Here is a 72,089-nt window from a genome sequence, read left to right on the forward strand (position 1 = left end):
AAAGTGGACAGGGAAACACTTATCTCTATGAGAGATCTCTACCAGTGACCCTTGGCAGTGCAAGAGGTTGTAGAGAGAGTAGAATAGGTACAAAAATAAAATAGAAAGTATTCATGAAAAGAACAAGCACTAGATACTAAGCAATAATTTTGGATTCACGCTATAACCTAGTACCTACCACCGGTCATTGGTATAGACCAATTCTTTAGCAAAATCTTACAATACCATAAAATTCAATACCCTGACTATGAATACTAACAAACACCACTAGATAGACGTTTGAACGACTCGAAGTCAAAGGCGACTCGCGCCAACATCACTCATAGCTTGACCTTGCCTCTATCCGCGTGAAATAGAGGCGTGGTGTTATAGTTCACTGTCGGTAAACAAGTAATCTTCTACAGGTATATGGGAACCTTGGAATGAAACAACTTTGAATGACCCCTCTAGATCAGTTGTTTCGCTTTGCCTTGCAAGAAGAAACACCTGGTTTAGTATATGAATTGAGGTGGACGGTCTTGCGCCGCCTGAATCCAGCGGCTCCAGACCGTGGCGTGTGGAAGTCCCTACAAGAGACCTATGTCCAGCAGTGGACGTCTATCGGTTGATGATGATGATGATACGTAAATTCTGTATTATAATGATTTCGCTTATTAGAAAGTTGAAGATAAATACCTACAGGCGTATTATACCGAATTACTAAAACAAATTAAGCCTCGTTTTCAAGAGCCGGCACCCGGAATAAATTTTAAATATATTTTCTGGAGTCATTTTCCGAATTACATTAATTCCCGGCTCCTACCCGCTTTTTGCCGACGAGTTTTGAAAATCGCCGCCTAATTAATAATTTATTAAGCTCTTAAAGAACTGGGGGACAAAGGTAATGAGCGTTTTGGAATGATTAGCGAGTATGCTGCTCTGCATATAAAATCGGACTTAAAAAGTTTGTAATCCTCCGTTTTAGGCGGGCGCCATTTTGTGCATCTTAAGGTGAGTCTACGCTAGACGAACCGAGCACAAGCGAAGCACAAGCTGAGCCGTTCTCGGCTTCTTCGTTCGCGGCGTCAATTGTGGACGTACAACGAACCTACAACGATCACTGTCCTCGATCACTGCGAGCGCGAAGCAAATCCCTTTGTGTTAGTCAAAAAACCGACAACAGGCGGAACGCAGCCGAGCACGAACGAAATGCTCGCAGCCCGCTCGTTCGAGGCTTGTAAGTCGGTCCACACTAGACGAATCGTGTTTGGCTTGTGCTCGGCTCTTGCTCGGCTCGTGCTCGGTTGGCCTAGCGTAGACCCACCTTTACAAATTCGATGTTCCTCAAATTACTTTGAAAGGCACTCCACAATTTTCTAGGTTTGCCACAGACAGTTTTAGTTTTCTATCTGGTGAGATCTTATGGCCACACTGTCGGCAAAGTCAAGCGATTTAGCGATGCCGTGTAGAAACCGAAAAAGGGTGCAACATCACTTAGGTACTACCAGGTAAGATTGCATTCAAGGGCTAACTTGTAATGGAATAAAAGGAGAAAAGAAGGCACTTATTGGGATTTCGTGTCAATGTCATTAGGAAGGAGGTCCTACTCTACTTTGAGTCGATTTTTCAATTACCGAAATATAAACTTAGACCGCGAATAAAGACACTATAATAATTCTAAATAATAACTATCAGTTAAGGGTCATAGATATACCTACTATAAAAGCCAAGAATGTTCTTTCAGTAAAACGTGCTTAGTTCAGGTTCAGGCTTCTTACTAACTTGAATTAAGGTCGCTCACTATTAAAAGGAAAGTCATTTTACAATAACTTCTATTATAGACTTTTTACTCAGAGAGATAATGTATAATTTGTGTAATTTAAGTCATACAATTACGGACTATAGCCTGCAGCAGCTAAATAAACGAATTATAGCGACCAATTGAAAATGGTACCTCATTTATAATACTTTTCTAAGAAGTTGCAGATGGGTTAACAGGTCTAGTTTATTTGGTAAATTTTTGTTAGTTCATAACTTACATACTTACGTAACTACAAGCTAATCATGACTTTATTAAAAATCATTACTACGATTATTATGAAATTTCACATGCCTACATTACATTCTTTATCATTTTCTTTTTTTTGTATTACTTAGCAGAATTACTTACTAAGAAATAGCTCTGTAGATTGACGAATCTCAAAACGAAAACTGATAATATAGAACAAGATATCAATCACGATTCACGATAGACTAGACACTAGACACTTTCAAAAGATTTTTTTTTATAAGTAATAATATCTCTCCATTTATTCTTACTTAACTTTTAACTTTTTAACCTGTTAATAGTTCAACTACTCATAGGTATACATAACCTATTATTTATGTAGGTATACTTTAGTTTTCCTAATTCCTTGTGAAGTGAAGTACAGTGAAGTATAATTTTTAGAGTTCAATCCTATTTTAGTCGAGCCCCTACCCTTCTTGACATCTATTAGTATATAATAAAGGGGCCCTGATATATCAAAACTAGAAAGTAAAAAGACTTTCAAAAGAAATTAAATATATCAATTTATCGTTACAAAACTTTTAAAACTTTTTAACCTGTCATCATAGTTCAAAATCTACTCGTTTACAAAGAGCCTGTTGTGATTCGGACATATTTTGTTGGAGTCCCTCCCTACTTGGTGTCTGATTACGGGCAGTGTGGGTCGCTCCAAAAATAAAACCAACCAACTAACAAACACATGTCATTTGTCAGCGTTTCGCTTACATGACGTGAAGTAATTTACGATTTATTTTATTGGTGCTCTCAAGTGGCAAGAATATTTTTCAATCACTACCTCACTGCCTATATTATTATGAAGGCGAAAATGTGTTTGTTTGTTATTTTATTGGTTGGTCCTTTTTTTTTTTTTTGGGACAGTAAACAATTGCATATTAAAAGTTAAAACTAGGTACGACTTAAATCTAACAAAATTGATAAATATGTAATCCACTACACTATCCACAGCTTACTACAAACAACTAGGGCGACACAACATAAACAAACATATACAATACATACATATATATATAATAATATAAAAATATAAACAAACGACTAAACTATACATAAAAATTTAAACAACTAATCAACAATCACGTTGCAACGGGGCAATGGATTAACGTGATTTTTTGCATGGGTATAGTTAAAGACCTGGAGAGTATCATAAGCTACTTTTAGCCCTAATACTTAATCAAAGAAATCCCACAGTATTTAAAACAAACTAAAGACACGCGAACGAAGTCGAGGTGGTCAGATGACATCAAACGAGTTGCAGAGCCGAGCCGCTGGATTCAGGTGGCGCAAGACCGAGGCGTACGGAAGTCCCGACAAGATGCGATCAAATTGCGACACCCAAACTGGGTATCCATAATCCTACTTTGTACATAGTTTATGGAATTGCAATAAATTGAAATTGAAGTTGAGATACTTATGTCCAGCAGTGGATATTTATCGGTTGATAATCATGATTTTAAAAAGCAAAGAAACATTTGTTTCAAATGCATTAATGCATTTGAAACAAATGTTTATTTGTTCTGTCTTTTCAGTAACTATTTCTTAATGATATTTTAGGAACTAACAATTTGTAATTAAAAGAGTTTGTTTAATATTGATTTCATGTCTTAAAATTTGTTTGTAATACCAAAATGCTTTAATAATAATACTAGTTTGATTCAGTATAGGGTCGAGTTCTGGAATTGGTGCAAATAGACTTTCAAATTATTTTAGTTGGCTTTGTTATTTCTTAGCAACAAATTTTAGTTTAAGTCCTAAGCTTTCTCAGAACGTTATAACTTTATTTGTTAGTCCTTATTAGCTGCAGCTTTAAGTGCACTTTATTGCAGACCAAGTAATCTTGTTTATTATAAATTTTGAAATACAAGAAAGGCGACGGTCATCAAAATCAAATCCTCGGTTAAATCTTCAAAACGATTCGTATTAAGATTCCCAGTTAACGTAGTCGTTATTCTCATGACGTATAGCGTCCAAAATTAGGTCGGATTAGTGATTTCATGGTGTTTTTGCTCTATTTTGTCGGGTTTTGAATGGTATTCGGTTTCGAGCCACCGCGGCGCGAGCGGAACTCGAAAAAATATGTGAAGCAGGTCCTTTTGTTTATGGGATTTGGTTTTTTTTACTTTTTTCGGTGCAAATAAAAATACCGCATATGTGTACCAGGGGGTAAAACATAATTCAAATGTGCAGCGCAAAGATGAAGATGTGAATTGAACTTGCAGATTTTCTTTTACTTTCCAATTCGATAGAGGGTTTTAACCACAGACATATGTACCTAGTAGGTACAATATATGTCTGTGGTTTTAACAGTCTAAAAACCAAATGTTGGCAGAAGGCGTTAGGCAATAAAAATCTAAATATATAAAAGGTAAAGGTGACTGACTGACTGATCGATCAACGCACAGCTAAAACTACTAAACGAATCGGGCTGAAATTTGGCATGCAGATTGCTATTATGACGTAGGCATCCGCTAAGAAAGGATTTTTGAAAATACAACCCTTAAGGGGGTGAAAAAATGGGTTTGAAATTTGTGTAGTCCACGCGGACGAAGTTGCGAGCATAAGCTAGTTCTAATATAAAATTAACAATAGTATTATGTTCTAATACTTTACTTGAAGAACTAATTATACAAACGGGTCCCAAGGTGCTGAAATGGCGACCTTGCACTGAAAAACGCAGCGTTGGCGGACCCACCACAAGGTGGACACACGAGAGTCGCAAGCCGCTGGATTCAGGCGGTGATGGACCATGGCTTGTGAGATCTATGTTCAACAGTGAACGTTTATCGGTGTATAATGATGATGATGATGATGAGCATAAATACCTTTGAACAAAGTAAAATACCATAAGTCATACAATAAAATATAATAACCGAAGAAACATAAAATTCAACGTGTCGGAATGATTTACTCTATCCACTATCAAGTAAGTTAGAAGTCGCGTGAATCTCCCAGTAACTCATAATACCCTGGTATCGGTATCGTGCTCAGATAATGTTGATAACTTATAATCTTCGTAGCATAGTTAACAATCACACCAGCCAAGCGGACGGCGTAAATTGTCGCCTCGAGGTTGGTACATCCCATCATGAAACCACATGCACCAATAACAAAAACTATGCACACAAAAACCACCCTTGCACGAAAGCTTTTACGTTCAGAATACTGTATCAGAATTTGTTGTATCTGTTAGGTTGTACGCATTTAGAAAAATCGTACGGGCTTCAGGCGACTATCAAGTCAGTTTTGATTGGAGCATCTTTGGTGCTGGTGTTACATTTTATTTAATGATAATAATGTAGAGAGTTCTTTTCATTACTTACTTCGAGAAGAGATCGGTGAAATTTTTCATCATAAATCACACAATACTAATTTCATGTGGTAGGTCATACTTTTTACCACCGGACCGTGATGAGTCATCGGTTGCGGTGCGGTGCGGTGCGGTGCGGTGGCCTGCAGTGTAGTGCGGTGCATTGTGCTGCGCTGCGATGCGCTGCGGTGCGGTGGGGTAAGCTGCGGTAGGCTGCGGTGCGATGCGATGCGGTGCGGTTAGCTGCGGTGCGGTTAGCTGCGAAGCGGTGCGCTGCAGTGCAGGGCGGTGCGCTGCTGTGCGATGAGATGCAGTGCGGTGTGGTGTGTGGTGGGCTGCGATACGGTGCGGTGCGATGAAACACGGTTTTAATCCGTAAGAGTGCGATCTGCGCCCTGCGTTCTGCGCCTCTCCGGGTGCGATTCTACGTAACTATGACGGATTTTCACAAGAAAAAACCTTGAAGCTTTTAGAGTCAGTTGCATTTTCTTCAATAAAGCTAAAAGCTATGCCACGATGACACAATGACATGTTTTGTAGGTACAAAATAGGTGAATAACAGCCTTGAAATAAGAGTAAGTAGTTAACTGGTAATTTATTTAAATCGTCTTATTTTTTGCCCAGTTCAGTTTTTGTCTCGTCACAACACTATCAACCTGCCATATCTTGATAAGATTATTACTTGTAAAAGAAACAACACCATTAAGTAAATTATAGCGGTGTATTATTAAAAAATACCGTAATACCAGCGTTTCCCAAATTGTGAACGCTGCAACTCAGCCCTACTTCACAAAAATAAAATAGGTATAGTTCGTGAAAAATTACTCCTCACGTGCCATTTTAACTTTATGGATCAACTGTCATATCAAAAGTAAGGACTAAAATCATATTTTTGACATGAAATTTGACACAAAATGTAAATGGCACGTTAGGAGTTAAATTTTACGCGTTACACAATTTTCTCTGTTCTGACTTTATCGATGTACTATGTTTTTATTTTGTACTAGATGATGCCTGCAACTTCGTCCGCATGGACTTAGGTTTTTTTTAAAACCCGTAGGAACTCTTTGATTTTTCCAAGATAAAAGTCTATGTCCTTCCCTGGGATGTAAGCTAACTCTGTACCAAATTTCATCAAAATTGGTTAAACTGTTGGGTCGTGAAAAGCAAGCAGACAGACACACTTTCACATTTATAGTATTAGTATGGATTATTTTTAATTTATTTTAAAGTACCGTACTTTTGACAGATAGTTGACCCATGGAGTTGAAATAGCGTGTGAGAAGTCATTTTGTACGGACTATAAAAATGAAAACCCACTTGCACAAGGACAGTTAAACTGAATTAGTTAAATTAAGTGATGCAGCTGTCACTTTTGCGAGAACATAATGCGATTGCCAAAAAGTGACAGCATATTTTTCAAATAAATTGTGTCCGGGACGTGCAAGTAGGTAATTTAGTGTGAGTTACTAATTTTTTTCAGTGGGTATAAGTAATATATTATAGAAAAAATACTGCATAAATTAAATTATAAAAATAACTAATAAAATAATATTTCATTGGGTAATAATTCGAATTGTTTAGCCAGGTTAGGCGGGTGCTATAAAAACAGATGTGCTAATGGAAAAAATTGGAAATAAATAGGCCACGGGAAAAAGTTTGGGAAACGCTGCTGCAAAAGAAAGAAGTGTGTATTGTAAAGACATAATTGGTCGTTCTTATAAACAATGGTTGGTGCTACCGCCTTTGGCTAAGAGCGAAATGAAGCGCGTCTCACGTAAAATGTATAACTTGTTTTAAAAAGCTCTTATCGTCTTTTAAACATGGCTGTATGATCTGGTATAAAAAAAAAACTAAATGTTGATAGAGAAACTGCAAAAAGTACAAAAGCAATTATCTCCATACTGAATACTGTACTAACTGTAAGGTTTATCTACTAATAAATCGTGAACTCTACGTTAGCATTGATGGAATGGATGACATTGATGAAGACGTAAGTATGAACTCGATTTCGTTAAATCTGCATCAATCATTATTACAATCTCAATTGTTGTGATTGGCTGAAATTGTGCTATTCTTGTTGCAACAATGCATTGTAGCCAGTGAGCGAGCGTCAACCAATCAGAGGTGATTGCGATCATGACATTGTAGCTGTCATTCTAACGCAATCGAACAGCTGATTTTGATGATATATGAACAGATATAGTTGGCATCCCGAAGATGGACATCCTTAAGGAAGCCCTAAGGAAGATCAAGAATGTCATAAATCTTACACAAAAATGGACAGATGTGAATGAAAGATATTCACTAAAATATAGCATAGATAGTAACAAAATCGTACAAGGTAAAGAACTAAAACAAATTATATTGAACTTGAATATTTAATTTTTATTTCGGCGGCAGTTTTTAAAGTATTTACTTAAAGTTTTACGCTGTACGAATAAGATTTAAAAGTGAATTCGATTCAGAAAACTTATCTTAAACTCATCTAAAAAAATATCAAAACTCTCAATGTAGTTTCGATACCAATGTCGAGTATGTAGTTGGCACGCTTTGGTTGATAACACTATAACAAAAGAAACTCAAATAGATTGGCACCAAAAGTTTTAACTAAGCCCCTAAAACTCCTACCACATCTGTCTATAAAGTTTTTCCCATTCATTTTCCTTTATGCCTTCAAGAGAATTGAGTTTTATATTCTGGCAGTAAGCGGTAAACATTATATTACTTGGAGGGACAATACAAGTAACTTGTTTTACGAATACTTTATATTTTCTTCGCTAAACAACAAGATTTAATCCAGATGTTACGGCAGCGCGCCAAAGAGTATTGTGCAGAAAGCTCAAGGCGAACAGAGCTTTAACTTTTATACTTGACATAAATGTATTTGTTTAATCTACCCTTGCAAAACAACGCACATCATGTATATTAATGTAAACTACAGGGTGAAAACTGAAGTTGTAAACAACTAGGAAAATATACGTGTTGTACGTCTAGGCACCTCTACCAAAGAGCTTCCATCTAATCTATGGCCCACTAAGTTGGTTCTACGTCTCCGGAGGTCTCATACGGGTATCTGTTTAATCTACCCGCGCAAAATAACGCACATCATGTATATTAATGTGAACTGCTTTTACAGCTCACGGTAGGCAATTTATTCATTGCATCGCTGCCTTGTGTCGCTACTATTTTTATTTTTGAAATTTATCGTTGGCGTAGTTATGGAAATGAAGTGTCTTCTTCTTTTTATCCGACTGCGGAAGGTAGGTAATGATTTTGGTTTAAATTAGTTATTTTTATTGTTCACAAGTGAACGGCATCGGCACCACGGAGGAGCAGCAGCGGAGATCACAGCTGTGGTAGTGACGTCTAGCCCCCAAGGGGGGAGAGTGACCATAAGGGACAAGGAAGAGACAAAAATAATTTGTAGGGAGTCAAGAAGGCGCCCCGGGAAAATGCCAAGAGCAAGTACCGAACGGGCGCCCTCCCGCGATTCGGCCCATATAACCGAAAGGTTGGTGGGGCCATGGGAGGTGGAGGGTTGTTCACTTGTATCCTGAACTATAATTTGTCACATAATCATTTTATTACAAATAGCTGATACCCGCGACTTTGTACGCGTGGAATTAGGTGTATAAAAATCTCGTGGGAACTCTTTGATGTCCCCGGATAAAAAGTAGCCTTATATGTCACTCTCCAGGTCTTTAACTATACCCATGCAAAAAAAATCACCTCGATCCGTTGCCCCGTTGTGCGACGTGATTGAAGGATAAACTAATAAACCAACAAACAAACACACTTTTGCATTTATAATATGGGCACTGATTTACCATTGAATATAAAAAACATTTAGCTTAAATTGGAGGGAAGTAGGTAGTAGATATTATAATAATTATTATGAAACTATCAGAGTTTTTATTCTAAGTAAATTATTCCAAACCGGTTCGGATTTAAAAATAGGAACAGTAGTCAAGTACGTGACATTTTTGGTGTATCTCTTTTATTGATCTACAAAGTTTAGTTAGTTTCGTACAATTTACTGCTTATGATCATAGATGGCACCACATGTCGATTAAGTAACGCTACAGTTTAACGTTATGAATTCTATAGATCCCTGCTGTTAACTATAAACCGGTATCTTAAGAGTCTTGTCGTAAGACAGACAATTAGATAAAAATTTTCTTGAAAGGGAAAGATTAGCAAAGTCTGATCAATCCCAAATAATGATTTACTTCTTACGAGTATATTATCCTCTCGGCATGCCTTGTCCATCATGGTATTATCATGATATTGTAAAACTGAATACCAAGGCTTCAGTACAGACAGTGTACACTAGTAGGTACAAATAAAATACGTAACAAATGACTCATTACGCGTCATTTTAGCTCAATGGGTCAACTGTCATGTCAAAAGTACGGTTCACCTTTAAAATCCCCCAATTAAGACCAAATCGTACTTTTGACATGAAATTTGACACAAAAAGTAAAAATGCGCGTGAGTAAAATTTATTTTATTTGCTAACTATATACCTCGAATAAACATTATTCTATTCTATTCTATTCTATTCTAACTCTCAGTGATCTTCACTGAATGAACGCCATCAAGCTCAGCGGGGTGATTCACTAATTCATTAATCAACACTAGAGTGAACTAGAGTAAACTAAAGTGAGAGAACTCTCTGTTTGATCATGAATAGTCATCAGACCTGTCAAATATTAGGTATTTGAGTACGTACTAGGAGTGACATGAAATCAAAGATTTAAAAATACAATTATATATTTTGAAAATCTTTGTCGCGCTGCCAACGGCCCGTACCACATAGAGTCGTTTCATCAAAGAATTTTAGGTATAGTATGCAGGTCGAGAAGGCAATCGGGGTAGGAACGCCCCGCACACCCGCACAGCCCCCGTGCTAATCCAGTGGGGGATAGCACGGGGGCCTCCCCTCCACCTCATATCTCGATTGTCATCTCAACCTGTCGCGTACTATAGATATGATCCTAATTCCATTCGTTTCATAGCCTACATTTGACGCCTGCTAGTGTAGGTAAAGCTTCGAGGATTTTTTTATTTTTTTGTTTTTTTAAAAAAGAATATTAGCCATATTAAATGACTAATATTCCCCTTTCCTCTCCAATTATGCGTCAGGCTTGTGCTAGGAGTAGGTACGACAATAGTGCAACGGGCGGGGTTTTGAACCGTCGACCTTTCGGTTTTCAGTCCACTCCTATACCGGTTGAGCTATTGAGGCTCTGATTTGTTACAAGATTTGTTACAAGTTGTTGTTGTTGTTGCTGAATGTTGCCAATAGCTGGGAAAATGGCGTCAAAGAAAATTGTCTTAAGGGAAATACATATTTTTCCCTAAAGCCTTCTGCATTATCTACAAAAAAAAAAAGGAAATACTGAGCCTGAAAGGAATGTTTGACTAACGACGCTACTTCATCTCCCGGCGTCGCCTATTGTTCGGTGACAAGGTCCGCGATAATATTGAAATGCCGCACCTGAATAGCGGCTGCTCATTTATCTTTCTATCGCTAGGAGTTTCAGAACACACAGCTATCTAAAACAGCAAACCATTATTTTTGGCTAAAAACCCCTTACACTAGTCGTACAAGATCGAGTTTACCGGTCAAGTTTGCATGACATCATACTTGAAGTTTACATGTATCTCCCTGGAGCACTGTAGTCTTATTAGTAGAAGATCCCAGGTTCGATTCCTGACAGTTGATTGAAATTTCATAATTTTTAAACTTCTGGTCTGGTCTGATGGGAGGTTTTTTTACCACCGTACCGGCAAAGCCGTGCCGCCAAGCAATTTAGCGTTCCGGTACGATGCTGTGTAGAAACTGGGCTTAGTAAAAAAACTGCCATGCTCCTTCCAGGTAAGCCCGCTTTCATCTTAAGACTTTATCATCACTTAACACCAGGTAAGATTGCAGTCAAGGGCTAACATGTATCTGAATAAATAAATAAAACCTAATTTTGTATGGCTAGAGTAAGTTAAACCCATAACCATATGAACCAATGATAAAAATGCCTTTTTCTATGGATTTTAATTAATTATTCAGGTAAGACCCAAGGATAGAGGCCACGCGGACGTAGTCCAAGACATTGGACGGACTATATGAAGGAAGAACAATAATTGACCCTGGCATCTACTGCACTTATCACACGGCGAAGAACATGGTTTTGTTGGAAACATATTATTATCAAAAGGCTGATTTCAGAAAGGAGCCACGATCCTCAGTAATAAGTTGTGACGCTGGCAGAAAGGGTTTTGCAGTTATTTCTACATTTGGCAGATAGATTAGTGATTGCAATATTATGATTTAACAGTTTTAATAAGAACACTCCTATCCTTATACTTTGTTCAGGATATTTTCAAAGAATAAGTTCCGTGAAATTCGCAAATGGAGACCCTTATCAAGAGCAAGGGTTTGGAACTTTTGGGACAAGGAAAAGTGTTGTCTGAAGTAAAGTTCAAGTTAGCAATGTAAGGATAGTTAATATTATGACTACGGCAGTTTCATCAACAAGCGATTTTTGCTTAGTATATAGAATATAGAGCTTATATAGAAATGACAAAAATGGGGTTGATACAAAGCTTGATAATTTTCATTCTGCAGATTTAAGTTCAACTGTCTAAAATCAAGAGGTAGAGATGGCTATGTTTACATTACATAGTTAATACATCACAATAAGGCCTAGTCTGAGGGCGAGTAGTATAAAGGCGAGGTTTTAGCCTTAAGCCTCAAAACGAAAAAGCTGCTACCTATTTCAATTGTTATGATTGGCTGATTTCATGATATTCTATCCGAAACAATGAATTTCAGTCAATAGTGAGAGAGTGTCAGCCAATCAGAGGTAATTGCGATCGTCACACTGCACTGTAGCTGTCAAACTACAGTGTTAGGAACACAGTACATCGATTTCGTAAAACCTGCATCAATCATTATAACAATCTCAATTGTTGTGATTGGCTGAATTTGTGCGATTCTTATTGCAACAATGCATTGTAGCAAATAGTGAGCGAGCGTCAACCAATCAGTACCCGTAGTACAAGATTTTACATCTCACCAAACCAAACCAAATTCGAGAGTCGAAATACTTCCGCGTTACAGTAAACTGGATCTTAACTGCCTTGTTTTAAAGCTCAAGTTTGTCTACACTTCTACAGCCAGCGCTCCAAGCGGAAACATTGCGAAATTAAAATCAGTGGCATTGAATATTTGACTTCAATTCAAGGCTGTTTAGGTCCATTTTACAGTAACGCAGAAATATTTCGACTCTCGAATTTGGTTTCGTTTGGTGAGACGTAAAATCTTGTACTACGGGTACGTATGTGATTTCGATCGTGACATTGTAGCTGTCATTCTACCACAATCGAGCAGCGTGGTTGTGAGGATATGTCCAAGCCAGAGAGCCCGCAGCCTCGAGACATGCATCCCGGTTGACTTACCGCCGTACTCAGAGTCGCTAATCGTTACTTAAGATTGAGTTAAAACGAGACAGATTTATGTGAGAGATATAGCTCTGTCTCGTTTTAATTAAACTTAAGTAACGATTAAGCGACTCTGAGTACGGCTGTTAGGTTGATTGCAAAGACCCTTTGTCGTTGTCGACGTTAGACATTCTGTGTAGCCGTGTGTACAGGTTATTTACAAGTTTAGTAACTCTTGCATCAGCGTGATTAGGTTATTGTGTGGCGGCTACCGTTTTTATCCTATGACAAGGTTCTTGTAATGCCATTCCATTGAAATATAATTAACTGTCCCATATTTATACGATTTATCAAATCCAATACAGATGTTAAGTAACATGTCAAATTTAGCGGCTGTATTATACATAATAGTCTTTTCGTAAAATGTTAATGATAATAATATAATATTTTGTATGTGCTCGTTATATACCTGTGACTTGGTCCGGGTGGGATTTATATTTTTTAATATATAGGGGGAGTCCGGGAGAGTTTAGCAGGTAGGAGACATTAGCCACTGCTCATAAAATCTTTGTGGAACTAGATATTGCGACTTTGCCACACTTCTTAGACTCCATAGGCGCCTCCCACCTCGCTCACGAGACACCGTTGCGATCGGCAGTTTGGTTTAGGAGTAAGAAGTGACTAAACATTTTCGTGCCGGTAAGTAAATTTTTTCAATTTTCGATATTTGATTTCTGTTTCTTACTGTGAATAGATTCGAGTATATCATTTATATACATCGTAAGTGTAATTATCCTAGTAACATTTACGGCAGACAGCTTTTACTTAAGTGTTATAGTTTTTTATAAAAATGTAATAACGTACAGATTTGTGTGGGGTGGGAGACATTACCCTGGCGGTGGGAGGAGACTTTACCCCGGGTAATCTCGCCCGTTGTTTCTCCGGCAATAATATTTTTGTATTACCTCCAGATGTAACCACGATCATCCTGCCTTCCTTCATTACCTTCATCATCTACTGTACAACGTCAGTCAGAGCCTTCAACATCAGCATTAGTATTCATGAATTAATCTGCGGCGTCTAGAGCCAATTCACCAACAATTTTGACTGAGGAAAAAATCTGAGCAACCAATGACAATCAGCAGAGGTAGCTTGTACATCTCAAAATCTGGATATGACAACGGTAGATTCTGATTTAACACAAAAACCAAAAATAGTTTTACCACAAATGATTCGTTCAATTCCAAAGGCTGCTCCTTCATCGTGGTAAACAGCCTAAAAACTAAAATTTTAGCAAAAACGCCATAAAAACTAGACCTAGATGATGATATAGATGGATTATGCACTGAAAAATAAGAAAATTAAAATAATTTAAAAAACAAAAAGGTAAAGCAAAGAGAAAAAGACAGTAAAAAGACCATTGAAAAAGACTTCTTTTACAGTCAAGTGACAGTTAGACAGACCTTGATGAAGAACCCAAGTATAATAATAGCTATGATAGTCCAAGCGATAAAGTAGGAGATGAAATTGATAACTGGTTTTGTTTCAGCTGTAGAGAAGAGAAAGTTATGGGCATGAGACTTAGCGCTTTTTGTGCAAATATGTCCATAAAATATGCGTTGGACTGTCCAAAGATGATAAGGACATGATAAGGAACAGTTTATTTGTATTAATTGCTCCAATTAAAAAAGGAATTCTCATTTACTACAAAATACTATGTTTCATATTTTTATGAATAATTTTTTCGATAGAATTATAATTTGTAATGATTATTTTCCCTTTTTTTTACCCGGGTAAAGGCTCCCCACTTGGGGGGTCAAGTCTCCCACCCAGGCGGGAGATATTAGCCGAATGTCACTTTGGTAGAAATCGTTAATTACTCATAAACTATTAATGATGTATCAAACTTTATTAAGAGAAAATATAGCTAAATAGTGCAGCTTAAGATACAATTGATAAAAAATAGCGATTTTTAAGTATATAAAGATTTATGAGCATTTTAGTGGAAGGCGGGTATACTCTCCCGGACTCCCCCTACCTTTTTCGTTTAAATTGTTTTCTCGAGACTCCGTCTTTATAGATTTAGATTCTGTGACTCTACCACCGGTCCGGAATGAAGATTTTACTGAGAAGAGCCGGCAAGAAACTCAGCGGTTGCTATTTTCAAATCGTAAAAGTTACAATAATGTAACAATTTACAATACAGCTACAGCATCTTAGAGTAATACACTATCTTGTGGCCAAATGAAAGCTCAGCCGGTTGCTTCCACGCAAGTTTGTCACTAAGAAATCTGAAGAATATAAAAGGAAAAGGTGACTGTCTGACTGGCTGACTGATTGATCTATCAACGCACAGCTCAAACTACTGGACGGATCGGGCTGAAATTTAGCATGCAGATACCTATTATGATGTAGACATCCGCTAAGAAAGGATTTTTGAAAATTCAACAAGTCGCGAGCACAAGCTAGTTAGCTACACGCTTTGATTTCTAGTTTCTTTTATGCTCGCCCGACATCATACATACATACCTACACGTGTAGAAACTAGAAACAAAGGTTATTTTTTGCTTTGTAGTGGTTTTGGAAGTCGGTTTTTTAAATTTTTTTTTTAATTAATATTATACCTCTTCCAAACAGACAGACGTGACCAACGAACTTTCTACTATGAGTAGGTATAATATTATAGAGATGATAGTGTGAATTGGAATGAAATTCAAAAGATGTTAATTGAATGGTGTTTATTTTGATTGCCTTATAGCTGTCATCGAAACGGAATGAAATCGTTTTTATCTTCGTGATTTAAAACCTATTTATACTGTTTTAATTATGTAGTTTAATTAACTAAAGTACTTTAAGCTAATTAAACTACAGTTACGATGTTGGCTGGTATTAATTTGAAATAATTAAATGAGTTTTGAGCAGCCAATATCGTAATAATAATATTTTTGTTGTTCCTGTTAATTTATTTGTTATTGTTTTTGTTATTTCTCCATAATGTTCTCAAAGGTGTGCAATGTATGGAAATCTGCACTTGGAACAAGACGTTAAAACGTCAGAATTGATCATAATTAACTTTTCTCCTTTAATATCTCGCTAAATATTGATCCCAGCGAAAAAGTGTACAAAAAAAAATGTTTTTCTATGAGCCACCGTTCGAGTTATTTAAGAAAACTTTAAAAAGGGACCTTTAAACCCCCCCTCGTCTCCATACCCGTTAGCTTCACCCCCCTTCATCAGTAGGTGTGACACAAAGTGTGTATGTTGATTGTTGCTTCAGACATCATTCCCAACAACTATACCAAAAATCGTCTTTACACAAGTTATTTCCCTATTTGGCAGTTTTTGGTCTTCGTTGAGTGGGCTAGTATGGTAAACTATGGTCTGTGCCCTTCTCATTCTGAGAGGAGACCAATGTTCAATAGTGGCACAGCTTTGGGATTGTAAAACTGTGGTAGTGGGCTTGTGATGGGTTGAAATGGTGATGATAGTTTGCTCCGATGAGATAATAAAACTTTATGTGGACTTAAGAGACTCAGAGACGGTCAAGCGGCTTGACGTCAAGCACGTAGATTTTTGCTTGAGTCAAGCATTTTTACCATTTACAAAGTTTGCTTGATGCTTGAGTCAAGCATTTACAGTACGCGGCAGAAAGTAATGCACATCTGCCTTTAGCATGTCATTTTGACTTTGTAGAGCGTTGTCTCTGTCACTCATACTTAATTATGTCGTTTTGTCGGTCTCAACGACAGAGACAATGCTTTACAAATCCGCTATCTCCTTCTAAAGGTAGATGTACATTACTTTTTGCCGCGCACTGTACGTGCTTGATGCGATTTTATATTTTTGCTTGACGCGAAATTTGGTCAGTATTCGATGTATGAGAAATGTGCCGTTTGCTTGATCAAGCGTGCATCAAGCAGCTTGACCAAGCAAAACAAATCTACATGCTTGACGTCAAGCGGCTTGACCGTCTCGGAACTTCTTTAGCCTTAAACAACCGGATGGTTATTACGACATCGTTTCGCAAACCTTACTAGGGCTAGTGTATAATTAGTAGCAAATTTCTCGAGTCACCCAACTGTGCCGTTTTAAAGGGGATATTTCTTTGCCATTATTGTGCCATTATTGCAATCTTTTTGTGTCCCTTTTCTCACAATGGCTACTATGTAGGTATAAGTACGTAATGAGCTTAAAGTTCTAAGCTAATGGTACCTTGTATTTCCTTTCGACGTTGTGTAATGAACATCGTAATTAAGTTTGCGTTTGGAAAATCTTTTATTTTTATACAGACATCTATTTTGTTACACAAATATTGAAGATTTTATTTTATCCATACTTCCATCCTAATATTATAAATGCGAAAGGGTGTCTGTCTGCTAGCTGTTTGATAAAACTGTTGATTTTGATAAAATCTGATACAAAGTTAGCTTACATCCCGGGGAAGGACATAGGCTAATTTTTACCCCGGAAAATTAAAGAGTTCCCACGGGATTTTTAATAACATCCACGTGAACGAAGTCACAGGCACCATCTAGTTTTTAATAACGGCCACGCATACCTCATCATCATTATCATCATCATTATAATTAACCCATCGCCAGCCCACTACTGAGCACGGGTCTCCTCTCAGAACGAGAAGGGTTTAAGCCATAGTTTACCACGCTGGCCCAATGCGGATTGGCATACCAATTTAAAGTTAAGACTGTTGTACTGATGAAGCCATTGATACAACTTTTATAACTTATTAAAGGGTCATACTATGGAAGATTTTGTCTCATACAATACCTAGTTGTATATATATCTGATAGCAAATAATTATAATTTAAAGCGTACGAGGTTTAACTCGTAATTTATTTACTAAATAAAGCGATTAATTATGAACGGCAGTCCAGTGCCAAAAATGTAACAATGCGCCGAGGGAATGTGGCCGTTATGTAGGTTTGTTTAGCGACCACAATGCGCTGCGCTAACGAGTTGCACGACTGAATAAAACATTACTGATCCAGCGGTCCAAGTTATAGGATATAGCAGTAAAAATGTAATAGTGCGCCGAGGGAATGTGGCCGTTATGTAGGTTGGTTTAGCGACCACAATCCGCTGCGCTAACGAGTTGCACGACTGAATAAAACATTACTGATCCAGCGGTCCAAGTTATAGAATATAGCAGCAAATTTTCGTGCTGTAAAAGTAGGCAATGAGTTTCAATATTAGTTTTATTATCTAGTAGGTATTACGTACAAGATAGGTGTATGTGCAATAATTGAAAAATCGGCTGTGAGATTGCTGTTAAGAAAAATAACAATTTCAACAAATTTCAAACGATTTAAAAGTAGCAATAATGCCCATCTTCAATTCTCTAGTTTCTTCTGTTTTTGCTCCTGTCATTATTTTTCTTTTCTTGTAAAAGTAAATAAAAGACACACTTCTTTTCGCTAGCCGCTTATGAATTAGAAGGCATATTAGGTTAGAACATTTCACTTTGCACAATAGACTTGGTTTGCCTGTAACCTAAATATCGAATTGCGGGCACAACAAGCAGTCTACGGAAATGTCGATGTTTATTCCCATTGAATAAAATATAAAGCTTTAAGCTAGGCGCACATTGACTGGTGTTGCCATAGGGCTGGCGCAGACTGAGTTCGCTCATTTTTAGGGTTCCGTACCTCAAAAGGAAAAACGGAACCCTTATACGATCACTTTGTTTTCTGTCTGTCCATAATTCTTTTTCCTATAATGTACCAAGGACGTCAATTTACGTTACATTGCGGCCGTTATAATATGGCGGCTTCCCTCATGCTAAAAATTTGACGATCAGCTGGTATAAACAAGTGTTTACTTAAGCGATAGTAGCCAAACGGGCGATCGGCTTTAGTTGCAGTGTACAGGTAACTGAACGGTATGATTTATTTAACCGGTATTCAAATTAGGCTGTGTTCTCGTAAACTTCTGGTATCTAGTTGTTATACAAGTTATATTAAAGTACGCTGACCGTCGCATAAAATACTATGTCGACACTTTGTTTTATGACAGTTATTCCTACTGTAAAATGCAAAGCACTGTTCACACCACAGAACATCTAAATTATCGCTTACAAAGACGTAGGGCAAGTTAATTCTATTTTGTGTATAGGTTAACATAATAATTTCTGACGAAGTGGAATGAATATTCAATTACTTATACTTTAGTTTTCCTTAGCTGACAAGATAAACAAACCACAGAAACCTACTTTTTAGGGTTCCGTACCTCAACTGGAAAAAGGAACCTTATAGGATCACTTTGTTGTCTGTCTGTCTGTCAAGAAATCTAAAGGGTACTTCCCGTTGATCTATCATGAAATTTGGCAGGTAAGTAAATCTTGTAGCAGACATTAGGGGAAAAGTCTGTAAAAACCGTGAATTTGTGGTTACATCACAAAAAAAAAATTAAATGTGTTTTGAACAAATAATTAGTATTTTCAACTTTTAAAGTGAGATTACTTTACCAAGTGGGGTATCATATGAAAGGGCTTTTACTTTACATTCTAACACATTTTTCATTTATTTTTATGCATAATAGTTTTTTATTTATCGTGCAAAATGACGAAAAAATACGACTGTAGTTCGGAACCCTCGGTGCGCGTGCCTGACTCGCACTTGGCCGGTTTTTTATATTCATTATAGGCACACGCTTGACCACAATCAAATGGAGAAACGCGTAAGAGACGCGAATCACCCGGCGCTTCTTGGTAAAATTATGATGAGAACTGAGAGCTAATAACTAGTTATTTAAGTATATTATTTGTAGTAGCGTTAGCGTTACTTACAAAAAATATTATTGCGTCTTTAAAATGTTAGATTCGCCGATATAAAAGTAGTCTTATAATTTATTAACTTGCCTTTTAATTTATTGATGAGACTCAATCATCTGTCGGTATTAATTGCATGGAAGACCATAGGTTCATTAGTTCATAATAGCATTCTAAAAATTGACTATTTTTGTCCGACTACCTGTAGCCGTGATACACGTTACATTAGATAAACTCAGAACCGGCTCGAACGGCATTGTTTAACTGAGTCCATTTACACGCAGTGAAACGACAGTTACGATTACGATCTTAATTTGGAATATCGTTTGCTCCGATTGTTTCAATCATGAATTCAATCCGAGACTTTACCTATAAGGCAAAAATACACCCACCTAAAACAATTAGGTCGTAAAAAGGAACAAGTAAAAAGTAAAAGCGGTTATAATTAATAGTAAAATTAAAAGTATGCTTTATTGTAAAACTATAAAAATAAACACAAAAGTAAAACATTACACAACAATAATAGTACAATCACAATTATTACATTATGGTTGAATCGCTGTTTATATTTTTTCACAGCCAATAAAGGGGCTTCGCTGAAAGAACACGTGAACAAAGTGTCATATCTCAAATCAAGAAAAACTAAGATGCGTCAGTGGACAATTTCTTAGTATATAAGATAATTTATAAGTTTAGGTTAAAATAAAATTACTTATTAGTCATACATTAGGCTAGATCGTAATATAATTGAGTAGCTAATTGGCACTCAACAATAAGGAAAAAAAAAAAAAAAAAAAAAATAAAGGGGCAGAATTTTGCAGAAAAGAAACCCAGGACAGAATAATCGGTACGATTAAACCTTTATTAGTCGTATCGAACAGTATAAACCGCAGTAATTATTTGAAATAATGTAAAAACTCAATTATTCGATGCAAGTACAAAAAAGTATGGCGGTTATAATGTTAATAGGTGACATTGTGATACCGGTATGATGGTCGGCAGATGGCTAGCGAGGCAGATTTCCGACTTTAATTACTTTTAAATTAATCTTTTTTACTCAGTACTTCCTTTGTTTGTACTAGACTTGTTAATTTTAATTGTTGTCGAGGTATTATTCTCAGGTCAACGTGCTGATTAGAATTTATTAATTACGTTAATCATTAACTCGCTTACTCTGAATTTGCATGAGTAGCATTTTGCATTGTAACATTTGCCTGTTTTGTTGTTTGCACATTGCGCTTGTTGGTTTGCGGTCTTCACTCCAGAAGACGTTTTGCGTCAGACATGGCCTGCCCACTGCCACTGTAGTTGGCTAAGTCATTGAGCTATGTCGTCACCTTAGATTAATTATTCTAAGGTCGTCACTTTGGTTCTCCTAATATGGTACTTCATATTATCACTCAGCGTGCTATGTTGAGTGTCTCTTTGGAAGGACAAAATGCGTAACATGTGGAATAGACGGGAAAATATCTAAACTGCTAAAAGAAGCGTATTTTTCAGCATAAGCATTGACGTGCCTACTGATGACCTTATCAGACGTCAGTGCTGACGGAATGACTCTAAGTACTGTCAATGCCCAATAAGGCTTGCGCTTCTTCCGGCTCATGGTTCTCATCTCGAAGTCTACGATTTTCTAAAATTATTTTTCTCTGAAAAAGACCGAGTGAGTTGAATTCGCAAAATTAGTTTCGCCCGCGAAAACTTTACGGCGGCGGAAAGTGAAACATGTGAATTTAAATCAACAAAACGGTTATTATTGTTCAACAAGTTTTATTACCAGACTAACAGCGACATTTTGCGGGGATTTTTTGTTTCCACTCTGCGAGCTACACAAGAAATTTTAGCGAAACTAGTAATACAAAAGTTGTTCGTAATTAACGGGTTGTGTACATCTGCCTTTGGATGGAATACAATTTTTTGTTGTACAAAAATGTAGCTTATTTTTTACGAGATAAGATTGATTTTCAGTTAGCAGCAGATTGATGGTATTCAGTTTTTTTCATTCATCAACAACTGCTTTTCGTCATTTTAGGCTATTAAGGTTTTAAAGCGCCGCGAGCGAAACTGTCGCGCTACAAGTAACACTTTGGTTATTTAAAACGAAATTATTGTTTTTCTTACAACTTAAAAATAACAATCTCGTAATTGTTATGATTTCGTGTACCGTTCTATATTTATAAAAGATATCGTCTGGCTGTCTGGGTGCTTACAAAGTGAGACGCACTGAAGGAATTGAGAGATGGTGAACTACTATAAATTAAGATTTCTTTGAATTATTCTCACGTATTTTTTTTACATTTAGATACTCATAGCGATTAGGCAGATAACAATTATTTCTAATACAAGTATTTTGTGATCTATAGAAAATAAACCACCACCACTAACATGTGAGATTGCAGTCAAGGTCCAACTTGTATCTCAATACAATAAAAAACACATTAAACGCAGACATATTTTGAACTAAGTTTCTATGGTTTAAAGGCTGTTTTTTTCATTCAAATAGAATAATAACTTTGCGGCTGAATCCAATAATAATCAATGTATTATTTATATCGATAACCTTCCAAAATTTTTCTAATCTCTCATCATAATGCCTAGTTTAAAATAATTTTCTGCCACAGAACATTGAGCATTGTTCTGATATAGAACAATCGGCTCATGTCATTAACAGGAATAATAGGATTTGGAATATCCCCCTCCACCCTTTAAAAACCCCGACAAACCTCCATTAAGCCCAACAAAGTGCCGTGGACGTCATAAAATATATTTTCCGATAGTCAAATTGCAGCATCGGCTGTACCCACAAATCTTTTCCGATAAATTTTGTCCGGGCGACTACCATCTATATACTCTCTCGATTATCCCTCTATTAGGTGATCGATTGTACCCATAATAGACTGTAGGCATCCTTCCAAAATATTTGCTTTTATTTTCACTTTTTCGATAAGAGAATAATGTCGTCGGTGTTCCAACGTCGACAGAAAATTCGGGCAATCTATTTTGTCTTAACGAAATTTACGAAAATACTACAGTTCTATTTATCTTAAGAGATTTAGAAAAGAAAGTTTTACAAATTTTTCACCCAAGCACAAACAATGCGACAACGCTTTCTTGACAATACTATTATTATCTACAAAAGAAGAAGTGTTTGTTCACGTATTGAACCACTAGCTTATGCTCGCGCTTATCTTATGTCTGCGTGGACTACATAAATTTCAACCTCCTATTTTACTCCCTCAGGGGTTGAATTCTCAAAAATTCCTTCTTAGCGGATGCCTTCGCCATGTTAGCTATCTGCATGCCATATTTCAGCCTAATCCGTCCAGTAGTTTGAACTGTGCGTTGATAGGAAAAGGTGACTGATTGATCAGTCACCTTTTCCTATTATACATATAATATTTCGATTTTTTTTAAGAGCAACTACCTACTGAATTTCTTACCAGCTCTTCTTAGATTCTGCTTTTCGAAACGGTGATAGAGTCTTGACATAATCATAACACGTGGAACGTCCTACATGAAATAAATAAATAAATAAATCATTTTATTTCATTTCAAAGACCCATAGGTATGCAAAATTTTGCGAGTTTTGGAAACTTTTTGTAACTTAGAGCGATGAGTTTTGAAAGACAATTTCGTGAGTTCCATGTGAGTACCAGACAAATAGTGGCACTCCAAAAGTTTGGGTGGTCGACGTAAATGCATTTCGTGAATTATACCCGCTGAATGTGGTGACTAGTGAATTTGTTGGCTTCAGTTAGACTGGTTCTTTGCACCTGGTTCCACGTGAACGTGATCTGAATCTAGATTGCGGTTTTTCGGAAAAGCGCTCCAAAGTTTTTCAGTGACGCCCCGTTGCATTCAAATCTCGTTTTATGAAAATGATACGAGTCGCCTATACGTGTATAGCGTAAGGTTACTGGAATGCAGTTTTGTCGAAAAAGAGATATTTTTGTCTTGACTAAAATTTAATTCGGTAAAGTAAAATAATGACGAGATATTCTGTCAAATACTCAGTAGACTGTTCTATCAACAAAATGTTAGATAACATTATATTATCAAGGACTAGCTTATGCTCGCGACTTCGTCCGCGTGGACTACACAAACTTCCAACCCCTATTTCACCCCCCTAGTGGTAGATTTTTTCATATTTCCTTTCTTAGCGGATGCCTACGTCATAATAGCTTCTTCTTCCTCTTCTTCTTCGTTCTGGGCTGGTTTCCGCACTTAAACGTTTCCGTCTGTTGTGCGTGCATTGCCCGTCATAATCGCTATCTGCATGCCTGATTTCAGCCCGATCCGTCCAGCAGTTTGAGCTGTGCGTTGATAGATCAGTCAGTCAGTCAGTCACCTTTCCTTTTATATATTAAAAAGATATCTAAATTCCATCACCACCGTCACTGAGAGCCTGACGTTTTTTTCTAATTTTCTTCTTCCAACTACGCACATAACTCCGAAAAGTTCCAGGCCCAGCATCGAACTACAGACTTCCTGAATAGGAGGCGGATATCTTAACCAGTAGGTTATCACTGCTATTTCCGTCAATACACATACAGTTACTTCATCCATACTATAATACTATAAATGCAATAGTGTGTCTGTCTGTCTGTCTGTCTGTCTGCTAGCTTATCACGGCCCAGCAGTTTAACCAATTTTGATGAAATTTGATACAGAGTTAGCTTACATCCCGGGGAAGGACATAGGCTACTTTTTATATCTCGGAAAATTAAAGTTTCCACGAGATTTAAAAACCTAAATTCACGCGGACGAAGTCGCGGGCGTCATTTAGTACTTAAGTACTTAAGTAGTAGTACTTATATTTTAAGGTCCTAGTACTTAAGTACTCAAGTAGTATAGTACTTGTATTTTAAGGTACCAAATCTCAACGTACTTGAGCTGTGCTGGGCGACGACGCCGCGCGGCAAAATATACCTACCTAGTATATGCTATTGGAGTTTGGACCTTAAATAATAATTCATAGTAAGTAAGTACAACTATTCATTCTATCAACAGCAGAATCACGTTCCTACACTAGTTTACCTCAGGCATTACAAAATACTATTTACTGATAATAACAAAATTAATTGCAAAGCACCTAGTTTTGATAACATTCCAGCGTCTAAGGTACTTTCCAGTAATAAAATGGTAATAATGTAGACTTGTCACATTTATATCTAGGATCTTGATATAGTAATTATCTTTAAATAGAAAATGTATACCAAACGAGTTATTGTTGTCAATCTTATGGACTAAAAGCCAGCGTATACCAGACATTCGTCATTTTATAAAAGCTGAAAATTTTTCTGCGTATTGTCCCCAACTCTGGGAGGAACGTTTTTTTGGATCATGGTGGCTTTGGGAGATAAAAGGTAACAAAGGTGTAAAAAATCTTACGTCAAAGTACATAGTCTAATTTTTTTTATATTTTCTTCAGAATAGTATTATAAACCATGCATGCATTGCCAGACAATTAGTATCATGGCAAACCCCTGCCAGACACCCTTAAATTTTAAAAGTTACCATGATCCAAAGAGCAATGGCCTATGTACCTACGCATGTAGAGTCCTAACATAATTTTACAATCAGTCAGTACCTACCCTTATTATTTATTTTTATTTTTTTATTTTGTTTATTTGAAAGTAATCAACAGCGTAAATACATAATTATTATTTAAATTTAAATCTAGGTATAACAGAAGGCCAAAAGAGATTACTTAAAATTATAATTAAACTATTTTAACAGAATAGAGTTAGAATAAATGTAGGTATATACAATAATAAAATAAAATTACAACAGTGTGTGTATGATTGTATGTGTGTGTGTATGCGTGTGTGAGTGTGTGCTTATGAGTATGTGTGAGCGTGTGTGCATGTGTGTGTGTGTGTAAATGGGAGTGAATGATTGCATGCATATTTAGATGTTAGCTACTTTTTTTTTGTTTTGCGATGATAGTTTCTTAATTCCTTTTTAAATTTATTGTTTGATAGGTAAAATAAGTCAAACTCAGCGAACTGATTGTTATAAGTACGTACCAAGCGTGGAATTATAGAATTTCGCGCATAATTTGAGTTAGATTTGGGAACATTTAGAAGGCGCGTGTGACGCGTTCTTGAAGGTTGAGCATTAAATGAAAAGGCTGAGAGTAAGCTAGCTAGCTATTATAAATGCGAAAGTTTGTTTGTTTGTTGGTTTATTGGTTTGTTGGTTTGTCCTTCAATCACGTCGCAACGGTGCAACGGATTGATATGATTTTGTTGCATAGGTATAGATAAAGACTTGGAGAGTGACATAGGCTACTTTTTATCCCGGAAAATCAAAGAGTTCCCACGGAATTTTTTAAAACCTAATTCCAGGCGGACGAAGTCGCGGGTATCAGCTAGTGATTAGAATAAAGCAAACGTAGGCGTAGTCAAACCCAATAGTAATAAATGTGTTGCGATTTAGCCACCTTGTCACATTTATATCTATTTGTTGCATTTTAACTCATTACAATCGGACACAAATCAATTACCTTATCGAAATTGTTTGACAGTATTACGAAATACCTCATTGCTTGCCCTACCACGATTGTATAAGGTAAAGAAGTAGAGTTACGCGTACAGTGAGGCACAACTTTGTTAAGTATTAATAGTTCACGAAAATATCTAAAGTATGTCGGAGAATATTATAATGCATACGAACGTACGACGTCATAATCCTTATTGAAATGATTTGAATAGAACCTACTCGTAAATTAAGAAGTACAATCCAATATTAGTCAATAGTGCTTTCTGTCCACACATTCGTTGTCGAGAGGCTGACAGCGTCGCATGTACGCATTGACTAATAAAAAGATAAGAAAAACTACATGTCAGACATTGGAAGCCATCACGTAAAATTAAATTAAATTAATTCTCCGATAAGTATTAATTCTTTTTTAGGGTTCCGTACCTCAAATAGAAAAACGGAACCCTTATAGGATAACTTTGTTGCCTGTCTGTCTGTCGGTATGTCAAGAAACCTACAAGGTATTTCCTGTAGAATCATGAAATTTGGCAGATAGGTAGGTCTTATAGCAGACATAAGGGGGAAAATCTGAAAACCGTGAATTTAGGGTTACATCATACAAAAAACAATTTTCGAAGTAAGATAACTATGTATATCAAATGGGGTATCATATGAAAGGGCTTCACCTGTGCATTCTAAAACACATTTTTATTTATTTTTGTGTCGAAAAATGTCGAAAAAATACAACTGTAGAACGGCCCCTCGCGGTGCGCGATCCTGACTCGCACTTGGCCGGTTTTTTAATATTCAACTTTGAAGAAAATCGTTCGTTCGCGATTCGTAGATATCGTTATGAAAGAGCACGTGATTCCTGATTTATACCTAGCTACACTTGAGTTTCTTAATGTCGGGAATGTTCATGTTCAGTTATCATAAAAAAACTGAAACAAAACTGCAATGCTTCATTATGTCACAGTTTTACGATTATCGTAAAACTGTGGCATAGTGAAGTAATTTTTAGCCGGTTCGATTGCCGGGTGAGACCAGGGAATTTTAGATAATCTTTGAATGCTTTGTTTCTTTAAAATAATAAGAGAATGTTTCCTTTAAGTAAAGTAACTTACGAATTTAAGATAGTTGCCATTCGGGGCATAATTTTTTCCAACCTGTATACGAAGTTCCAGTGTAAGTCGTGCCTTATTGAAAGTGAGAGGCGATTCAATTCATCCACGTTCCCATTCGCTATTTTATTGTCACGTCACGTCTACTTTGACGTTGCGGCTTTATGTTTCACGTTGCAGTCGAGCATTCAATACGCCTATTGAAAAAACGTGGTGATGGCCTAGTGGTTAAGACTTTAGCCTTCAGCCTCTTATTCGGGAGGTACGGAGTTTGATCTCGGGCACGCACCTCTAACTTTTCGGAATTATGTTCCTGCATTTAAATATCTTCGAAGTATCTCCGAAATGAGGAGATCCGTAGGAGAACCAAGGTCACTGACATAGTCCAAACTAGCCAGCTGAAGTGGCAGTGGGCAAGTCATGCCTGTCGTAGAGGCGATGGCCGTTGGAGCCGGTAAGTCCTTAAGTGGAGACCGGTATAAGTTAGACAAATTGATAATAAGCGTGGCCGCGATTTTAGTGACGTCAGCACTAGACTGAAGTTTCGAGCTGATATTATATTTTTACTTAAATATACGTCAAAATGACGTCATTGGTCAATGAGGGGCTGGGAGTTGATGAGTCAGTCAGTAAATCAGGACTTTTCATAAAGTTGCTGTTATAAGCATAAAAATATAAAAATATTTTATATAGTTCGTGTGAGTCGGACTCTCCCACGAAGGGTTCCATACCATCGTACAAGAAATAACACTTTTGAATTTTTTTCATTTTTCATGGCGGCCATTTTGAATTTTTTATGTTGTTATAGCGGCAATAGAAATACACAATCTGTAAAATTTCAGCCCTCTACCTATTACGGTTCACGTGATATAGCCCGCTAACAGACATACGGATGAAAGGACGGACAGACAGCGGAGGCTTAAAAATCTAATAATGTTTCTAAATTTCTGGTCTGTTCTGGTGGGAGGTTTCGGCCGTGGCTAGTTACCACCCTACAGGCAAAGCCGTGCCGCCAAGCGATTTAGCGTTCCGGTACGATGCCGTGTAGAAACCAAAGGGGCATGGGTTTATTAAAAACTGCCATACCCCTTCCAGGTTAGCCCGCTTCCATCTCGAAGCATTGTGACTTACTACCAGGTGATACTGCAGTCAAGGGCTAACTTGTATGTAAATAAAAAAAGGTTCCCGTTGGCACCCTTCGGTTACGGATCCCTAAAACGTTTTTATAAAAAAGGTAGACAAAAATAATTTTCGAAATAGAATAGCCGAGATTCTACGCGGTTTCACAGTAATAAAATAACTCTCAGCGCGCTGTTCTCATTTCCTATTTAATTTCGTGCACCGTCTGTTAAAAGCGTTTTTTGTATTTTTTCGAGGGTTGAACGTTAAAAGTAAAAGGATCGCTGTGACGTTATAAAATTTTACAAAGCTTTGAATTGCGATCATTCGCAACTCAGTGCCTAACACTTTAATGATAACCACCGAGCTCATTTGACATCTTGGTTGGTTCGACGTTGTTGCTTCACTGAGTGATATGAAAATCTTCAATGGATTTTAAATATAATATTAATTGTTATGCAAGGCTGGAAAGTTATTATTTTGGCGCAAGAGTTTGTATCGAAGTGCGAGGTAATGAAGGATTCTAAGATTCAACCACGAGCGAGTAGTTCAAATGTCTCAGAGGAATTCAAAGGCACGAGCGCATAATTAAAACGCACCCGGTACCTAACTATGCATTATTATTCAACTTAAATCAATAGAGATGAATATATTTTAAACTGTACCCAAAAATATTGTTCCCCTACAATTTAGATAACATTACATGACACTACATTATTATTAGGCACATACGCATTTAACTTATACAGCAAGCATGCTTAGATCACTTATCTTAAAAGTAAACAGGATTTATAAATTGCAATAAAAATGTAATCAAATTAAGGTCATCAAGTAACTTTTAAAAGGTACAAACATTTGAAAATATTTGGAATTTCCTTTATAGTTCAGACATTTGAAAGACAAGGACAGTCGACAACACGACACCATGAGCAATTGAAGGTGATCGCACACTACCGCACATGCCAATGGATGTTTCAATTTTGAGTCACAAAAATGTGCGATCATTTTAGAAAAAGCCGCATAAAGTTGTAAAAATGCGTATCACAGCATTTATGTCAATATAAAATAAAAGGTACTCCCGCAAGTAGTAATTTTGACGTAATTAGAGTAGGAATTATCTTCGTAAATACATCAAAAGTTGTTTCCATAACTGGCTGCAGTTATTTTTAATCACAACTTGCTTATAGGATTGCCTCAGTCCGGGTTCGGTGTTTAATTATTTTACTTAGTATCTATTTGAACGGTCTTCGTTTGCTCGTTTCGAGCTGTTTGTCTTGAGATGGCCTAAAGACACGCAGTTTTTGATGTTGCGGCTACAGTGACAATGCATAGGCCGCGAGTAATGTGTGACTAATTAAAATGACCTTTGATAGTAAGTTCGCTTACCTTTTATATTGTTTTGTATTGTCGCATCAACCGCGTTGGGTTGGTCTTGCACGTTTGTCGCTTCGGCGTATGTAGGTAGCATAGGTAGTAAATGAAGTAGGTACTTGACGCCTGCGGCTATAACAGTAGTGCATAAGCCAAGTGCGGCCCCTATCTAATGTGTAACAAGCTTAAAATGACCTTTGATAATAAGCAATTCAGTTAAGTCCGCTTACGTTTTATTGTGAATTATTGTTCAACCGATATAAAGGCAGGTGCAAACTGAATAAATGATCCGTTTTAGTTCTTGAACACGAACGGTTTGACCGATCATGTTATAAATGGACGAGCGATTTTAAGACAATTTAAAATTCTATATTTTACAATGAGTCTTCTTTTATATTAGGTATTGAATCGAACAGCTTTTTTAGTTGCAACTATGCTCTTGTTCTTATTTCATTATTTAACTATGATATAAACAACTTTTCAGTAGCATATCTACTTAGCTTTTATAAGTGAGCACAGTATCTATGAATTATATTTATATTTTTACCGATTTACAAATACCATGTGGCATCTTGTCAACTGAGAATAAGTTATTATCGGACGGGTTCGGCAAGTAGACTGATAGAAATAAAGTGTGAATAACCCTAAGAATAAATTAACTGAAATTGAGAATTATTAGATACATATCAAAGTAACATATTATTTCATAACAATAACGTGATAATAATATAACAAAATAAACTTTACCTTATAATTTTATTGGTCTGAAAATTCAACCATCCGACGGTCAAATTCCCAAACCAATAAAATAAATACGAAAATAAATCTGCAATATCTTTGAAAAATTGTACATATAAAAGCAAAGTAGAGCACAACATTTCCCGTATTCGAACTTTTCTAAAGTACTTTATAGCTCCAGAGCCTGTAGGCTATTTTGACGACGTGCTTAAGCTTGGTAAATATTACTAGGCTATCATCGCTCCTTTTACCGGTAATGAGTTGATCATGATGATGCTTGGTAAATGCTGTAAGATGTACTTATCATACTATAGTAAAGTAAAATAAACTTGCCAGTGGATCTGCTATGAGATTACGAGATAAGAATTTTGAATTTTTCAAAACCAAGGAATATTATTAAAATTGAAAATAAACTAAATTAGCTAAACTTCCTAACTTCGTTCATAAAAATCTTATTAGGTTTTGTCAAATCCTTTTCTCATTGGCGGTATACAAGTACGTAACCTACAAGTAAAATCACTTGTTTCTAAAGTCTAAGCCCAGTGTAGCTGTACGTTACTATTATATTACTCAGTTTCTTTTTTGATATACGTAGACGTTTGAAGTTCATTACTATTAAATCCCAGTAATACCTGACCTTTTCAAATACAATTTAAAACTTAGGAACTCTAGCTAGCCTAGCTTAGCTGGCTAGTTTAGTTTGACATGATCAGGTAACGCAGAATAACTGTAAAAACTTTCGGCTTTTTCAAGCACCTTCTCAAAATTTTCAATGCGCTCTCGGTCCGTAACGTTAAAGCTGGCACATGTAGACAATATACGACACAATAGTCCCGAAGTTGAAAGCAATAAGACGAGAGTATGTAACTAGAGATACGGGAAACTTTATGAAATTTAAATATTTTATGCAGTTTATTCGTGAGAGGATTTCGCTTCTTTAAATTAAGCTAACTGAACTAATATAGAGTTGGTTTGAAACTTTAATCTCTCGTAATGAATTAAGTTGGAGTTTTGGTTTATAGTTGGCTTATAGTTATACGACTTTCTGCGCTTTAAAGTTTGTGATTATGTTTATAAAGTTATATTATTGAAAGATCATAATATTTAAAACTTGATTTATATTATAAGTTTTCAAGTTTTCTCTAAGAAACAATATCAAAAGGCTGTTCCGTCATCCATGAACTTTGTTTGAGAAGACTTCACATACCTTTTTGAGAACTCTCAGGCATGGCGATTTCCTCATGATGTTTTAGTTCACCACTAAAGCTAGTGATATATTTTATACTCAATTGTTTTAAACGCATGTCACTCCGAAAAGTTAGAGGTGCGTGCCCGGAATCGGACCCCGGACCTCCCGAATTCGACGTCTTAATCACTATGCTATTACTGTTCCTTGAAGATGAGTGCATGATTTTTATAATTACTACCCTTGGCACCATTTTGAATTTTTCATTACGTCACGTTACCAAAGATGACAAGTACCTATAACGCTAGGAAAAAGCCATGGACGGAAATCAAACTCTGAAGAGAATTATGGCACATTATAGGTGTTAACTTTTTTTTAAAGAAGCCAAGTTGTAGCCAAGTTCCTCATGATGACTAATATTCCCCTTTCCCCTCCAATTAAGCGTAAAGCTTGTCTTAAGAGTAGGTACGACAATAGTGCAACCCCACCCGGTTTTTTAAATTCCGACCTTTAGGATTTCAGTCCACTCCTTTAACCGTTGAGCTATTGAGGCTCTTAACTAACCTTACAAACAAAGAAAATTTTACATCTATACCTAACATAGTTGGTTAAAAAGTAGGAAGTACTCTAACCACCCGTTACAAATACTTACCCAACGGTACCGGAAGTCGCAAACAATGTTGAAGCATTTCTTCGATGTCCCGGCGCTCAAAGTTGCCCTGTTTCATTGTGAGGACCCAAGAAACTTGGCCAAAGTTCGTCAAGTTTGCCAAATCGAGCCAAGTAGAACCAAGTTAACGACTTGCGGCTAAAGGTGCACTCGTAAACAAACTGCCAAGTTTTAATTGCAGTAGATTGCATCTTTTATGCAACGGCATATGAATGGGTATTGCAAAGGTAAATATCGTAAATTGTAGAAACTGTAGTAAACTACATGGAACTTTAATTTTCTTGTAAATTGGGTAAGTTAAATTAACATTTTGTTAATTGTTGTATAGAAGAAGGCGTTACTTTGTGGAAGTCCATGATAAACAATGAACCAAAAGCTTAATTTGCTGTAATCCGGTGAAACAGATCGAATCGAAATGCACCGCCCGCCCTCCCACTGTTTATTAATTAATAGTACATTACAGTCCAAGCCTGAAATAAAGGAATTTTTAAAAATCTAAATCCACGCGGACGAAGTTGTGGGCATCAGCTAGTTAAATTTATGACATTTTGACAATGTAACTATAAGATTAGGAAGCAGTGTAACCATTTTTAAAATTTTACTGTCGTGGTCATTTTGATTTGTTTTCTTCAATTTATTTTTATTGTAAGTACCACATATTTTGCACGCTATAAATAAATGGCAAAATGTGAAAGGGACCATCCATGTATGTGCGATCATTTGGCAAAAATAAAAGATTTCATTACATAAAAATAAATTCTATAAACTAACTTAAGATTCCTTTCGTCTAATATAACAAGACTTCGCAAGATGTCAGAAGTTCAAACTATTTTATAGCATACCTGCTTACCTACTCCACGTTCCAAGTTCTCACAGTTCATTGTCAAAACTTCGGAACTCGGTCCATGTTTGCCGAATCGAGCGAAGTTCGGTCAAGTTTACGAATTTCGGCAAAAACTCGTTTACAAAATTCGGTAAGTTTTAATTGCTCTAGATCAAGTGGCTTTGTGAAATTTTGCTTGATTACGAGTATCTAGGTATATCTGGGTATAGTAGGTCTTAGAAAGGACACAAAAATAAGAAAAACCACAGGCGCCAAGAACGTCGCAAAGAAAATTCTGAATTTAAAATGGTAATGGGAAGACAGATGGTCGAAAATAAGAACAAGTTGGTACCCCATTAAGAAGAAACGCAGACCGGGCAGACCTTACAAGCGTGCGTTGGAGCGACGACATTGTGGATGTGGTAGGTGCCGTACTTCATACCTGCCACATCCACAATGTCGTCGAGTGTACATCCACAATGGAGTAGAGTCGCAAAATACCGAGAATCATGGAAAAGGTTGGAGGAGGCTTTCACTGCTAAAAGCGGTCTTTTCAATAACACTTAAGTAGTATTTAAGAACTTTTTGTTGATATTAATTATTAATTACTAAAAAAATAAATTTAAAAGTTGCTCTCTGACTGTTCACACTGCCGGCGACGACTCGTTTTACTAGTTTTGTCGCTAAGCGACGAGCTTTCAATAATAAACTCGCTCAGCGATTTTCGTTCAGCGATGCTCGCTCGCTTGAACATGTGTAACGCGCGCACAGGTTTGCACAGGACTGAGCGACCGCGGGCGAGTAATCGCTCGTCGCACTTGCACACTCACTTATAGCCCGGCGACAAAACTATCGAAACTACACACTCGCTTCCCGCTGATCGCCAACTCGTTTAAGTTTCTAGTTCTACTCGTTTCTCGTTCATCGTCGGCGGTCGGACGACTGCCTCACTCGTAGATTAGCATAACAGATAGCTCGGAATTATCACCGAAGGTTGAACGCTTGACAATTTGACAGCTTCAGCCGACCACGATACGGCCATCGGCCATGTTCCTGTGATAGCATCAAATAAGGTTACGGTTGTCTTTGTCAAAGATTAGTGCTCGCACCTGCTTCGAATCATGATGATTATTTAATTGATTCGATTCGACTGTAATTTCGATCATTTGGAAATTGTGCAATGGCTTTTTACCGTGGGTGTTGTTGCGTTAATAATCCACTGATTTCAATCAATGTATGTAGTTTTACACCCGCTGTTCGAATTATTTTATATCAGTTTTGATTTAATTTAGGAACCATTACGAAACGCCTGTGATTTCACTCTCATGGAATTTCTTTTTTATAAACTGTGGGATTAGGACATGTGTCCATCATAAAAAGTAGCGATCGAAAAATGATTCTTGCTTTTGTGCTTGCTTGACGACAATTATACTCACTTTAACAAATTCACGCATAAATATACCTATGAATATCGACAGTTCACGACAGTTAGGGAACTTCTAATAAAACGTCGAGGCTTCGATGCTACTGGCAGGCGTCAAATGTTAGTCTATTTTCACGCAGGTAGCCCTAAAGTAGCCCTATTTTCCTTTATTTTACGTCACCATAGCCTAATATTTGAAGTTTCGGTCATTCAGAATCAAACTCAGAGTTCCCTCTCTCTAGTTTACTCTACCAATATTCTTAATAACCCATTCTATAGAATGATCGAAATATAGGTAAAGAGTAGGTACACCCGTCATAAGGGTATCAAACAAGCAGACGGACGCATTAATTAAAATATTAATGTAAATTGAAGCGTAGTTAACTTCAACCAAATGCTTGTTAAGTTCAATGGAGATTTTAAAATTTCAGCGAAATTTATTTTTTCATTTTATTTGATTTTAAGTTTTTCATCCAGGTCAAGTTTTACTTACCTACTACGTTAAACAGCACTTTGCAAATCAGATTATTTATTTATTAAAATTATTGGTGCACATTAATTTATAGGTTAAATAAATGATTGATTGATTCATTTTACCTGTATTAAGTAGCTGTATATTACATTATAAGCTGTGATAGCCTAGTGGTTAGGACGTCCGCCTTCTAATCGGAGGTCGGGGGTTCGATCCCGGGCACCTCTAACTTTTCGGAGTTATGTGCGTTTTAATTAATTAAATATCATTTGCCTTAACGATGAAGGAAAACATCGTGAGGAAACCTGCATGCCTGAGAGTTCTCCATAGTGTTCTCAAAGGTGTGTGAAGTCTACCAATCCGCACATGGCCAGCGTGGTAGACTATAGCCAAAAACCCTTCTCACTCTGAGAGGAGACCCGCGCTCTGTAGTGAGCTGGTGATGGGTTGATCATGATGATGATGATGGTACTAAGTAGTAATTTCGCGGAATTATGTGCATTTCAAGCAATAAAATAGGTGTAGGAAAATATCGTGAAGAAACCTACATGTCTGTAAGTTCTCTATCCATATTGTTCTCAAAGTTGTGCGAAGTCTGCTAATCTGCGCTTGGCCAGCACGGTAGACTATGGCCTAAATGTTGCCTTCTAATTCTGAGAGGAGATCAGACGGTTTTATGATGATGATGCCTTTTTTCACAAATAAACCTTCAAATTACTTTGCTAACTATCTGGCTCAAACTTACACTAATTAATAGCTGTTAAAAACGAAATGTTACGAAACAAACAACAAAATTAATCATTAATCAGTATTTAAGCTCATTAATTGATAGAATAAACTTTGCAACAGAAAATATAAATTCGGACGTTTCTAAATGTAAAACTTTAAATGAATCATTACTGTTTCATTTCATATAATTAATGAAGTGGTCCGTAGATCAACACGATCGTTCTATAGAATTGTCTAGCATTCAGCCGATTCTGCTGTGCAAATTGATCAAGTGATAAATTTTTATAGATATACGAAAATATTATACCAATGTACAAATCTAAATATATTAAAGGAAAAGGTGACTGACTGACTGACTAACTGACTGACTGACTGATCTATTAACGCACAGCTTAAACTACTGGACGGATTAGGCTGAAATTTGGTATGCAGACAGTTATTATGACGTAGGCATCCGCTAAGAAAGCATTTTTGAAAATTCAACCCCTAAGGGGGTGAAATAGAGGTTTGAAAATTGTGTAGTCCACGCGGACGAAGTCGCGAGCATAAGCTAGTGAATAATAAAATTGATCTTGTGTTTTTAATAGGTGTTGTAGGGTTCCTATTAAATCTATCTATTAAAAATATGCTCCTGAAAAAAGCATATTACACAATTGAAGATTATCTAAATGATAAAAGAGCGTGGATTTGACCTGCAGCTCGTTTCAGCAACGCACAAGACTGCAAATACTATTTTATACATGGCATAATTTTGTACCTATATCAAATATTTGAAAAGAGCAACCGCCGAGTTTCTTGCTGGTTCTTCTCGGCAGGAAAGGCATTCCGAACCAGTGGTAGATGCATCCGACTATTCGTAAGCACTTGTAAAAGTTTATACGAATAAAAAAGATTTTCATTTTTCATTTTCATTTTTCCGTACCTCAAAAGGAAAAAAGGAACCCTTATAGGATCACTTTCTATATGTAATACATTATTTTTCAAGGTGGGCTGGCGGAGGGACGTAAATCTTTTATGAGAAACCTAAAGGACAAAAGTAAATTAAGCGAACAAAAATAAACGAGGTGAAGAAATACTTAAGTAATATGAGCAAATGAGACAGAGTACAGGATTGGTTCTGTTAGAGATCCTAGTGTAACATATCAAGTTAACGTTAAATGTGCCTAAATCTATTTTTTAGTATGGATAGGAAAGGGACACATAACTTTCACATATCTTTTCAGTCCATACTAAAATACAGACATATCCACAGTTTACGTTAACCTAAATAGAGTATGTTGTCTAATTTAACGGCTTTTTGTATGTCATAAGCTCACGATCGTACATCCAGGCGGGTCAAGCCACCATATTGGTACTTTAAGAAACAGTCTATGAATGATATTAATTAATAACGGAAACGCCCATTCCGTCTGACATTGGATACGCGTTGATTTCGATTTAATTTACGCCTTTTCATTTATATTGGCACCTTTATGTAAGCTTTTACTCGCTATGAAATTATTTGTATACTCGTACAATTGGAAGCTGTGATAGTCCAGTGGTTAGGACGTCCGCCTTCTAATCAGAGGTAAAAAAACCTAAATCCACGCGGACGAAGTCGCGGTCAACATCTAGTAATATATTAAGAGCTATTCAACTGCATGTTCTACCTCATACGCATAAGGTAGGGTTGCGAGAGGTTTGAATGTTTGTGGATGAAGTGGTAAAGACTTCGGGATTGCGGGGTTCGATCTCGGGCATCCAGTTCTAACTTTTCTGAGTAGTGTGCATTTTGAACAATTAATATAATCAATATAAAGTATCACTTGTTTTACGGTGAAGGTAAACATCGTGAGGAAACCTGCATACCTGAGAGTTTTCCATAAAGTTCTTAAAGGTTCTTACTTGGCCAGCATAACAGACTATGACCTAAGCCCTTCTCATTTGAATAGAAGACCGGTATGTGCCCGTGCTTAGTTGAGTGAGCTATGGATTGGTTTAGAATGTCAGTAGACATCATCATCATCATCATTTAAACTTTAAATAATGATTATGATGTCTATTGAAAAGGTCTATTCGACCAAAATATCAAATTTCTAACCACAACTCCACGCAGAAACGAATTAAGGGTACCAAATCTATATCGAACTCTTGGTCTCTGCTGTGCTTATTGAACACGCTCAGCTCTGCGCTAAAGAGGTCAATCGAAATAAAAAATCGAGTATACAAAGAATTCATTTTATTCGTATTCAAAGATAATCGATACTACTCTGACAGATAGATTACTTCGTAATATACCCGGCTATTTTCACTCTGCAATCGATTAAAATCGATATTACTCTCCGACCAGTTGTTACACAATCGGAAATATCCAATAATAACTTACTAATAAGATACTGTCTTAATAATCTATTTTTAATTACACAATACGATCTTGATACACAGAAACAAATAGACCAAATAACTGATACGGTATGAGAGATCCATATCTGTCACCTATTCGAGAGACAGTAATTAGGATTTCGACTGCAATTTATTTATCTGAACAATCGAATAAACAACCTTGGCTTATTTATTCATTAATATAATATAAAGCATGTTTAGATTGCTCTACTATTAGAAAGCAAGGTTGCATTATAATGGCCGATTGCTTGGGAGTAGGGTCTATTTATACAAACGTTGTAAACCACGAGCAATAGCGTTTGATGATGTATACTTTTATTTGCGATAAGCGATAGCGTTTGAATTTAATGCCGAATTACTTATATATTTTTGGGCGTTTTTGGAATGAGTTACACACTCCAAAATTAAGTCACCGACATGCTAGTTGATAGTGCTTGGAGTGCTTGGTGTTAATTATTGTCAATTGAATGGTTTTAATTTAAAAACTATGACATCAAAAAAAAATAACACTGTCATAGTTTTAAGTTTTTACATCTGTCTGTCGTTCCCACTGAATAACAATTTTTTTATCATCGTGTTTACCGCCCCTCTAATACAGTTTATTTTAAACTGATGAAGATACGAGGACAATAGTAATTATAAATAGAGATCAATTTTTCTGTCTGATTGGTTCAGACGCAACGCTAACAATATATTGTTTTTAATAATAATATAATATATTTGTTTATAAAGAAAAGTTATTATTTTTATCAAGCAAAGAAGATGTGCTCACGTATTGGATGGATATAAGACTAGCTGCAACTGAAGCATTTTACTAGTACAATAACCCAGAAAGTAAATTATTGGGTCATTTTCTATACTATATAGTAATGTGTTGAAAAAAGTATGTTATTAAAATATTTTTCAAAATACGTTAATTTTTCACTCGATTTTTTTAAAACTAAATAGTGAATAAAATTGTGAAACTTATAAGGCATATAAAACCACAAAGGAAATGGACATGACATCTTTAAAATACAGCACCAACGAAAATAGCCAAACTAATACTTTCTAAGTTTTGCTGGTGTAAGTACTTACTTACTTACATTACTTATATTTTTGTGTTTTTATAAACTTTTATATGCAAAATTATTAAATAATAATAATCTATCACAATATGACTGCATTTTGACTTTTGAATAAACACCAATATCATAAATAAAACTTAGGTAAATCTATTTGTAAACTAAGTACTTATCCTAATCGTTAGTCTTAAATAAAAGATTATTTATTTATTTATTTATACATTTATTTATTTATTTATTTATAATCGTAATCGAAGTCTATCATAATCGCGGTCTCTTATATTTAGTACCACAATGCACTAGCGGTGTGTGATCCAGATAGAGTCAAGACACAAAGCGGGCGACACAGCCTGAGAACTAGACCGGTAACCGGTACAAGTACCCGGTTTGTCTCAGTTATTTCGCTACATTTCCGTTGGTTAAGTTAACTGTTTAGTTTAATAATATTACAAATGCCCTTATTAAGGACCCTATATAGTTATTTTATAGCATAGAAAGTAACTAAGTCATAGAATTCAATTTTATTTTATAAGCAAAGTTTTCTTAGGGGCGAAACTGATTTTATCAAAAGATTTATTATGTCTTTTATTTTCGTTAAATAAGGAAAAGTTTATAAGCTAGTTGGCCTAGGTCACCCGCCAGCTTAAGAGCCCCTGAATCAATCGTTATGAAGAATCCGCCTACTTTAAATTTCTAGATATTTAAGTCGCCAATTTTGCAATTTAAGTCCAGCAAAGATTTTGCTTTTATAATTTTACTGATAGGTATAATATGCAAAAAAATCACAGACACAAAAGAAAATCTTAGTAAAAATATTATATTTTCCTAAAAGGCTGTTTATAATAGTAGGATACATTTCACATTAAAAAAACCTAACATAATAATTGTCCTACAAAAAAAAAACCTAACTAAATAATAATTTTAAAAGATACCGCCAACAAGTTAAACATTTAAGAAACGACATGTAACAAACTTTGTTTTTTTTTTTTTCTACAAAGAAACAAGCGGGTAGCGAGCTTGATCTTTCTTATTCCAAGAAAGGAATATTAAATCAAGTCTGACTAAGCACAGATGAGGCGTGATTTACACAGAAGTGGAAAAGGCTTTGGCGTGGGGATGCTCACTACTCGCGTCAAAATGAAATGAAATGAAACGAAAAAATTTTTTATTCAAGTAAACTTTCACAAGTACTTCTGAATCGTCGGATGCATCTACCACTGGTTCGGAATGCCACGTCCCGATGCTACTTACTGCGATACTTTTTTTAGTGTTCCTTAGGCAAAGGCCATAATATTACGAATATATGCTGTTCGTATGTCCGTCCGTCCATCGATCCGTCTGTCTGTCAGCGGGCTGTATCTCGTGAACCGTAATAGGTAAAGAGTTGAAATCTTCACAGAATGTGTACTTGTTGCTATTGCCGCTATAGTTAACAACAAAATATGTATAATAGAAATTTCAGAATGGCTGCCACGATGTTTTAAAAAAGGGTTATTTCTTATCATCGATGTATATTTCTTATACGATGGTACGGACTGTGCGTTGATAGATCAGTCAGTCAGTCACCTTTTCCTTTTATATATATTTCGATTCGATACACGACAAATAGTCTTCAGTGTGGCTAGGCTCTTATTCCAAGATGTCTTCCGGAGATATGGTATGTCTAAAACACCGAGCCATTTTATTAAAGTCCCATTAATTATCCATTACGTTCAAATTCTGTTTTATAGTTGTTTTAATTGTTTTCATTATGTCTTCTCTCAGTTGGTGGGCGATTTGGAGATTGTAATTATATGGTTCCATACCAAACACGTTTTTATTTCATCAGGTTTACGGTAGGTGTGAGACAATTATTATAAGTAATCTTTTTCTTTAGGCTTTTTAGGGTCCAGTAAATAGTTTCGTCCAGTTCACCTGTCGTGGACTTTTTATTTTTTATAAGAATTTATATTACAGTCGAAATTATATCTAAATTAAAAGTAAAAAAAAGCAACATTAAATTAAAACTATTTAATTTAATTTTGTTTTATAAATGTGAAAGTGTGTTTGTTTGTTGGTTTGTCCTTATTTGGATAGAGGGGAACTCATGATAAACATGGCTAATATTCTTTAAAAAAACTGATTTAATTTACCTAGTAGGTACCTACTGAGAGACATAAATAACTGAAAATTATTATTGACGCAGGCGATGTCACCGCATCCTCCTAGTAACTAATAAATCTCCCCACAGCCATGTCTGCAAAGTTGTATTACAAACATTTAGGACCCAGGACATAAATCCAAAAGCCAACAATATCCAAGTTCAGCATACGATAACTGTTGTACAAACCTTGTGTTGTAATCGCGACGGGCCAACTCATAAATCACGTCTCATACTTAGTTGAAGACATTTCATATTATACAAAATATCTGATGCTTGGTAATTTCTCATATTATGCGTCCATCCTGTAAGTTTCAAATAAACAAACAATCCATAGTTACTACCATACTAACATTTGGCTCTTCACCACAAGGATGTAATTATGATTGAGATTGAAGACTAAACCACTAAAAGTAAACTAGATAATGGTTAACCGGATATGTCAGGATTACAACCTTTAGATTAACTGAGCCTTCGTGAGCGCACTAACAATATTCTCGCATTACGAGAGACAACACAAACTACCCTCGACGATATACCAACCCTCACTAACTATGACTCATGACACCAATGTCTACTAAGTGTATAGACAACACTAACTAACCCTAGCTAAGTTCCTACCTAAACCGGCTCCTCCATCCCCATACCGGTCCTAGACCATCCAGCTAACCTAGCACACCACAACTAGTACTATAAGCTCAACCAACTGAAAGCACATTAGGTAACAACAAAAATTATAAAGCCTACAGCATGACACACTGTGTCTAATGAGAAGTGCTTTCGGCAAGAGCCCCACGAATAATGTCCCATGACGCACTGCGCGTCCGATTTTATATCTCACAACGACTGTGGAGACGATGACGTGATGTTCAATGAGCAAAGTGTTTACAATTATTAAAAGACGGCGTACCTTCATATTTATAATCTTGAAGCGTGTCGATAATGTGTTTGTCTGTCTGCTAGCTTTTCACGGCCGATTTTGATGAAAGATACAAAGATAGCTCATAGCTAACCTACATTCCGAAAACGGAAATAGGCTACTTCTTGTCCCGTAAAATAGAGGAATTCTCATGAGATTTTCAATATCTCTACGATGAAATCGTGGGCCTTGCATCCCAAAGACGGATACCGGCTACTTTTTATCCCAGTAAATAAACAATTATAAAGGTTATTACGTAAAATTTTGCGTAAAACCTTGTCTCTACAACTTTGAAAGTTTTTGTAGACTCAACAGTTTTGAAAGTTTTCTTAACTATTTTGCGCTAAGACGTAGCTATATATATCGGAACCAACATAAAATACTTATGGTGGGAGCTTAATACAATGGTTCGTTTTTGAAAAATTTTAATATTTTTAACTAAGTAGAGGTACCTACAATCCTCCAACAAACCATCAGGTGATGTTGCAGTTCGCATTCAATTTCGACTTTTCATTGAATAAAATCAACATTTTTATTGTGTGAACAAAATAATTAATAAATTAACAAAACCAACAAATTATACCCTATCAAACCAACTTTTAATATTTCAACGCTGCAAATAATTCCAAGTGTGATTATACCCGCACCTACACCGATATAGCTCATCCATTAATTATAACATTAATTAATTACATTAAATGATTTCCCAATGAGCAGCATATTATGAGCTTTTTATTTGATCGTTGCTTTGCATTTCAGTGTATGCTCTTGATGTATTTATTCCATTCCCTGAACAATTATTCATTAAACCGTATCATTTGGTTACATTTAATTTTCATAACAGGTTATGCTGTTATCAAATATTCGGTGTTATTAAATATTACCTATTATAAATTCGAGATTACCGCAGGTATGTAAATACTTTAAAACACATTATATTTTATTAACAGGTTACCTATAAGCTTTTGGCTTACCATCCTTCGAATAAAAAAAATCCTTTGTCATTAAATTAATATGTAATTCTCTTGGATGAATTAAACAGTAATTCTACAACATCATATGGTATATTATTTCAAATAAAACTTGTAGGAATATTTTGCTGATATTTTCTTTGTAGAATTCTAAAACTTGATTTAATCCCGTCTCCAAACCATCCTCAAAACTTCTAGATTTGGTAGCCGGCAGGAAAACCTAAGGTTATTGTAAAGGCGTGTATCACGCAGTTGAATTGCTTCAACATGACCAAAATCTGATGAGTAGGTACAATTTTCAATCTTAGACCCGAATTTTTAGGCATAGTAGTTTTAAAACAGGTATTGTCATTCCATAACCATAATAAACAGTTAAATGACAAAGCATAATCACAAGCTTAATGCGTTGTTAGTTTGACATATCATGTAAGCCTGTAATATATGGAATTGTCTTCCAAACTCGAACTTGGTAATATATTATTCGATCGCTGATAGTTCTTGCTTTGCACAAGTTCTATATACGTTTCATGTTTGTACTAAGTTTTATTGATAACTTCGAATATTAATGGGTAATGATAAGGTTTGATAGAGTGTCTTTAGTTGACTATTATTTGTGTTGTTTTATAGTCATTCCCTTCATTCTAAAGGGTCTATATTATTGCTTATTTACGACCCTGTACTAAAACGGTGTAACATTTAGTGGTACCACTGACAGACGACCGATATTATTTTTGATCTGATTAACTCTTGGCAGAGCGGCCGTGGTCATCACGAAGTCTTATCATTATATATCATCACAAGACGATTTCAGCGTAGAGTCAGCGCAAAAAGGACACTATTCCGCAACATTTTGAAACAGACCTAATTGGATAAAAATCGGTGTTCAAGGAAAACCGGTTGTCTGCGTGAGGTAAATCATCCCTGAGTACCCATATTCAAATATTTGCCAATGTAAGCAATATCGTTCCCAATAAATTAATCGTTGTAAACTAATGTATTGAATTTACATTGGAGATGAAAGTCAACACGTCATCAAATATTTCGCCGTAATATTCACACAGAATATTCACAAGACAGTACAATCTAGATCGAGAGCCGATGTACAAATTGTTTTAAATATTTATACCAGTGCATTTATCATTAAAACATCCATAGTAGTATCTACTAATATCCATACTAATATTATAAATGCGAAAGTGTGTCTGTCTGTCTGTCTGCTAGCCTTTCACGGGCTATTCGTTTAACCGATTTTGACGAAATTTGGTACAGCGATAGCTAACATCCCGGGGAAGTACATAGGCTACTGTTTATCTCGGAAAATCAAAGAGTTCCCACGGGATTTTCAAAAACCTAAATCCACGCGGACGAAGTCGCGGGCATCAGCTAGTTATGAAATATAATTATCTGTCTGTTTATCTATCCGACGATCAGTCTATTTGTTACCTTATACCTTACTAGCTGTCCCGCCCCGGCTTCGCTCGGGTGGAATTTAGAAAATCGAGGTGGGGGTTGAATTTCCAAAAATCCTGGAACACATATTTCTTCATATGTGATCGATAAGCCAAATACCAATTTTCATGCAAATAACTTGAATAATGACGGACTTTCATACAAACTTTCATCCCCCATTTAACCCACTTAGAGGTGGAATTTCAAAAAATCCTTTCTTACTGGATACCCAGTCTTTACAAAAACACAACCTCAAAACTTCACGTCTCTGAGATCAGCGGTTTAGGTTGTGCGTTGATATAATATAAGTCAGTCAGTCAGTCAATGTACCGTGGAAAGAGATACTTGTAACCTGAAGGCGATCTACTTTTACAAGAAGTCTATGTCCAGAATTAAATCCGATTCAAAATCCGTAGGACCACATGAACAATAATTAAAATCACTTTAACAATTCAAATCCAGTGTTTGTAGCGATGTTAGTATAAGTTCGATTTTCGATTTGATTTTAATTGTGATAAATAGCATATTACTTTTATTACCTACTACTTACTCTAAATTTGAAGCTGTTGTAACACATTAAAAGTATTTATATTTTTATTTATACAACACAATCGTCCACAAGCTCCGAGACAATTTGGTTTATTGTTCGTGAATCTTTGATCGAATCAATTGCACAAAGTGATTTTGTAGTGAGACAAATTTAATAGAGCATCGTTTCAACATCAATCTGATTTCAGAAACCACCTCATGCATTCATGCAAGACTTATTGCGGGTAGGATTATGTCTGTACTCTGTGCATTATACTGTGTTCTATTTTGACATTAGCGTTCTATTTTTGACAGTTTAAGTATAAGATTTTATTTTTGTTATTCTCTAGTTTTCTAGATTTAGCTGGGTGAGAAGTATAGCTAAAAAAACTGCAGGCAATGTCGTGAACATATCGTTATGGTTAATCACAATAAAAGCCAATGTTCACGATATCTTCCGCAAAAATTAAGGTTTTTGAAAATCCTGTGAACTTTTTTTGACTTTTTACAATGTAAGCGTGTAAAATTCTGTCAAGATCAGTTCATCATTGAATGAACTATGAAAAGGTAACATTTAGCCAAACCAACATACTTTCGCATTTACAATATTGGTAAAAGGATATTTAATATATTATTATAGTTTAATTTATAATTTTGATAAAAACTTAATGGAATCTACGTTACATGCATATAGATTCTTGTTTCACTAAATAATGACCGAATCAGATATGATTTGATGATGAAATCGAATCGGTAAATCCGATTCCTAGGACATCGCAAAACTAACACTAAACGAATCTGTCAAATAGAAAAACAGTATATCGGACGGAGTATAGCATTTAAACGTGTAATAGTTGACATTTTATTACTACATTTCTATTACCATAAATACGGGGCGTTGCTTTTGGTGGTAAGTGTCTGTGTGTTGAACTTTGTTGTTAGTAGGTCAATGCATTAATGTGACAGTAAAGTGTAGCAGGGTCACTGGCAGTAATTGTTGTTTTGTGACACAACCGAGATAGACCTATCAGAATGGCACGTGTTAAATTGCAAAAGAATTGAATTGCCTATACAATTTAATTCGTGGAGCTTTGTTCGCGACTTTGTACTTGCCGGAAGGTCTTGGCGTACCTTCCCCGATTACCATCTCGACCTGGCGCGTACTATAGAGATAAGGTAAATTAATATTATTATGATAGACCTGTTTGTGTCCTATACGGGTTCAATGATAAACATAACAATCTTTAAGCCGGTGTAACTTTGAAACTACACCTGCGAACCACAGTCAAAGTTATAAGCGCCTATCATGTCTATAAAATTTCATAGAATTTGATTGTTTAATACTCAAATGAGAACCAAACTAAACCACATTTGTAAAACGCTAGAGTTACTTTTATTATAGCCATATCCTAATTCGGTATTGCAACTAATATAATTGATAATTTAATTTGAGAATTTAATTCGTAATTTTGTGCCTTTTCAGATGGAGACTTTGGCACCGTGCGATTTGGAGGCTCAAGCGCTTATTGAAGAAATTTCCAAAAGGGTTTTCGAGTCTACCGGGGACCCAAGAGCTGGCAGCTACCTTGGCCAGAGAACTAGTTTGGCCATCCAAAGGGGCAATGCCGCCAAGGCATTATAATTTACTGCAGCAGTTGTTTCGATGAAGTTTAGAATTAATATATTTTAATTTTCAATTAGTAATAAATTAGTATCTTTTCAGAAAGAGGAGGATTTGCCCATAGTCCACGGGCAAGTGCGGATTGACAGACTTCACACACCTTTGAGAACATTACCTATAGAGAACTCTTTTCCTTCTCATTCTGAGGAAACCTGTGCTCAATAGTGAGCTGGGCTATGGGTTGATGAATAAAATATTAGTTTTAATTCTGATTTAAGTTTATTTTATAGTTTAGTTCTAATTATTATTCTTTCTATTCTGATAACTATATTTTGATTAATGTGTAAAAATCTATGAAGTTAAATTCATAATTGATTCAATAGACTCTTAATTTGACCTAGGTAGTTAGTTACCTACCTACTTGATTTTGTTTTTATAAGATTAGATACTGAGTTTGATTCACGAATAGATTACTTTAGAAATTTATGTTTTCTTAATTGGCTGAGGACTGGCTATTAGATAACGAAGTTTTACGTTATATTGCAATATGAAAGCTTGTTTTATCTTAAGTTATTATAAAATCAATTTATTAAACCTAAGATCGTTTAAAAGTTAATCCCGGTAAGTTGTTGGAGCAATCAATATAAGCTTGAACGTTACAATCATTAAACCAAAGCAATTTGCATAACATTTTCTTTTACGGTCTTTCTACGAGGATTATTGTTTCGTTTTACATTTATTTGTATAATTTAGCTGAACTGGAAAAGGTTAAAAGTGTGCCTCAGATGTTTCTGGATTGTATTTAATTAAATGTACAATATTTAGCAGCTAAAATTTTCTTAAAAATATGTTTAAATTCTACTAATTTTTGCATTTGACCGTTGTCGTTGTCATCTTTAACCGGAAGACGTCCACCGCTGGATATAGATCTCTTGTTGGGCCGCAGTTAACAGACTAGATAATATTATATAGTACGCGACAGGTCGACTGTCTTGACAAAAGTACGGTTTTCCCTTAGATTAAGGCACGATTAAGGACTAAAATCGTACTTTTGCAATGACAGTTGACTCATATAGCGAATATCGCAAGTACGTTCTCAAAATGTATGCACTACATATGCACATTTAATAAAGAATAAAACTTTCTGACTAGAAAATTACCTACATTTCTAAGAGTGGCAACTAGTCGCAGCCGAAGCCTAGGCCGAAACCAGTAAGAGTGCGATCTATAGAGCGCACTTTAACTTTCGTATGTTTTGATCAGACTTAAGACCTGGAGAAGATCACTTTCAGACTGAGATTTATTTGGTGCACTTTTTTCAGACTTATGTCAGCGTTAAAACAAAAAGAGCTATGAAGAGATTTCGTTTTAACTCTACCTTAAGTCTGAAGTTACCTAATACTTAATGAAACGGAGTGGGACAGGATAGATGTGGTCAAAAGTAACTAAAACTCAAATTTCCAAATACAAAGTGACTAAAACGCTCTAAAACGCGTTGCAAAATACTTCTAACCCCGTCCCGACATGTAGTTAAGCGAGTTAGGTAATAATAAACTTCGATAGCATTATATAAATTTGTCAAGCGGCTTAAGTTAGAAATTGCAAGCTCGCTCGCAGTTTGAACGAGTTTTATCAACGTTCACTTATTTGTCCGTTAGATTTTCACTGCGAGTTAGTGCGTCTACAGGCGTTAAAGTTAACGTTATTTCTCAGTTATTTGTGGACGTGACTTGCGCAAAAGATCAGCCTGGCTGTCCAGCGCGAAAATGCAACCTTCTTGATGATGGTTCTTGACACCATTGTGTGTGGACGCGGACATGATTTGGGCTAGCTTTAATTTAAAAAAAACTTGAAGTAAAGAACAGATAGTGCAAACATCTAACCAAAGATACGATTTTAGCGTCCTTATCTTTGTCTAACTAAAGGATTGACATCTAACTAAGTAGTAACTGTTTTACTTTTACACATTTGAGAGTCTGAAAAACTCATTATGAACGGACATAACACTGTGTGAAGAATTTGTAGCAAACAAAGAAATTTTCAAAGTATGTACCATCTTGGGACATTCACTTGACGCTTATCTGCTTTATTCCGCCGTCTGAACCTGTTTCATGGTGGTGCTCAACAATAGCTGCGGGCAAACTACTACTTTATTGCTATCCAGATTTTGGTATGAGTAACAAAATACTAGCGTGGTTAGCCTGAAGAAGTCTTAGGACAGTAGTAGAAATGATGGATGAACGACAGGTTTGTGGTCGCTTAAGAAGCGTCTTTTCAATCTCAGGCAGCCTTTTCTTGGGGTGAGGACACCCGCACCCTGTGCGGGAGAAAGCCGGTGAAGTGCGGGTGTGTGGGACATTCCCCCGCCTCATACCTCGTTTGCCATCTGTCTCGTACTTATACCTATGCAGTCCGATGAGATATCAGAAAACGTAGCGTTCAAATTCATCGAAGTATTCAACACTAGTCTTCTGCAATGAGGTCGGACTTACAGTGATACGGCTGGGAGCTGCAAGTTGCAACATAGGTTTTACTCACTAAGGGCGGACGATGTCGAAATTAAAAACCTAGCCCAGGAAGCAAATGAAGAAGAGTAGTAGAGTAGTAGTTTTGAGATGAAAGCTGTCACTGTCATCCTTTTTAAGTCATGTAAAATCAGCAATCTGAGCCAAGTCATAAAGCATTCTGCAATGCGCCAATAGTATTGTGAAAATAGGATAACGAGTATCTCTCCCATCGAAGAAATAGTAGATTTTGTAGCAGTAAAAGTTGTATTTTCTTTCAAGTTTGGGTCAAAAGTTTAAGTACAGTCACATAATATTGTCTGTGAAAAGAATGCCTTTATTTTCTAATAATATGTGAAACTAGGTCTTTTACCTTGACCCCGATGACCTTGAAACTTTGGTTTGCTTTATTTGTCGTGAAAATCTCGTTAAAAGCGTATAACTTGCGCCATATTGTTGATGGACCGGGTCCGTTTGGTAGCCTTTATGTCCTCACAAATGTCTTAAGCCGGGTATCGCTGCGGTGCGTCATAACGACTAACGTTCGTGGGATCAACTGTAAGTGACACATCATTTTAAATACGAGGTTTATGTGGCATGTGGGAACTGGCTGATGAACTGGGATGAGCATAAAGTATTTCAGTATCCACGCTCTTACCCGTGATAATTTAGGCTGCAATATAAAAGGGCGACCTTTCTGGTGCGGCGGCATGGTGTAACGCTGTGATACATGGATAGGTGTCACGGCATAAGCAGGAGGTCCCAGGTTTAATTTCATTAAGAAATTAATCCTAATCCTAATCATATTAAAAATTTGAAAGTGTGGATGTTTGGATGTTTGTTACTCAATCACGCAAAAACGGCTTAACGGATTTAGATGAAATTTGGAATGGAGATAGGTTATACCCTGGATACAATAATACATAGGCTACTTTTTATCCCGGAAACTTAAAGAGTTCCCCCGGGATTTTGAAAAACGTAAATCCACGCGGACGCAGTCGCGGGCATCAGCTAGTGATATCATACTTTTCTTAAGGCGCGCTTTGGCACCTTAAGAGCTCTCAGTCAAGGAGCTTTCCTCACGATGTTTTCCTTTAGTGTTAAAGCTCATTATATACTTTCTCTTTACTTCTATGAACCATATGACTCAGTTTATTGATGGAGCCTATGTAGATTAATTTATAAGATAAATTTTTGTCATACGATGACTAAGTAAATATCTACCGGATTTGTTTATATAGGCTATATTTGCGTGGGTCTGATATGACTATTTTCTGAATCATATCAATACTGTAACATATGGTTTTCCCGTAGAAAGTTTTAGTCATTTATAAAACCGCAAATAATTACAAATAACTTTGAATTAATTTGAATAAGGTATAAAAAAGTCAACACTAATTCACGTGGGCCCAGTGGATTTTGATAGTACATTCGAGGAATACCTATTTGTAGGTTTAAATAATTTTGTAATATGTACAACCGTTTTTTTAACTTCAAAAAGAAACGAGGTTCTCTATTCAAAACATTATATATTTTTGGCAGCCTTTCTCCATAATTTCGTCAATTCTGAAACAGTTTTAAAGTTTTACATTTATTAAACAGTAACAGGCTGATCTACACTGACTAACTTCGTTCACGTAGATTTAGGTTTTAAAACCCCGTGGGAACTCTTTGATTTTCCGGGATAAAAAGTAGCCTATGTAACTCTCCAGGTCTTTAATTTAATTATACCCCATGCAATCAAATCAAAATCACGTCAATCCGTTGCTCCGTTACGACGTGATTAAAGGACAAACCAACAAACAAGCACATTCTCGCATTTATAATACTATGGGTACTGATTTACAGAGTGCTACAGTTTAGAAAACATATAGGTATTAAACATGTTTCAACCACACCATATGCGCACAGTAAACTACAATTTACACTATCCATTAATACCTTCCAGAGGTCTATAAAACTACTGTATTATTGGTAACATAACAAACATGAACGTAGCACCCACACAGACAGGTATTAGGTATATTTGTTTGTTCGAGATCGGATCGAATATCAAAAAGGAAACTGCGATCGCTGCTTCAGAGAATTTATAAAGCAAGACAAAAAAATATTTATACGCGTGAATTTAGATTTTATATTTTTCATTTTAGATCAAATAATTCCCACGGGATTTAAAAAAATCGAAATCCACGCGGACGAAGCCGCGAGCATCATCTAGTATACTAATAAAAGTTACTCGGTTTAATTTCGAAAAGTCGTATAAAATCCAAATGGTTGATGATAATAATGATATACTCTTGAATCTTCTTTAAAACCATAAACTTGTAATTTATAATTTGTAAAGTAATAAAAACAATAATAAATGATTGAAATGGAATTCACTCTATTTACAAAATGAAAGCTCATTTCAATTAAAATATAATAACGACTGGGTTTTTATTGGTTGATATGCACGCACAGATTGTCTCTTATTACAGGGTATGTAATTTAGTTTTGCAACCGTTGATATATATGACAAGTATAGATATACAGTTCCTTGGAAAAATCATCATCATCTTAACCCATCGCTTATCTACTACTGAGCAAGGGTCTCTTTTCAGAATGAGAAGAGTTTAGACCACATCCATCACGCTGGTTAAGTGTGGACAGGCAGACTTTACACACCTTTGAGAACATTATGGAGAACTCTAAGGCATGTAGGTTTCCTCACGATGTTTTCCTTCATCGTTAAAGCAAGTGATATTTAATTACTTAAAACGTTAACTCCGAAAAGTAAGAGGTGCGTGCCCGGGATCGAGCCCTCGATCTCCAATGAGGAGGCGGACGTTCTAACCACTAGGCTACCACAACTTCAAGCTCAAGTGACATAATATATTATCACACAGAAATAGAATTCCATTTGACGAGTTGACCAGCTGGCAAAATAATATTTAGTTTTCAATCTAAGCGAAATATATTACTGGAGGTTTTATTTTAAACAAAATATTTTCTTATAATTTATTAATTTATTTATATAAATATATTATAAAACAAATAGGTGACTGACTGACTGACTGACTGACTGATCTATTAACGCACAGCTCAAACTACTGGACGGATCGGGCTGAAATTTGGCATGCAGATAGCTATTATGACGTAGGCATCCACTAAGAAAGGTTTTTTGAAAATTCAACCCCTAAGAGGATGAAATAGGGGTTCGAAATTTGTGTAGTCCACGCGGACGAAGTCGCGAGCATAAGCTAGTTAGCTATGTAGTTAGACTATTCTTATCTTGTATTTCTGTACCCGTAGTACAAGATTTTACGTCTCACCAAACCAAACCAAATTCGAAAGTCGAAATACTTCCGCGTTACAGTAAACTGGATCTTAAATGCCTTATTTTAAGCTCAAGTTTGTCTACACTTCTACAGCCAGCGCTCCAAGCGGAAACATTGCGAAATTAAAATCAGTGGCATTGAATATTTGACTTCAAAACAAGGCTGTTTAGGTCCATTTTACTGTAACGCGGAAGTATTTCGACTCTCGAATTTGGTTTGGTTTTGTGAGACGTAAAATCTTGTACTACGGGTACTGTTGTGATCTTAGGTTTTGTATATCAGTGCTTCGCAATCGACCATTCCGGCTGATGAGGACAAAATTATCGGTTGCTTGGTGCGGTCGCCATTCCTGTATAATTATGACGCGAATGGGTAACAAAAGCGAATTTCAATTAAGGTTATATGCTACTGGCAGTGAGTGGATATCTATTGTACCACTAGTGATGTAAGGACGTTAAGTTGGAGCATGGAACACCAATTTCACATTAAAAATACGCTAGAAAAACGCCTCCACGTTATTGCTAAAAGCCATCCATCCACCCTCAGCCAAACTTGATCAAGAATGTTGCTCTAAATACTGTCGTCCACCGCAGAAGAACTAAAATGATTAATTAATTCGATCGATAAGTGGCAATAAAAATGAATTTAAATTAGGCATTTTAATTTCGCCGCGAAAACGCTACGCCGCCATCTTTTTAGGTTCATAAGCAGTTATGACGTCACACGAATTGGTAAGCAACGGTGTTTTCTTAGTGAAATACATTACAATTTCAATCCATGTGACGTCACAGTCGGAATTAACATGGCGGCTACGGTACCATGCGTTTTGGGTATTTGTAGAACAGATTAAAAAAGTTGAATCTTTGAAATTAATTATTATAAAATTAATTATATAATTTAATAAATTTAAATCAACAATTTACCGGGTTTACCCACGCGGTAGACACATACCTATTCGCTGAAATAAAACTGTCTAGAAATGTGATATTCGTCGTCATATATTATGTATATTTATCGGATTTGATTAAATTTTTAGCTTCTAAAAAAAATCATCAATTTTCGATTGCTCATTGGTAATACTATCTTGTTTAAGTATACATAATATTTTAAAGATTTTTTGTATTGTATGAACATGGAAGTTCAAACCGATAGGTAACCATTGAACCAGCTGTTTTTCTTTTCTACACCAGTCGAATCTACTCGTATTTGACAGACATTTGCTACTCTACCGGCTTAGCATATAATTTCATCTACGTAAGGTAATCTGTTTTGTTCTAACCGACACGAGTTATAATACGAGAGGCTGTTACAATCATTTGATTTGAAATTCATTTTTGTTTAATAATAATTAGTAGTTTAGATAATTAATTTGGTAATTAAATATGTTGCTGTAGGCACGTGAGGTTGGCATGTACTCGTAATAATAGAGATAATTTAGTGTTGTACCTAATTTATTATTATAATCATAAATGCAATACTGTAATCATACATTCCATGCCAACCATAAGTACCCTTATTATAAATGCGAAAGTGTGTTTGTTTGTTGGTTTGTTGGTTTGTCATTCAATCACGTCGCAACGGTGCAAGGGATCGACGTGATTTTTTGCATGGGTATACATAACAACCTTGAGAGTGACATAGGCTATTTTTATCCCGGAAAATCAAAGAGTTCCCACGGGATTTTTAAAAACCTAATTACACGCGGACGAAGTCGCGGGCATCAGCTAGTAAAATTCATAAATAATGCCCTCTACCTTGGTTTTACCTGTTCTTCTTTCCTTACATTTTTTTTTTTTTTTATTCAGATACAAGTTAGCCCTTGACTGCAATCTCACCTGGTGGTAAGTGATGATGCAGTCTAAGATGATAGCGGGCTAACCTGGAAGGGGTATGGCAGTTTTTATTAAACCCATACCCCTTTGGTTTCTACACGGCATCGTACCGGAACGCTAAATCGCTTGGCGGCACGGCTTTGCCGGTAGGGTGGTAACTAGCCACGGCCGAAGCCTCCCACCAGACCAGACCAGAAATTTAGAAATTATAAAATTCCAAACCCCTGCCAGGAATCGAACCCGGGACCTCCCACTATTAAGACCACAGCGCTCACCACTGCGCCAGGGAGGTCGTCGAAAACATCTTCCGCTGCCACTGGTAAATATTATCTCCTAAAGACAGGTCGAGATAGCAATCAGGGAGGGAACGCCCCGCACACCCGCACAGCCCCCTGCGCTTACCCGGTGCGGGCAAGTGCAGGTGACATGCGGGTGTGCGTGGCATCACCCCGCCTCATACCCCGATTGCCATATCAACCTATCGACTTCTCTGTCCACTTTTTTTCGCCGACGCGACGAAGTCGCGAGCACAATCTAGTACCTACTTACCTATAATATCAAATCTAATATACGAGATCTGTTCAAAATCCATCAATAATGCGTCCCGCAACGAAATTCGAAACGGCATTCCGGCATTTCACAAGAAAAATTCTCGTATAACAAAGAACGGGTGGCATCTGCCGATCGGCCGGCCCGGGGCACAGGGCCTCTGTAATCAACGTACATTTCGTAGCAAGTAATTGTCCAGCTAATGAGGCGGCCGTAGGCGCAGACCCAGTTTGCGCAACTAAAATCGACGTGTCACTTACAACTAGTGATGTGCCGGATCATTAAAAAGGTAGATCCGCGGATACGGATCCGGATACGGATCATTGTCGTCAAGATCCGCGGATACGGATCTTATCTTTCTTACTCAATCGGTGTCGGTGTGCGTGACCTTGAAACGATAGTTGACGCCACTTGACGCTTTGCGTGGTAGGACATGTTTCGACTTGCATTGCGCAGGTCTTTCTTTTGTTTTGTTTATAATTATTATTGATTAGTGTTACACTGGGCAGCAATAAAGTTTGTATTTGTTTGTAGTTTGTTGTGGAATTATTTAATAGTATTTTATTGCTACCTAATCACCTAAAAATAGAATTTAATCTATGTAGCTACCTATAAAATTTAATAAGGTAAACGATCTGCCAAAGATCCGCGAAAAAAGTAATGGATACGGATACGGATACTTATCCGGAACATCACTACTTACAATGGACCCCGGATCGGCAATTTGCGGACATGGTCATATAATATTCCACGTAATTCCGCGTAATGTCCGTAATACATGACATTATCGTTATGACGTTTAATTTTATGTAAACGTTTCAGTTTCGCGATCGGTGTTCAATGGATGGTGGTTCAATAAAGGAGCAATAGGTACCCTATTATCATTTGATTTTTGAAAAAAGTTTATTTGTTTTTTCGTAACAATCATTTTGTACAAATAATATTGCATTTTTTGGTTTTTTATGAGTTTTCACTTCCAAAAGAGACATTTTGTTTAGCCCGGCATTTATAAAAGTCTTTTTTATTGATACATATCACTAGGTAGGTACAATGATAAGCTGTTAATCTCAATAATGAACGGATTTCATTTAAGTCAGTCAGTTTCAGTTAAAAGAGCTTTGTATAAGTTTAAAACATTTCTATTTATTTGCTATCATTTATTATAGAAAGAAACTTATCAAAATCGAATGCTAAATAAATATTATAGCAGAATTTATCATCAAATCTGTCTGGAAACTATCTAACGCCTATTAATTTCAAATATTACTCCAACTTGTCTTGACTTTGGCAAACTTGCTCAAAGATAAACTCGATCGTGTAAAGTGTTTGGCGAAACTATTAGCTTCTAAAGATATTTACAGACAATAAGCGGAGTTAATAACTTATTCAGTTTATTGAACAGCTTTATTGAGGTACAATATTGAAGGGTCTTTACTTGGTAACAATAGAGACTCCTCAATTATTTCTTGGCATAAACTTTGGTAATCATGATTTTAAAGAGTTGGGTATTTTGCTTGTTTTTGGAGTTTACTTACTGAGAAGGAAAAACTTGCACACAAACTTGCGAAAGGATTTTCCAGAGTCACAAAAGAAGTAGGTACGAGACGAATTTTTCAGATAATAATCTAATCCTTGTTTTTTAAATATAAATAGCGTTAAAATTGTAAAAGTCTTTGTAGTAGGTACAACAGGCACCCAGGTAGTTATCTACTTTCTAAAAACACGCTGCGCCGCGGCCTGGTTCTACCGCACCAGTGTGTTTTGTGCCTTAGTCGAGTCGTATGTGAGAGGAGAGCTTTCAAGAGCTTGCAAAAACTTCCCAATCATCATCATCGTCATCAATCCATCACTGGCTCACTACTGAGACAGGGTCTCTCAGAAAGAGAAGAGTTTGGCCATAGTTTATAACGTTGCGTTGGCCAAGTGCGTATTGGCAGACCTCACAAAGTTTTTGAGAACATCATGGAGAACTGCAAGCCTCAATAGCTCAACCGGTAAAGGAGTGGACTGAAAACCGAAAGGTCGACGGTTCAAACCCCGCCCGTTGCACTATTGTCGTACCTACTAGTCCTAGCACAGGCCTGCCGCTTAGTTGGAGAGATATGGGGTATATTAGTCATTTAACATGGCTAATATTCCTTAAAAAAAAAACTCTCAGGTATGCAGGTTTCTCCCCGATGTTTTCCTTCACCAAGCAAGTCATATTTTAATCAACGCTTTTCCCCCAATATTTTCTTCAATAGGTATAATGCGATTAATAATGAAAACGAGTTAACATTAATAATAAAGTATGTGTTAAATAATTATCAGGCGATGAGGATTTTCAATTTTTTTTTTAATTTCATGTACAGTACGCGGCAGAAGGTAATGTACATCAGCCTTTAGAATGACCTTGGATGAAATAATTTCGGCGTTGTAGAGCGTTGTCTATGTCACTCGTACCTATATGACGTTTTGTCGGTCTCAACGACAGGGACAACGCTCTACAAATCTGTTATCTCCTTCTAAATGTACATTATTTTCGGCCACGTACTGTATGTGTATGTTCGGAATGTACATTCTACTGAGTAAAGCTAGCAAGAAACTCAACAGAAAAATAAACAAAGCTTAATATTCTCTCGAGTTTACGTAACCTTCGTAGTCGGACAAATGAAACCGAAGTGCCGGTAGCTTTGTACTTTAACCTGAATTCTCCGTGTTGTGACAATCAATTACTCAGCGTGTCTCGATGTTACCCAACTACATTAGTATCAATCAATGTCGAATTAATTAGATCTGATACGCCCACCGTGTGTAATATAGGATAATGCTATGTAGAAGCAAACTGATAAAATACTAATACTGGTTAATCTGTGCTTAATTGTCTTATTTAGGGTATTTGGTGTTTCGGGTGATATCTCTATTTATAGACTTGGTAAAGAGAGCTTATTGAGCCTTTAGATATTATTAGATACTCAAGATAAGTAGGTATAGTCCGTACAAAATGACATCTCACGCGCCATTTTAACTCTACGGGTCAACTGTCATGTCAAAAATACGGTTCACCTTAATAAGGACAAAAATCGTACTTTTGACATGAAATTTCAAATGCAATGCAATGCATCAATAGCATGAAAATGATAGGTATATCTTGCGAATAAAATATGTGACATAGATAATAATGATAAGAGGGTAGACAGAAAACAAAATCTGTATAAAATATGTTTGGGTAAATAAAAAAATAATACTTGTAAAATAGTGAAATTAGTCGACTTTGCGTAGGAGTAGAACATCATAGTTAACCTTCTAAAAGCTTAAATAAATAATAATATCGTAAGCTTATTTACAACAAAACATTTCTCTTTACTCCCCGATAAACTTCAATACGGGTTTGAATAATTAAAGGCAACTCCACTCTAAGAATGTCAGCCTTAATTACCGAGCTCCTGAGAAAGGCAATCGCATTAATAAGCCCGCTAATATTTCGCTTAAGCGAGCAAAAATAATAAACAATGATGAAATTCAATAAGCTTCCCTCAACCGTGTAGGCCTTTATGGACCGTGCTAAAGACTTATATGGACATCGGCCAATACAGGAGCATAAAAATTTTGATACCATGCAAACGTCAAATAAATTATTATATGGGTGTTATCAGTAACAAACATTATGTTGTTATTGGCAACTCTGAATAAAATTTTGATTTAAATTAAATTCATAGACATAGACCGAAATTAATTAGTAATCTTTCTGTAATTTGTCGATAAGTTACTGTTCTTTGTCAAAAATCATACAATCTTTGACAATTTAACATCGTATCTAAGGAAAATATAGACAGATAGATTGATTTTATATTAATTTTGGGCGATAATAAAATTGTTAGTAGATTATTCAGATACAATTGGTTAGGTATTTTTTCTTAATAAACAAAATATAACGGTCTTAACAATTAAATACATATATTTTGTAATGAAATCTCCTCGGGACCTGTTTATTATTGTGTTATTTTCCAAAAGTTTGTTACACTAAAAATATTTAATTTGACAGTAATTTTTTACCGTTAGGTAAGTTCAAAACTTTACCGTATCCGGTAAATTTTTTCTGAGCTTTTACATTGCTGAAAGTGGTTGTCTCTACCTTCCCATTTTTACACCTTCAAATGAAAGTGGTTTTTCGAAGTTCGTATCCCTACAACTCGATCGCAACTAAAAGGAACACGATTTTTACTGCTCTCGGAACAATGGGTGTGTTTTGACGAATTAACCCATGGATTAATTAACATATTCACGGAGCGTATCTAATTACCCCCCCCTTTAATTAAAACTTTAAGCCTCACGCTTTATTTGCTTCCGTTGGATTGAAAGGGAGGTGCCTTATTTACGGAAGCGAAATATTGAAAGCTAAAAATATATAAGAAATACCTACTAAAAATAGAAACCAGACGTAATCTTGGTATTTTTACCTCTTTTGAGGACGGAATTAAGAAAAGTTACTTTACTTAATATATTTCGTGTTATTTTAGAGATCTAATGAATTAAAAATAAAATTATATTTAATTTATATTTCGTGTTGTTGCCGAGGTCTAAAAAATTAAAATATACTTTTGTTTAATTGAGGTCAAAAATAATAATTATTGTTTATTTCCATTTCATCGGGCTGTATAATAGCCATTGCTGGACATAGGCCTTCCCAAGAGCGCGCCACCCCACCCAACATGATCTTCCGCCTTCTTCATCCATCCGCTTCCCGTCACTATCAGGCTATCGGTCCAGACTCCAGCGGGAACAGCGCACGAGCTGGAGGTCGTCCTACACTGCGCTTAGTGGTACGCGGTCTCCACAAGTTTGCCCCATCAGCCGTCGGGTCTGCGACAGACATGATCTGCCCATTGCCACTTCAGCTTGCTAATCCTTTGAGCGATGTCGGTGGCTATTGTCCTTCTGCGAATATTGTTAATATTATTCGAAAAAAACTGCTCCAAGCTGTTGTAACTAAAAACTGATTCATCCATCATCGTCATCAGCCTGTTTGGACGTAAGCCTATCCGAGAGCGCGCCATCTCACATGGTCCCTCACTTTTTTCATCCAGCCACTTCAGCTGGTCTATATATATTATCAATCCAGCATAATTAAACTGATTCCAAAAATTTCTGCTGTGTTCCAAAAAAAATAATTGCATAGTTCACATGTTACTTAAATCAAAATATTTCGTAGAAAAAGGGAAAATGTTTTCTTTGAGTAATGATTCAAATGACTATAAGTAGGTAAAACAATTCCTAGAATAGGATCCATTACGTATATTGTCCTCAATAAAATTGAGTTTTAATTTAAACAGGCTTTAATGATACTGCTTAAGGCTAATAAGCTTGGATGACGAATAAATTCGTCATCTTTTGTTGGAAACGCCGCATGATACTTCGAATAATGTTATATCAAAAGCATTTCCGTTATTAATATTCATAATAAAAAATCTTTATAGGATCAAGACCAAAACAAATATTAAAAGTAGATCGGCAAGGCCATAATAATAATATAATTTCGGTTAGATAGAAAAAACCAACTTTGACCACATAAGGTATTTTTTTGCATTATAAATATTATCATATAATCCAAACTAATGTTTCAAAAGTGTGTCTGTCTGTCTGTGTGACTACCTGTTACTTTTTCACGGCTCTTCTGCTTAACTGATTTTGATGGTATAGAGATAGTGCATCTCGTAGATGGACATACTTTTATCCCGAAAAATTAAAAAGATACCACGGGATTTGAAAAAACATAAATCTACGTGGACGAAGTCGTGGGTAGCATTTAGCACTAAATCATCTGATTTGACAGAACTTTCTGAGAACTATAACTAAGTAATATTTATTTATTTAACAGATTATTGTACAATATGTTGTATCTAAGTATCACTGTTTTATTATTACTATCTACCTTTTTCATTTATTTTGGTATTTTAATTTATTTATTCAATTCATTTATTGAGGGTCAAAGTCTGTAATAACATTTTAGGAGTTTGATTACTATTGAATACTCAATGAATTTTTTGCCGTTTTCCATCAAAATATGTGTATTGTGCTATAAATATTTAATTCAAAAAGCATTGATTATTCTACATTCAATTTGTTTAAAAAATAATCTCATAAGACTTACTTACGAAATTGTATTTCCGGAAAGAAGAAAATAATTATCAATTTCTTTACTTCCTTTAAAAGCGAAATATAATAAATATTAATATCAATACGACGTGATTATTTTTCATCGATTTGGTTTGATGAGCGAAATGTTATTTTTGCAGTGTCTGATATTATTATCCCTACGTATCGTAAAAAAACAGCCAAGTGCGAGTCAGACCCGCGCACCGATGGTTCCGTACTACAGTCGTATTTTTTCGACATTTTGTACGATAAATCAAAACTACTCCTACTACCTACTATTACTATTACTAACTAATATTTAGCATAAAAATAAATAAAAATCTGTTTTAGAATGTACAGGTAACGCCCTTTCATATGATATCCCACTTAGCATAGTAATCTCATTTTGAAATTGATTGAAAATACTAATTATTTGTTTATGAACATATTTTCATATTTTTTCGTTATATAACCACAGAATTACGATTTCCGATTTTTCCCCTTACGTGTGCTATATAACCTATCTATCTGCCAAATTTCATGATTTTAGGTCAACGGGAAGTGCCCTCTAGGTTTCTTGGCAGACAGACAGACAAACGGACGGACGGAAATAGTAATTTTTTGTTCACTAACACATTTTAAAGTTTTTCGTGTGATTTTAGCGTTTAAACTACCGTGAGTGATTTCCATTATAAATATTTTTTTGTGTGATGTTACCACAAATCCACGGTTTTCGGATTTATTCCCTTACTTTTGCTATTAGACCAACCTACCTGCCAAATTTCATGATTCTAGGTCAACGGCAAGTACCCTATAGGTTTTCTACAGATAGACAACGAAATGATCCTATAAGGGTTCCGTTTTTCCTTTTGAGGTACGGAACCCTAAAGAAGGTCTTGAATGTCCCTGGTAATAAATGCAGAAGTTATTACATCACGTTACACCAATAGCAGGCACCCTCATTACAATATCGGGGGCATTAGTTAGGTAGCAGATAGACTGAGATACTGTCGTATCGCGTATCAGATGTAAACCTTGGTGGGACAGGTTAACAACCTACGGCTGCATTCCGCCTTGCCGGTGTAATGATAAGGATCGCTATAGAGCGGTGCTTGTGTGTTGTTCGTGGTTTGAGTATGTTTTAATTAAAAGAGTAAGTTATTTTACATATTGCAGTAACTGATCATTTTCATCGAGTCATATGGTGTAAATATTAGGTGTATAAATTAATTATAAAAGTTAAAAAAAAGGTTTTATTAAAAGTAGGATCATAGACTACATAAATCAAAAAGAACTTTGATAGTCCTCAGCCCTCACAGATTTCTATCTGAAAAATATATCTCTGGGTTTTAGGTACATAAATGAGTTTAAAGGTTAGTTTGAAGTAGTTCAACTTCTCAGTCTGGGCTTGTTACAATTTAGATTAGTTTTAAAAAAATTAGCACCCTTTCTTGATAGCTTTATTTACAATTTTCATAATAAACTCTGCTCTATAATCTACCTAATTTTACAAAGTTTCATTCATTCAGGTACAAATATTTTTTAATTTTGCTGTAACAAATAACGTAGATCGGATATTGTTATTAAAAAATTAAGTTCTACTCTTTTACATTTAAAATGAAATTAAAAAATTGTAATTAAAAAATGTATCGTAGTATCAATAGGGCAGAAAAGTATAAATACCAACATTTTAATTACGTAATTTTAGACTATTATGTTGTGATTAAAAATAAACATTGGCCCCGATTCTCTAGCCTCTCTCTAAACTAAATTTAGAGTATCTGCATCCTTTTCTTTTTACTAATGCTAAAAAAGGAACGGAACATGACTTTCACATTTAAGGACTCTAAATTTTAGTGCACAATACAAATTGAAACAGTAGGTTCGCGAGTGCGTGCTAAAATCATGGGTTTTACCATCTAAAAATTAAACTTAGAAATATCAAACTGCTTCTGTCCTTTTCATATTACAATAGTAAGAAGAGGGTGCGAATACTCTAAAATTAGGTTGTGCTTAGAATCGGTGCCATTAGCATTTTAAAAGTTAGCATTAGCAAGTAAAAAGTTCTTGGAGGTAATATCAGCTCTATATAGATTAATTATTCCAAAACGCACTATAGCTATATAATATAGAAGTGGAACGCTGTTTACTGGCTATTAAACGTGAATGCGATTCAATTCCACCGTCGTGTTCGGCGGTAACGAAGTATGTGCCGGCCGGTGATAATGAACTAGCGGTGACTTGCCGATAATAAGATGCGCAAGATCACACTGTCGACTTTCCGTCCTGTTACCCTTCTTCTATGATGTATTGTTAGGGCTTGAACTCCGGAATTCCGATTTTAGCGTGACTCCGGAGCTTCTAAAGATTACAGGTTTTTTTATGTAAAAGCGGAGTTATCGTGAATACAACCGGAGTTTCGATTTTCATCACTACCCCTATTATAAATGCGAAAGTATGTTTGTTTGTTGGCTTGTCCTTCAATCACGTCGCAACGGAGCAACGGATCGACGTGATTTTTTGCATGGGTAAAATTTAAAACCTGGAGAGTGACATAGGCTACTATTTATCCCGGAAAATCAATCAGATATTTATCCCGGGATTTTTAAAAACCTACATCCACGCGAACGAAGTCGCGGGCATCAACTATAGCTCTCAATATAAATTCTCTTTTTCCCAATATAAATTCAGCTTGATTTTATAGAATACTAGCTAATGCTTGCGACTTCGTCCGCGTGTGAACTTTTTGATTTTCCGGGATGAAAAGTAGCCTATGTCACTCTCCAGGCCTTTAACTATTCCCATGCAAAAAATCACGGCGATCCGTTGCTCCGGTGCGACGCGATTGAAGAACAAACCAACAAATCAACAAACAAAACACAAACACACTTTCGCATTTATAATAAGGGTACTGACTACTACTGAGATACTGATAAAATAGCAACTTTTTGTAGCACGACAAGTCGCTAGTGTTGCTCTACAGACTTAATAAGATGCGTGTATTATACTGACCTACTCGCGTTTGGCTGAGTCATTTGATTAGATAACTTAAATTAGAATAAGTTTAAAAAAAAGTTTATTGGTGGGAGCCGAGTATGTTGTTGATTGTAGCGAATTACTTCGTGGTGTAACTTGTTTGTAACTTAGATGTACCTACCTCATTTTAAAATACTGTTATTACTGTTCAACATCATCATGATCAACCCATCGCCGGCAGAGCACGGGTGAGAAGAGTGAGAAGAGTTTTGGCCATAGTCTACCACGCTGGCCAAATGCGGATTGGCACACTTCACACACCTTTGGGAACATTTTTTACCTGCTCCAGAAACTCGTGCATATTTACCTGCTCTTCCCACAAGGCTATATATTACAAATTATAATATAAGTAAATATAAGTACCTATAAATATAATCCATAAAAATGCCACAAACCATCAAGGAACGGTAAATATAAACTCAGTTATTTTGGCAAAAAGTTAAAAATCTGAAGAAATCTGAGTGAAACCGACAATTGAATGAAATCAAGTGGAAATGAAACAGTTATGCAAATTGCTGCCAAAATAAAACTCATTCTATTACCAGTCTTAGACTAAAGATACATGATACACGGAGCCCTTATAAAAGTGAGGCCACTGGTTGTGTGATAAGATAGATTTAAATTGTGTAGGCCTGACTAAATCGAATTTGGATGATTTGATTTACTCAATATAATTTCACTCAATTTTTTAATAAGCAATTAATTAATACCGTAGGTACTTCACGTAGGTAGGTACCGTAGATACACGATTTCATTTACAAAGAGCTTATTGTGGGAACTGTAAAAAATCCATTGGGCGGCTATTATGTCAGCGATGGCATTGATATTATTGATGGCATTATTTTATTTTAGTTTTACTCTGCCTGACGCTCAGCTTTGTATTTCGCAATCGTTCAGAATGCAGTCCGAACATTTACTTTTCCTAGATTCCTGTGCAATTTATTGGCGTAAATTACCGTCTATCTTTTCCAATAGTCTGTGCAAACAATCAAATAACCAGAGTTTGTATTTGGCGAAATAAAATTTTGCAAATGGCGGCATTAATTGGTCTCTAGTTGTTATCAGAATGAACTCAAAGGGGAGAATTTTTAAATATTATAATTCAGAATGCCCCAAGGAGATTCAGATGAATTTGAATCTTGATGTACATTTTTAGAGATGTATCACACTAAAAAATTTAAATGTCTGAAAGAAGAGCAAAGTATTCAAATGACACACTAGACAAATCAGCAAATATAACATTTTTTTTAAATAGAGATAGCGAGAAAACGAGGGGCACCTGATGTTAAGTGATTACCGCCGCCCATGAACATTTGCAGCACCAGAGGAACCGCCGCCGATGCGTTGCCGGCCTTTTAGGAATTTGTTGGTCCGCCCCTTGAATAACCCCGTGTTGTAATCTATAGGAAACACCGCCGAAGGGAGTTGATTCCACAGTTTGCATGTGCGTGGAAAAAAGGATCTGGCACAACAGGTGGTCGAAGTGCTCCAGAAACCCAGGTGGTGAGGGTGGAATTGATTGCGGTGGCGTGCGATGCGGTTGTAGAAAAAGGAGGGTGGAATGAGAACAAACAACTCTTCGGAACACTCTCCATTATAGAGTCGATAGAACACGCAAAGAGAGCTTACGTCTCTGCGGTGCTCCAGGCTTTCCAACAACCCGGTTAGCCAACATTGCCCTGGCAATTTTGGCTATTACAATATAATAGACGCTGGGCGGAGTTCTCAAATATTGCTCCCATGAATTCAGACTGACGTAGTACATACCTAGTAGTGTTTTTTTTATTTATATCCTAGCGCTTGGCTTCTCATCAGACCTGATGGCAAGTGATGATGCATCATGCAGACTAAGATGGAGCGCGCTTGCCTAGAAGATGCCTATTCACTCTTGAGCATAGACTTATTATACTAGGTACTTGAGTCTTGACTTCTCAGATGCAAGCCCAGGTAGCAAAACATGTATAGCTTTATTTTATTACAGATTTATTCCATAATAGCTATGTGGTGCGTTCAAACAATGTTGCCTACGTGTTCAAATCGTTTGTGTGTTACCGCTTTTATAGTTAGAAGTGACTTCTCCGAATGCCACGCTTCAGTGGCTCCCTCTGAGTGACTTCAATATCCACCTTTGAAGTATTTGTGGTTATTTTTTCAAAAGACTCTTTTACCGAGAATTGCCTACGACCTTACTCTTTTTAATGGTTCGAATAGGTAAAAGATGGTATTTGAAACTTCAACGATAGAATTTTAGATTTGTAAGACAGGTTTAGAGCGGCGATAGCCTAGTGGTTAAGAGTTTGACTTCCTCGAGGGGTCTGGGGTTTGATGATGGGCACGCAATTTTTAATTTTTCGAAGTGAAAACCTTTTGATTAATTAACAGTTGCTTGAACAGTGAAACAAAATGCGAAAAATTATCACGTCATTTTATTTAATGGTCGACTGGAGACATATTGTCATCTCTGCTCTTCTTAGGTGGAAACCGGGCCTTATTTTGCTTCAGGTCGAGGCAGCTCAGCCTAGGCCTACTTCAATGGACTGAAGTTAAACACAGCAGGCTAACTTTACTTAACACCATGTAGATTATAAGTACCTTGTGAAGCTATCAATAACCATAACCATTTCAAAATTTAATGGCTGTAAACAACCTTTAAGAAACGTGAAAGCGGGCCAATTAAAGCCTCCCCGGTCTAAGTAAATATCGCAAGTTTTACTTTGTAAGCCATTTATGACCCTTCTAAGGCTTCGTTAAGAGCCTTTGATGTTCAATCTGTAACTTGAATCACGGTAATTGCGCCAAGTGAGAGATGTTTCGATAATTATACACTGCGCGAGTTAATTTAAACTTGTGTTTTAAGAAAAGGAAAACTTGACGGTCTTAATTAACTTTATGGTTTTCTTGTTTACCTACTGAAATGAAGGTAAATACAATATTTAAACGATGTCATCATACCGATATTTATTTCGTTTTAAATTTTCACTTTTTTCTTATTTTTTTTTTGTTTTAATTGATCAGCTTATTGGCATCCACATAATATGACACTATGCCTTTCCGAGAGTGCACCAGCACACACGGCCCTCCGCCTTTGAACTCGTCCATCCACATCCCGCTACCTTCCTTAATTCGTCAGTCCAGCGAGTCGAAGGTGGTCACACACTACGACTGCTGGCATGTGGTCTCCACTCCAGAACACGTCTGCCCCAGCAACCGTCGGTTATACGACAGATATGTCTTACCCAGTGCCCACTGCCACTTCAGTTTACTAATTCGTTGGGCTATTTCAGTCATTTTGGTTTTCCTGAGGACTTCCTTGTTACGGATTTTGTCCCTCAGTGAGACACTCCACTTTGCCCACTCCATATCACGCTGAGTGATTTTGAACTTGTAGACGAGGCCAACTGTTTTACCTGCTGTCACGTATTCTTTTTTTTTTGAAAACCTGTCGATAAAAGTCCCAAAAATTGCTATTGCGCTGGAACCATGTCTCATTAACATCGAAATGACGTAATTTTGACGTCATTTGACGTCAAAATTTACGTAAAAATATACCATCAGCTCAAAACTTCAGTCTAGTGCTGACGTCACTGAAATGGCCGCCACGCGCATTAGCAATTTGCGGGACTTATATCAGAGACCATAATTTATATAACACACACTAATATTATTATCGCAAACATTATTACGGAAGTCAACCGAAAATAGCTCGACATTAAATACAGCTTTCATCCCCTTCCGTGCCAATTTCACACCCCTAGTAGCAGATATAAGTACTACCTAATCCGTGGCCGCACAAAAACTTAATTAACCAAAATATATTATATGGGAGTGTACAAACAACCACAAAGTTAGTGCCCCCACCTCTGGGGACTTCGCGCGGTGATACTATTTCGTGTAATGACTCCAAAATGAGGATATACTTCCCTGAAATATGCTGTACGTGACAGTGATATTGAATTCTCTAGATATGGCGGATTTTTGTCAAGGTGTCAAACAAGAACAAGTCGTGATCCGATATCAAGAATACTTATAATAATATGTACATAACAGGTGAACATTTCATGCATAATTCAGCCCGATCTGTCCAGTAGATTAAGCTGTGCGTTGGTAGATCAGTCAGTCAGTCACCTTTTCCTTTCATAAAGAAGATCGGCTAACACCCGTGATCAGTATCGCACTTAGACTTCGCGTATATTTTTAAATAGGGTTTTAATTTTTAATAGAAAACCAAGTTAAAAAGACACATTTTAGGTTAGGTTTGGGTAGGTACGTTCTTTATCAACTACACTAAGCGGGCCCCTGAAAATGGGTTTTTTGACAAGAACCTCAATATTTCTATGATTATGTTTTATTAACCTCTCTTGGATACGTCCATAGGCCTTATAATATTAACGATGTCTTCATTTTCGTTAAAAAGTCGACGATGCGTTCGCATCAACCGCAGTTCACAATTGATACCTACACCGTACATTTGATCGAGACATGTTTCAATTTAAAAAAAACTATTTACCAGACTATGGGGAGTGCTCTGAAGAGCTTTTTGACCTCATTCCACCCTCTTTTTTCTACAACCGCACCACGCGCCACCGTAAGGAATTTCACCCTCACCATCTGGGTGTCTGGTGCACTTCGACCGTCCGCTGCGCCAGATCCTTCTTTCCACGCACGTGCAAACTGTGGAACCAACCCATCGGCGGTGTTCCTACTAGATTATAACATGGGGTTATTCAAGGGGCGGACCAACAAATTCCTAAAAGGCCGACACGACAACGCATCGGCGGCTCCTCTGGTGCTGCAAATGTTCATGGGCGGCGGTAATCACTTAACATCAGGTGACCCGCCTGCTCGTTTGCTCGCTATATCTATTTAAAAAAAAAAAGACTCAAACTCTCGCTGAAACGAATATTGAGAAAAATCAAATAATCTATTTAAGTTGACATAAAGTACACACACGCGTTAAAGCGTCACATTCAGTTTCTCTATATCCTTGGCATTATATTCACAGCAGCTCCTTAATTCATACACGTCACGTTTTCAAGGGAGGCGTGACACCGATCTCGCGAATCGGGCAACCAAATGTACACCATTAAAGTGCAGTTACCGCCTTTTCACCATATACGGAAATTGTTTTTATTTTATTTTTACTAATAATTTAAAAAAAGATTATTTTTGCATTTAACATAATATTATTATTATGATAATTCTGAGCCCAGGGTGTAATGGTTTTTAACCGTATTTTTTAACAACCAAACTCATGGAACAGTGCAAGTTGCTGATGATGATGTAAGGCTTTGAAACAAAACTGCTAAATCTGGGCCTCATAGCCCTCATAAGAAATCGCAGTAGGTCGATTGCAGAAAACCTGCATTAATCATTATTACAATCTCAATCGTTGTGATTGGCTGAATTTGTGCGATTCTTGTTGCAACAATGCATTGTAGCCAATAGTGAGCGAGCGTCAACCAATTATCAATCAGAGGTGATTGTGATCGTGAATTGTAGCTGTCATTCTACCGCAATCGAGCTGCTGCATCGATCATTATTAAAATGTCAATAGTTGTGATTGGCTGAATTTATGGTATTCTTGTTGCAACAATGCACTGTAGCCAATATTGAGCGAGTGTCAGCCAATCAGAGGTAGCTGTCATTTTACTTTATTTTTCGCACATTTGACTCCCTACCCCTAACAACCCCCCCAAGGTGGAGAAACGACTTCAAGCGAGCCAGAGGGAGCCGCTGGATACAGCTGGCACAAGACTGCGGTGCGTCGTGAGCAAGTCCCTACAAGAAACCTATGTCCAGCAGTGAACATCTCAATCGATCGATCAGCCTATTCGCGTCCACTGCTCGACATAGGCCTTCTTAAGTGCACGCCACCACACACGATCCTCCGCCTTCCTCATCCACCCACTTCCCGCTACCTTCTTAAGGTCGTCAGTCCAGCGGGTTGGAGGTCGTCCCACACTGCGCTTGCTGATACGCAGTCTCCACTCCAGAGCACGTCTGCCCACTGCCACTTCAACTGGCTAATTCGTTGGGCTATGTCGGTCACTCTGAACATCTATCCGTACTTAAAATCTAGTTGACTTGCCCCAGCTTCACGCCGATGCACTCACGGAGCACTGAACTGAATTGAAAAGTTTAAGTAAAGTGCCAACGTGCATATTTTTCCAACTGAAAAATAAAATCTTTTAAGACCGTTCTTAATACATTTTAAAGCTATTTGCACACTTGAAACAATCCGCAAAAGCTGCATGTAATATACATTTATCAATACTGAAAATACTCATCAGCAAATTATTTAGCTTGATAAAAGAATACCTAAGCTAAAGCGGTGATAGTCTATTGGTTCTAAAGGCTGCCTCCAATTCAGGTGATCCATGAAGCGAAGCTAATACGATACTTCAAAAACTATGATGCATAAAAATAAATAAAAATCTGTTTTAGAATGTACAGGTGAAGACCTTTTATATGATACCCCACTTGATATAGTCACTCACTTCGAAAGTTGAAAATACTAATTATTAGTTCATGACCACAATTTAATTTTTTTTGTGTGATCTAACCCTAAATTCACGGTTTTCAGATTTTTCCCCAAATGTCAGCTATAAGATCTACCTACTTGCCAAATTTCATGATTCTAGGTCAACGAGAAGTACCCTGTAGGTCTCTTGACAGACAGACGGACAGACAGACAGACAGACAACAAAGTGATCCTATAAGGGTTCCGTTTTTCCATTTGAGGTACGGAACCCTAAAAACAGTCTTAGATCATTTGCATTTTCAGCACTGATTTGCGGTAGATATTTTTGCTTGGTTCAATTCTTTGCGATCAGCTTAAGAATCATTTCTATGAATTTTAAATCGCACCCAACCTCTCACAATAACTCTGAAACATACTCCATGTTTCTTATTTTGAATTCTGCGTGGAAGTATATTGCATAACTTCAATAAAGCGCAAAATATTTCATTCATTTCACACATTCCATTTGCCGTGCACATTTATATGTTAATCGTGGCCTCCATAACTCTGAAACTACATACTCAACGCATTATGAAATGAGAAATTTTTCACTTGCATATTACTGCCCTCTGTTGGAGGCACGCACTGGATTTTTGTTACATGTTTCTATTGCGCTTAGACGGCTTTTTTGACGATTGCATAAACTTTCCAGTTTACTTTCCTTTTTTTTCATTTAGTGCAGTATTTTACGACTGCTTTTACTAAAACTAATAATTGTAGATGGTAGAAGTAACACCCCACTGACGAACTCCATTCACTTCTAATTTTAGTTATATTTGTAATATATTTTATATTATTTAGTTATAGCCTCAATAGCTCAACGGGTAGAGGAGTGGACTGAAAACCGAAAGGTCAACGGTTCAAACCCCGCCCGTTGCACTATTGTCGTACCTACTCCTAGCACAAGCTTGACGCTTAGTCGGAGAGGAAAGGGGAATATTTGTTATTTAACATGGCTAATATTCTTTATATATAAAAAAAAAGTTGTTAAGCTCGTGGACATAAAAAATACTTTGCGACCGGCAATGTCCATGTCCAAAGGCCCGTTTTTTAAAATATTTATTATCTACTTACCCAAAACTTTGAGAATACGTTTTTGAATTTCGGTAAAGAAATTCTTCAATGGAATTGGGCTTTTTTGGAAAAGATTTTTGTACTTAAAAAAAATGGCTTTTTACTTTGCCAGAATAACTGCAGTTTTGAATTTGTTTACTTTCCAAAAAAAAACTTTGTTAGCTTTAATTGAAAACCTGCTAGATTATTTGCATTTTTTTAAAATTGTTTGTCCACAAAATTGACTAGGTAGGTTACTTGTTTAAAGATAAGGCTTAATCTATTATGAAAATATATGCTTTAAATAGGATCGATTAGAAATGGACGTGGTATGAGTAATGAAAGTGTACCATAATAACGTTAAAACGAAGGTGCAA

Source organism: Maniola hyperantus, chromosome 11 (assembly GCF_902806685.2).
Source record: "Maniola hyperantus chromosome 11, iAphHyp1.2, whole genome shotgun sequence".
Taxonomy (NCBI): Eukaryota; Metazoa; Arthropoda; class Insecta; order Lepidoptera; family Nymphalidae; genus Maniola; species Maniola hyperantus.